Source organism: Vicia villosa, linkage group LG6, assembly GCF_029867415.1.
Source record: "Vicia villosa cultivar HV-30 ecotype Madison, WI linkage group LG6, Vvil1.0, whole genome shotgun sequence".
In the NCBI taxonomy this organism is placed as follows: domain Eukaryota; kingdom Viridiplantae; phylum Streptophyta; class Magnoliopsida; order Fabales; family Fabaceae; genus Vicia; species Vicia villosa.
In genome coordinates, this window is record NC_081185.1 from 156,369,190 (window position 1) to 156,431,584 (window position 62,395).

Below are 62,395 nucleotides of genomic sequence, written 5' to 3' on the forward strand. Positions count from 1 at the left end.
CCTCCCATAGCCTCCTCTTGGGCTTACAATGCAAGGACCCTGGATTGTCCCTCCCATAGCCTCCTCTTGGGCTTACAATGCAAGGACCCTCGGATAGCCTCCTCTTGGGCTTCGTACAAGGACCCACGGGCTTCTTATAAGCATCCCAAATATCCAAAACAAATACCCTAGGAGATTAGACATTTTTCATCTCTATGATAGGAGTATCTCTTCTATATCATCACAAACAATCAATCAGTCAAACTTTTTTGCCACAAGGCTGGCTAATCAATCAAACTTCTTTTTGCCACAAGGCTGGCTAATCAATCAAACCGTTTTGCCACCATACTGGCTGATTAATCAAAGTTTTTGTCACAAGGCTGACTTCATTGAAACTTTTGCCACAAGGCTGGCTGATTAATCAAAACTTTTTATCACAAGGCTGACTTCATTGAAAGTTTTTGCCACAAGGCTGGTTAAACAAAAAAACATCTTTATCATTCTAAGCGCCATAAGTGGCACAACCCAGGGCTTATAATGAAAAGATTTTCAAACAAAAAACAAACAGATGTATGTGATGATATAGATTAGATACATCGAACATTGAGATGACATTTGTCTCTTTTCCTTTGCTTCCACTAGCATAAGTGGGAACTATGATTGCTCTGACTTTCTCAACATCCCTTTGAGAATACGTAGGCACAAGGTCATATCCTTGGCGAGCAAAACAAAACAAAAAAAACCATTCAAACCTTAGCACCCGTAGACCCCGAGCTACAGATGCTCTGATTCCCTTTAAGGGATATGTATGCAGAGGATCGCGATGATCTTTGCGAGCATAATCAAACAAACACCTTAGGTCCCACCTCTTTCTCACAAGAACCCCACCATAACATAGAATGAAAAACAAAACAAAGAAACCTATAGAGTACTATAGATACGTTGGGTGCTAATACCTTCCCTCCGTATAACCAACCCTCTTACCCGGAATCTCTCCCCCACTTATGCATTGCTTTTAGTTTTGGGCTTTGCATCTGTTTTTTAGGTTATTGCAGCTTTTTTCCTTTTCCTACTTTGGAAACAATAAAAAGTTTGGTCGGAACAAAAGAAAAATCATTTTTTGAGCACTCGAGCCCAAAGAAGGCATCAGGTGTCTCATCCCGAAAAAAGATAATGAATTTTCCCCGCGACAGAAAAATGGCGACTTCACTGGGGACAAAACTTTTTATTGTTTCCAAAGAAAGGGTTAATTCTATTTATTTTGTTTTTTTATTCTTGTTACATGTGTGGTTCTTTGGTTCTGTTACTTGTGTGGTTCTGTTACAAGTGATACATTATGGACAAATCCTAACCCGGATTAAGTACACATAAGAATTAGGTAGAGGGTATAGTCATGTATGGCATACAAGGAGTCAGTCCTTAAAAAGTCAGCATGAGAATCCTTCCGCTCAGTGGAGGTTCCTTGTTGGTAGTATATGTTTAGCAAGTTTAATTGCGAAGACATTATTGCTTTCATTGAACTGTAGAAGCTGAGTTGGCTGTAGAACCCCAACCCATCCTGGCCTTATTAGGTTGTGGTGCAGAAACTATTCAGGTGAAGACTTGGATTAGTTGTCATGCGGAGAACCACACCCAGACGAGTTTTTCTTGAGAATATTTCTAGCTCACAAGTTTAATTGTGCAAGCCGGTAATATCCAAAAGAAAAATGTAGACTCTGACGTATCAGTAGAACATGTTTTCAGGTGATAAACCCTAGTACTATCCCATGTTTGGTTCTCTGACCTCATGCTCGTGACGCTGGACCTTTGAACCTGTGTATACCATATTTGTATTACCATGTCTGTATCACCATGTATGTAGTACCATGTTTGCGTTACCATGTTTGAACTACCATGTTTGAATATGTGGCATCCATGCATCCATGCATTCATACATTCATTAAAAACCCATCTTTTCCCATAAAAACATGATTTTTCCAAAAAAATTAGAGAAATTTTCCTTGCAAACATTATAGGATTAAGTGATGGAGTGGGTAAAAAGGCATACCAAGAAATACGGTTTCAAAGAGCCTAATGTGGAAAGACTGAAAGAATTAGCATCTTTTGTACAAAATCCTTCCGATTTTAGGAAAAGCCATGGAAAGCTTTTGCCTATCTTGAACACTCATGTTGATGAAGGACTTCTCAAAACTCTGGTTCAATTCTATGATCCCGTCTACCGGTGTTTCACCTTTCCAGACTATCAGTTGGTACCAACCTTGGAAGAATATGCCAATCTTTTGGGTATTCCCGTGTCTGACAAAATACCTTTCAATGGTTTAGAAGCCATTCCTTAGTCACCAGTCATTGCAGCAAGTATCCACTTGAAGAAATCTGAAGTAGAGAGTAATTGGACTACCAAAGGAAACCTTCCGGGTTTGACTTCGCAGTTTCTAATAAAGAAAGCCTTTGATTTCATTGAAACTGGTAGCATGATAGCTTTTGAAGCTGTACTAGCCTTGCTCATCTATGGGTTGGTTCTGTTTCCCAACATCAACGACTTTGTTGATATCAACGCCATAAAGATCTTTCTAATTGGAAATCCTGTTCCGACTTTGCTTGGTGACATGTATTTCTCTGTCCATCATAGGAACCGCCAAGGTGGTGGAATCATTGTATGTTGTGCACCTCTTTTGTACAAATGGATTGTTTCACACTTACCTGAGTCTCCTACTTTCACGGAAAACCGAGAAGGTTTGCGTTGGTCTCAAAGGCTTATGTCTCTTACTAATAATGATATTCATTGGTATACCTTGGCTCGCTGCGGTACATAAACCATTGATAGTTGTGGAGAGTTCGCCAACGTACCCCTCATTGGTACACAAGGAGGAATTAACTACAATCCAGTCCAAGCCCGACGACAGCTCAGGTATGCAAATTCAGTTAAACCTGTTGGTCTTGCAGTGGAAAGCTACTTCTACCAAGAAGGAGAGGATCCTCAGAGGTTGAAGACAAGAATGGTGAAGGCTTGGTACGACGTCCGAAGAAAAGAAAAAGGTGGGATAAGAAATTGCATTGCCACGAACGCCTACACCTGCTGGGTAAAGAAAAGAGCAAAGGAGTTTCAAATGCCTTATGATTATGAAAAACCCATGTTCCCTGCAGTATCTCAATTGCCCGACATTCCCACTATAGAAGAATACCAAGAGACTTTAGCCAAGATGAGGTTAGAAAAAGACGCTTGGGAAGAAAAGTTTCGAAGAACTGATGTGGAAAACAAAAAGTTGAAGAAACGAGTGAAAGATCACGAAGAAACTCTCTATTATCAAGATGGATGGCTCATGAGTAAAGATGATACGATCCGTCGGAAAGACGCCGCAATCAGGAGGTACATCAAAGAAAGCAAGAAAAATCTTGAAGCCTCGACAAGCAACGCTCCGATACCTGACAATTGGAAGAATGTTGTTGACAAGCTGAGGGCTGAAAAGGCCGAATTGAAAGCTTACTATGGAAAAGAAATCATGAAGCTCAAGCTGCATAATGCATTTGGTTCTTCGTCTGATGAAGATGCTTAGGATTTGTTTAGATTTTCATTTATCATTTGCTTCTGTAAGGAGCTACGCTCCAATGTTGTAACATTTTCCTATTATTTCAATAAAAGAATAGTTTGTGTTCAAATGTTTGCAAGGAAATAATCTTTAAAATGTTTGGAAAAATCATAAATTTATTTTTGCATACATCATTCTGCATATCGAGTCTGTTGTATAGAGTCTCATCTTTTGGATCTTTCTCCAATAGATCGTCAATCTGTCGCGTCTCAAAGTTTCTCGACCGCGCTCGCAATCAGATCACAGATACAATACTCGTTCAAACAGAAGAAGAGTAATGGAACACTCCGAATAAGAGAATATTGAGCTTCGTGGTACAGTGACCACCCTTCAGGAAAAATTGGAAAGTCTCACTACTCTGGTTGACTCTTTAATGGCCGCACAGAATCAGCAGCCACCACCCAACAGTCAAGCAACAGTAACATCTGAGGTCACTACTCCAGTTTCTACAGTTGCATTCGGTATTCCATCTTTCTCCATGCCAGAAGGTTGGGGCACGCCTTTCAGCTTTGGTACAGGTTTCCGCCATAATTTCTCTGGGGTTTAAACAGCTACAACTGAAGCACCTGCCACGCAAGGTTCGGCGTTTATTCCACATTCAGGGGTAACTTTTTCCCAAATCACTATGGCACTTTCTCAACCCACTATGAAAGTTCCGACCCCTACGGTTCACACTGTTCCTTATGATGGCAATGAGATTTATCATGATCAAGGTGATAGCACAAATCAGCGTAATCTTGTGGGAGATCTCCAAGAACAGTTCAACAAGATTCAATTGGAAGTCAAGGCTATTCGTGGAAAAGATTTGTTTGGAAAGAATGCCCAGGAGCTATGTTTGGTTCCAAGTGTACAAATACCAGCTAAATTCAAGGTCCCTGACTTTGAAAAGTACAAAGGAAGTTCTTGTCCACAAAGCCATCTTGTGATGTATGCCAGAAAGATGTCTACTTATGCAGATAATCATCAGTTGCTGATCCATTACTTTCAAGACAGTTTGACTGGTGCCGCACTGAAGTGGTATACACAGGATTGGATAGCACCAATATTCGAACTTTCAACGACCTAGGCGAGGCATTTGTCCGACAATACAAATACAACTCGGATATGGCTCCAGACAGAGATCAACTCCGGTCCATGGCTCAAAAAGACCATGAAGCTTTCAAAGAGTATGCCCAACGATGGAGAGAAACTGCTGCTCAGATTAATCCACCGTTAAAAGAGAAAGAGATGACAAAGATCTTCTTGAATACTCTTGGCCCGTTTTATTATGAACGCATGATTGCTAGTGCTCCAAGTGATTTCACCGAAATGGTAAACATGGGGATGCGTCTAGAAGAAGGAGTCCGAACCGGACGTCTAACTAAAGAAGGTGGATCTTCAAGCGGAACCAAAAAGTTCGGGGGTGGTTTCCAAAAGAAGAAAGAACAAAGTGTTGACATGGTATCCCAAGGAAAGCCAAAAGGAAACGTTAATCGTCAACAACAGATTGCTGCCATTGCGCCAGTCGGTAATACAGCACCGAATCCGGGATTTACCCCGCAGTTTCAACAACAACAGCCTCGACAACAGGCTCAACAGTTTAACAACAATCAGAATCGTGTGCAAAGAGCTCCACAGTTTGATCCGATTCCAATGACCTACACAGAATTGTATCCTGCCTTGGTTGAAAAAGGTCTCGTTCAAACTAGAGCACCACCACCAGTACCTGAGAAACTCCCATGGTGGTACAAAGCTGAGGTCTCATGCCCTTATCATCAAGGAGCGCCTGGCCATGATCTTGAGCATTGCATAGCTTTGAAATATGAAGTTCAGAGGTTGGTTAGATCTAATCTTCTCTCTTTCAGAAATTTGAATCCAAATGTGCAAGTAAATCCGCTGCCCAATCATGGAGGGCATGTTGTAAACATGGTGTATGGATGTCCTGGTCCATACCGAGTCTATAATATCAATTTCTCAAGAGCAGATTTGGTACAAATGCACGCCACTCTCTGTCGAGGGCAGAATTTTCGCCAGCATCAATATGGTTCCTGTAGTATATGTTGTGTAGATCCTCACGGATGTTCGATTGTGAGAAGAGATCTTCAAGTTCTGTTAGATAATGGTACTATTCAGATCTACAGAAATAGGAATGAAGATGAAGTTAACATGATAGGATGTTATCCGCATGAGCTTTTAGTCTCAGATATCAACTCGGAAATGCCTAAAGTTAACGTCATCGTTCCTCATTTCAACATGCCTGAGCGCATGGAAGTTACTTACAACAAGCCAAAGGTTCCTATTGCTCCTTTGATCATTTGTCTACCTGGACCTGTTCCTTATGACTCTGACAAGGCAGTTCCATACAACTACAATGTAACAATGATAAATGATGGACAAGAAGTTCCTTTACCTACTCTTTCATCTGTCGTAAACATCGCTGATGTAAGTCGAGTAACAAGAAGTGGACGTGTGTATACTCCATTACCTCCAAAACAGCCTGTTGCTCCTGCAACCATGCAAAATCCTGTCGATACACCAGTGGGGAATCCTGAGGAAACTCCTGTCAGTAATACAAACACTGATGTTGGCCAATCCAGTGGAACCAATGTCAATCCAGATTTCGATGAAATTTTGAAGCTTATCAAAAGAAGTGAATACAAGATTGTGGATCAGCTTATGCAGACTCTTTCAAAGATCTCAATACAAGATTGTGAATACAAGATTGTGGATCAGATTATTTGCTTTTATTTACTTTTCACGCATTTACTTTTCGTACCCAATCATGAAACTTAGAACGCGAGAACATTGAACGACAGTTTTTCTCTACCAATCTCTGTGGACTACGATACGATATAACATATATCACCGTGTAATAATAAACCTATTACTTTTTGCTTGCCGCTTTACCGCTCCAACACTTACTCAACATCATTTATGAACCATGTTTTAGAAAAATTAATGTCAATCACAAAATCTTGGAACTAACAATCTTCTATATCTTCGTAGGCTTCTAATGTATGTTGATTAAAGCATGTTGTAGAAGGATCATAACTTGAGTCTTCTTAACCTAAGTCTTGGAGTCTTCAAAACTTCTCCACCAGAACCTTGTCTTCAGAGTCTTCAGCACTTGGTCTTCAGAAGTAATGTCTTCAGCTCTTCAAAACTTGTTTAGTAGAACATTGTCTTCAGCATCATCGGAACTCGGAACAACAGAAGCAAAGCTTTAGAAGGCCTTAAAAGATTCCTTGCAGAGTCACGATCAAAAGTTCTTGTACTAACGTTCCTTAGAACCATTGCATAAAAATCATTCTAGAATCTTGACTTAACTTTGTAACACACCAAAGGTATTCTTTCAGAGTGTTGAGTTCATAACATGATAACGTCACACGCCTTCTTACTATAGTTATAACCTGTTTAGCAAAAGCTATACACTAGACATAAACCATTAGAGTACACAATTATTCTCTAAGATACCATGTAAAGTTATCATCAAAACTCAAGGTCAAGTGCATAATCAATCTTATTCTTACATCATACACCATTTTGTTTTCATTTTCATGCTAGAACTCCTCCAACACATATAAATACCATATTCCCTCAAAACCTTCACAATGTTAGAAAACACTCACTTCTAATATTGATTTGAAAACTCACAACCCACTTACTCTCTCATACTTTCAAAAGAGTTTTGAATGTTTCTTGAATACTTGCAAATAATTTATTTCAACTTCTATCTCTTTCTTTTTCCATTGTCACATGGATCCTAATCTCATCTATGGAGATCATTGATTGTTGAGGAGATTAAGTTATTGAATTTAACATTTTTTTTAAGATTAGTTTAAGATTTCAGAGGTTCGCAAGGTGTGTGGTCTTATGGGTGGTTTTGAAAATTCCAATGGAAAAAAGAAGGTTCTTATATTCAAGTTCATCTTGGTAGTGTAGTGTGGAAACCTATAGATAAGGTGGGAGTTCTTCCCAATCTTCTAACAGACCATCGCTCAAGATATAGGTAGGAATATTCAAGGCGATTTTGTGTAAATATTTCGCAATAATTTAGTTTGGATATTATGTACAAATCTAGGGATCCAGATATAAGATTTTTATATTTTCAGTGTTATTTAAATATTGTGATTGTACTAAAACTCGTGTAATTTGTCACAAATAATATTGGAAGACCAACATTTTCAATGGACAACCATCAGAGAGAGGATGAATGTCTTAATTGCTTAAAACAGGTTACACCATAAAATGATGTAAAGCTGCAAGTCAAAATCTTCGAGAGAGTTAGTCAAGGTTCTCGATTGTATGTGGTGTCTTGAAGAACAGCAGGCATCAAATATAGCAATAGCGAAAACGCTGATAAACGAACTAGATTTTTCTCAAGCACAAGAAAAAGAGTTAGGCAGATAATGGAGAGCTTAATGAAGCAAATAATAGAAGACATGCGTGTTAATGAAATCAAAGAGCTTGATATGATCAAAGTCGTAATTCAATCTGTCAAGAAAGAGATTGAAGACGAAAGGAGGTTAAGAAAGAGTTCAGAAAGCCGATATCAGAGCCTTGCCAGGGAGCTTTCGGAAGTGAAGTCTTTGTTCTGTTGTAGTTTGAGAGATCTCGAAAGAGAGAAAAGAACAAGTATCCTTTTGGAAAATTTGTGCGACGATTTTGTTGTAGGAGTAAAAGATTATGAACATGAAGTACGTTCTATAACGCACAATGCGAATAAAAACCACATCGAAAACAAAAGTAGCATTGATAGACTAATACTTCATATTTCAGAAGCTTGGCTTGACGAGCGCACGCAAATGAAACTACTTCATGACAGTCACAATGGTAATGATCTCCAACAGACACATTTAATTATCGATAAATTACACGTCGATATTGAAACATTTCTTCGAGCAAAGCAATCTATCGACTCAAGTAAATATAGTAACTCCTCCACTAAGAAGGTCAAGGAAATTTACCCTTGCCTACATTCATTGGATTCCTTTAAACTAAAGGAAACAATAACTTCACCTCATAATTTTTCTAAGAAAGCTTCCGTTGGTACCGACATTGTTGAAGAGAAAATGAATGCTGAAAAAGGACTTACCAAACTCAAAAACATGCCATGTGAGACAGAACAAGGTCTACCAGAAAGTGATAAATGCAGGACAAAGAGAATTTATTTAAGTCAGAGCCTAGTTGGAAACAGTTCCATTTCATCAGATGGTGATAAGGTGTATCCTGAGAGTATTTGCAGGGAAGATTCATGTGTTCATTCAGCAGTTAATGTTAAGGGAAGTCCTGTAAAACAGTGGAAAACAACATTGGCTAGGGAAGTAAAAGACAATATATTTATGGCAAAATTGATTGAAGCATGGTTAGAGGAACATAAGTCTCAGTTAAAGACTAGAAAATTCTCTTTTTGATCAAGTAAACTAGTTTTTTTTTATGAGGGCAATTGTAGAAATAACCTTTTTGTAGAAGAGAATTTTATTGTAATTTTACATGGTTAGATGGATGAAGATCAGAGTTATATTCATTATCTCTCAAGAGAAATTGATCAAAAATGAATTAGTAATTTTATACACACATATATATTGGTTTGGTTATATGAATGTTAACAAGGCAGCATCTAACATAGAATACATGGACTCTTTTTCTCGAAGGAGCAGGGTATTTCTCATGCGAATGCTCTTCCAACCGTCCAAGATCAATCGGACGGCCAACCGTATCTTACGCCTTGTCACGCGCACTCAGTTGCCAACCACTTGTATTATTTAAAGAGAAAGTCATCAAATGCTTCTTCATTCAAACTCTATTTTTTTGTTCACTTGTTTATTGACTTCAACGTAGAAGTGATAGCTTTGATAGCTTTGTAGGTTAATCATCTCTTCACCACCGCAATGAATTGTGAATCTACTATTTCCAATCAATTCTATTTACGGAACATTTTTGTTGGGCTATTCCCTCTTATTTGTAGTGACTCATTTGTTGTTACTCAACAAAGAGAATTATGTCTTTCATTCATTGTGTGAGAGAAACAACAAGAAAAATTAGAGAGTAAACATTATTTTCGCAACTCCATTTTTTTTTTAAATAAGCGATGGAATTATAAGGAGCAAAAGGGATGCTCCAACCCGAAACAAAACGGAAAGCTCCTACCTCTCAAAACACTCAAGAGGTAGAATATTCCAATAGTAGTAATTACAAAGATTCACCTTCTTATAAGAGTTACAAAGCCAATACCATGAATTTGAAACTATCTCCGACATACATTCGGAAAAACTAAAAGATTCTTGCTTAAAAATCACCGCATTACGCTTTAGCCATATAGACCAAACCGTAGCAAGCCAAACTATTGCCACTATCGCCCTCTTATTCAAGCAAAAGATTTTATCACAATTTAGGAAGAAAGCCACAAAATCCATTTTAACACAGAGCAGTTCTACGAAATTGGAATTTGCACAAAATCCAACGGTCGGATCGTCCTAAAATTTTTACACAGTATTCATGACTCATAGGAGCAAATTTTGAACGGTGGAGATTGAATTATGATCTTTGTAAGTTAGTCTGTCAGTCAATCTTTGAGGTCAGAATTTCTTGGTGTTTTTTGGATTATTTTGTCTCTCTTTTTGTTCTTGTTGTATTCAAAGATTGATTGCACATCTTGATGATGTTTATGTATCCCTCTAACTAGTGTTAGAGAGAATCTTACTTATATCTTTTGTTGATTAGAGTGGAGATTTTAACTGGCCTACGGATCCCATGGTGTTTTACTTATAGTTAACAGAGTTTTTCCAAACTAAAATTATGTTGTGTTGTTTGTTGTATTTTTTTTTTTTTTGTTAATTGTTTTTAAGTTGCTTGTGATAGTTAGGAGAGTTTGTGTTGTTGAATTATTGTGATTTCCTTCCAACAATTTGCTTCATTATTTCAAATATATTTTACATTCTACCTTATATTTATTTCAAATATATTTTACATTGTGAGATTTTGGATCGAACTCTAGTATGGCCGAAGGGTAGCTTCTTGGTTCGACAGGGTTAAGCATGAAGTCGAAGGTTGTTCACATGCTTGTGTCGAAGATGCTAGGTTGTTAGCATGTTAAATTAGGTTTTAGTGTTTAAACCCTAATTTGTTAAGTTAGCTTGTTTATTAAGTTGACTTGTGTAATGGGCCTTGTGGAAAAAGCCCATTAGTTAGTATGTTAGGTTTTATTATAAATAGCATACTAGTCTCTCATCATTGCTAAGCTGCAAATCCTAATTTAGGGTGAGAGAGGTTATTTGTTATTCTTGTAAACTTGTAATCTTGTTTTAAGAGAAAGTAAAAGAATAGCAGTTATAACCAATTCTTGTGTTCTTATTCTCTTCCCTAATTCCCTATTATACTTTGTTATTGGTATCGTTTTTCACAACAAATTGGTGCGGTGAGCGTGGAGAAGATGCCGTCAACAAAGTATGAGATTGAAAAGTTCACCGGAGTGAATGATTTCGGTCTGTGGCGCTTGAAGATGAAAGCCCTACTGGTTCAGCAGGGTTGTTTGGAAGCGTTGAAGGGAGAGGCAGCCATGAATGCTGCATTAACGGCAGCGGAGAAGACGGCTATGATTGAGAAGGCACACAGCGCAATTTTGTTGAGCCTTGGTGATAAGGTTCTCAGGCAGGTATCAAAGGAGACGACGGCATCAGGGTTATGGGTGAAACTTGAAAGTTTGTATATGACCAAATCGCTGGTAAATCGACTCTACCTGAAGCAAGCTTTGTATTCATTCAAGATGATTGAAGACAAAGTATTGGCTGAGCAGTTGGATATGTTCAACAAGCTGATTCTTGATCTTGAAAATATTGATGTGAAGATCGATGATGAAGATCAAGCGCTGTTACTATTGTGTTCTTTGCCTCGATCACATGCTCACTTCAAAGAAACTCTCTTGTATGGAAGGGAGTCCCTGACGTTTGAAGAAGTTCAATCAGCCTTGTACTCTAAGGACTTGAATGAACGAAAGGAGCATAAACCTTCGACTGTTGGCGAAGGTTTGGCCGTTAAAGGAAAACTCTTACGAAAGGATGGTAAGTTCGACAAGAAGAAAGGCAAAAGTCAGTCGAAGTCTTACAGTGGCGAAGCATCTGGCATTCGATGCTATCATTGTAAGAAGGAGGGTCACACAAGAAAGGTGTGCCCTGAACGCCTGAAAGATCATGGAGGTAAGGATAATGGCAATGCAGCCATTGTTCAAGATGATTTTGAATCATCTGATGTTCTTGTAGTTTCAAGCAGTGACTCGAGAAGAGAGTGGATTATGGATTCAGGGTGCACTTGGCACATGACTCCAAACAAAGACTTGTTCGAGGAATTATGTGATCAAGATGGTGGATCAGTATTGCTGGGAAACAACAAGGCTTGCAAGATTGCAGGTATTGGATCTGTTAGATTCAAGCTCCATGATGAGTCAATAAGGTTGTTGACTGAAGTCAGGTATGTTCCTGATTTGAAGAGAAATCTGCTTTCTCTTGGTGAATTCGACAAGAAAGGATATGTTTTCCAAGGAGAGAAAAGTATCCTAAGAGTCATGAAGGGTTCGAAGGAAGTCTTGAGAGGCGTGAAGAAACAAGGCTTGTATACCCTTGAGGCTGAAGTTGTAAGTGGTTCGACAAATGTTGCATCCACGAAACCTTTGTCGAAAACTGAAATCTGGCACATGAGATTGGGCCATGTCAGTGAAAGGGGTCTGGTCGAATTAGGGAAACAAAATCTGCTTGGTGGAGACAAAGTCGAAAAGCTGAAGTTTTGTGAACCCTGTGTACTTGGAAAATCTTGCAGAGTGAAGTTCAACAAAGGCAAATCAAGAACACATGGATCCCTTGATTACATCCATGCTGATCTTTGGGGGCCTGCAAGGTGTGCATCACATTCAGGAGCAAGGTATTTTCTATCCATAGTAGATGATTATTCCAGAAAACTATGGGTATTCATTCAGAAGACTAAGGATGAAACTTTTGAGAATTTCAAAAGTTGGAAGACTCTGGTTGAAAATCAGACTGGCAGAAAGGTCAAGAGGTTGAGAACCGACAATGGCCTTGAATTTTGCAATGAGGCATTCGACAGTTTTTGTGCTGCCTCTGGTATTGCAAGGCATAGAACTACTGCAGGTACTCCACAGCAAAATGGTTTGGCTGAAAGGTTTAATCGAACTATTTTGGAGAGAGTCAGATGCATGTTGACTAGTGCGGGGTTAACAAAGGTGTTCTGGGCTGAGGCTGTTTCGACAGCAACATATCTGATAAACAGATGTCCTTCGACAGCGTTAGATATGAAGACACCTGAAGAAGTTTGGTCGGGACATCCACCAGATCTCGACAAACTGAGAGTATTTGGCTGCGTAGCCTATGCTCACATTAGGCAAGACAAGGTCGAACCTAGAGCTCTGAAATGCATGTTCATGGGATACCCTGAAGGAGTCAAAGCTTATAGGCTATGGTGCCTAGAGCCAGGTCACAGGAGGTGTATCACCAGTCGAGATGTAGTTTTCAATGAAGCTGAAATGGCTTTTAAGAAAACTGATGATGATGATCGAAGTGCAGAAGAGCTGGAACAGGTAGAGATTCCTGTTGAGGTGGAGCATGTTGATGCTGAATTGCATATCCCAGATGAAGTCGAAGAAGAAGCAGAAGATGCTGAAGTTGAGGAAACTGACGATGACTACCTATTGTCGAGAGATAGATCGAGAAGAGTCATCAAGCCACCTCAGAGACTTGGATATGCAGATCTTATAGCTTATGCCTTAATCTCTGCAAGTGAGGTTCTAGACGAAGAACCTAGAGACTATAAGGAAGTTATGAGGAGTCGAAATAAGACTGAATGGCTGAAGGCCATGGATGATAAGATGAAATCTCTTCATGATAATCATACTTGGGAACTGATCAAGAAACCTGTTGGGGCAAGGTTAGTCAGCTGTAAATGGATTTTCAAAGTTAAGGAAGGAATTGAAGGAGTGACGTCGAAAAGATACAAGGCAAGGTTAGTTGCAAGGGGTTTCACTCAGAAAGAAGGTGTCGACTTCAATGATGTGTTTTCTCCTGTTGTGAAGCATAGGTCCATTCGAATGTTGCTTGCCATGGTGGCACAGTTCGATCTTGAACTGGAACAGATGGATGTGAAGACTGCGTTCTTGTATGGTGATTTAGATGAAACGATCCTGATGAGGCAACCTGAAGGGTATGTCGAAAAAGGGAAGGAAGATTATGTGTGCAAGTTAAAGAGATCTTTGTATGGGCTGAAACAATCTCCTCGACAGTGGAATAGGAGATTCGACAAGTTCATGGCACGCATAAGTTTCATTAGAAGTCAGTTCGACCACTGTGTTTACTTCAGATTTCGACCTGGTAATTCATTTGTTATTTTGTTGCTTTATGTGGATGATATTCTCATAGCAAGCAACAATGTCGAAGATGTGATGAGGGTGAAGGCTGAACTTAATAAGGAGTTCGATATGAAGGATCTGGGAGCTGCTTCCAGGATTCTTGGAATTGACATTCGAAGAGATAGAAAGAAGTCGAAGTTATGCCTATCTCAAGAGGCATATCTACGGAAGATTCTTGAAAAGTTTGGTATGTCGAATTCGAAGCCAGTTGTGACTCCAACAAACCCTCAATTCAAGCTGAGTATTGATCAGTGTCCCAGTACTGATGTGGAAAGAGCCTATATGAATAGCATCCCATATGCTAATATAGTTGGTTCTTTGATGTATGCTATGGTTTGTACTAGACCCGACATAGCATACGCAGTAAGTCTTGTAAGCAGGTACATGGCGAATCCTGGAAAGGCTCACTGGCAAGCATTGAAGTGGATTTTAAGGTACATAAATGGGTCTCTGAATAGAGTCCTAATTTATGGTGGAGCCTTGGGTGAAGATGGTAAAGCAGTAATCGAAGGATATGTCGACTCTGATTATGCAGGTTGTATGGATTCCAGGAAATCTATTTCTGGATATGTTTTCACTATGTTTGGCACAGCAATTAGTTGGAAAGCAACACTTCAGAAGGTTGTTGCTCTATCAACCACTGAAGCGGAGTACATTGCATTAACTGAAGCTGTGAAAGAAGCATTGTGGCTTGAAGGTTTTGCGAAGGAGCTGAAACTTCAAGGTCGAGGTATCACTGTTAAATGTGATAGTCAAAGTGCAATACACCTGTCGAAGAATTCAGCCTATCATGAGCGAACTAAGCACATTGATGTGAGGCTGCATTTCGTCAGAGGAGTAATCGAGCGTGGAGAAGTCCAAGTGCTGAAGGTTTCGACTGAAGACAATGCTGCTGATATGATCACCAAGACATTGTCGAGTTGCAAGTTTTTCCACTGTATGCAGTTGATAAAGCTGCATGAAGAAAGCTAGTCTGTTCCTTGACGTTGTAGAGTTAGGTCCAAGGTGGAGATTTGTGAGATTTTGGATCGAACTCTAGTATGGCCGAAGGGTAGCTTCTTGGTTCGACAGGGTTAAGCATGAAGTCGAAGGTTGTTCACATGCTTGTGTCGAAGATGCTAGGTTGTTAGCATGTTAAATTAGGTTTTAGTGTTTAAACCCTAATTTGTTAAGTTAGCTTGTTTATTAAGTTGACTTGTGTAATGGGCCTTGTGGAAAAAGCCCATTAGTTAGTATGTTAGGTTTTATTATAAATAGCATACTAGTCTCTCATCATTGCTAAGCTGCAAATCCTAATTTAGGGTGAGAGAGGTTATTTGTTATTCTTTAAACTTGTAATCTTGTTTTAAGAGAAAGTAAAAGAATAGCAGTTATAACCAATTCTTGTGTTCTTATTCTCTTCCCTAATTCCCTATTATACTTTGTTATTGGTATCGTTTTTCACAACATACATTGTACCTTATATTTAGTAGGTATATAGTTTTTTAATTAATAATTTTTAACAAAGTGATATTAGTTTTCTGTCAATTTTATTCAACTTTAAAATAGAGTTTCTTAGTTAATAATTTCTATTTTAAAATTTTATTTTCTAAATTATTTTATTTTCCAATTATCATTTTAAAATAGAGTTTCTTAGTTAATAATTTCTAAAATATAGTTATTAATTATAAGTTGTAATTATAATAGATTTTATATCAATTATTTTCAATTAATTTAGGATTGCTTTTATGAATCTTGTTTTTATTTTTAATATTATGTTTTCAAATATTACTTTTAGTATTATGTTCTAATGTACTTACTTGTTCACGAACCTCCATCACAAACATTTTTGTTTTTCTTTGTATTAGGATTAACTATTCTGCTCTAAAGATCCATTGAAAACTTTTATGCTATATTAAATAATTACATTCAATTCTAATCAAACTAACTTAATAAAAAAAATCTGAACAAAATTAATTTCATTTCAAATTCAACTTTAACCAAACAAAAACAAATACAAATGTTAAAAAACTGAATTCATTGATCCCAATTTATTATTGTATAAATTATAAAAATATAGTTCATCATAGATAAATAAGTTATATATTATTGATTGGAATTAGTCAGAAGTATAAAATATAAATTTAAGAGCGTGATAAAAAATTGTATGAAAAATATGAAATAATAAAAAATTATTTAATATGATAAATAAATAAATATAATATATAATATTACATATATATATATATATATATATATATATATATATATATATATATATATATATATATATATATATATATATATATATATATATATATATATATATATATATAAGCTTTTTTAATTAAAATTATTTTATTCATTAATCATCATAGTTTCTCATTTTGTAATTTATAATGCAACTTCTGTGAGTTTAACCACTAAAACTATTAATTTATTATTGTATTATAAGAAAATAATGAGAGTGATATTTGTAAATCAGCTCCAACTCGTATGAATTTTACCACTGAAATTTACTATTTTCACAAGTTTCTATCACCACAATACCTTTTTTATTTTAATCAATAAAATATTTATAAATATTTATAGTTATTAGTGATATTTATAAATATTTATAATTTTCGAACATATTGGATTTATTATATTGATGATTTGCTACCTTATTTATTTTTAAATATTTTTATTTATTAGTAATTTTATAATAACAATTACATATTTTTAAAAATGCAGGGTCCCATATTTATAGGGACTAAAAACATATTTAACCCTAAATATTAACCTTCAATTCTAAATCAAACTCACTTAATAAAAAAAATCTGAACAAAATTAATTTCATTTCAAACTCAACTTTAACCAAACAAAAACAAATACAAATGTTACAAAATTAAATTCGTTGATCCCAATATTCATACAAACACAAGTTTTGTAGGACATTTTGATTGCAGGACATTTTAGACGTTGAACTATGCTTCACTAGCTACCATGTACTATTGAAACATATTACAACTAAATATTACATAAGGTTAAAAAGAAATAAGAAAAGTGCTACAAAATACCAGAGCTGCCAAACTACAGGACTATTGAAATTCTGCTTGCTTCTTGATTGTTAGCTCTGCTCTAAAATATAGAAAGTCGTTAATAAATAGGAGGCTATCCTCCGCCATGAATGATGTCCATGGTGTAGCAAAAAAGTTCTTGTAACCGACTGCATTTCCTCCGCTAAATATAAAGTTGCCTTTATACTTTCTGATATATTCTAAGGTTGGCCTCGACCGAATAGCAAATTCATAGTCAACACTGAAGTTGGCAGAGCCAATCTCCTGCATGCCAAAGAACAAGCCAAAGCAATGGTAGAAGCGATACGGGTCCATATTGCATTGCGCTGATAAGAAAAACCTCTGACCGCCTAAATGGAAGGGTTGTGAACAAACGCGACCAGAGGGGAACAAGTTGGCACACTCCTCCCGTTTTAGGTCAAAGTAGACCACACACTGTTGATGTGGATGTTCGAATTCCACAACTTTAATAGGGCGGTACATGTATGAGCGCTCAATGAAGAGGTGGCTAGTGGAAGCAAATTCCGCAGCTAGTATCTTTTGCTGGTGTGGTGCCTCAGACTTGAAATACAAGGCATCAAATACTACCTTAGAAGTGACTTCATGGTCGAAGTCGTTGCAAGTTTGGACCGTCTTCAGCTTGGAGCAGGTCATGAACGGGAAGCGGATGAAGTGGATAAGATTTGCTCTGAGAATTTTTCTCCTCTCTTCCAGACTAGGGTACTGTGTTTGAGCCCATGTCAGCACGAAGTCGTACACTACATCCTCAGATGCGACTTGAAGCTCATCGCTAGATAACAATGCCATAATCCCAGCAAGTGGCAATTCCATCAGCTCCTCTTGATGCCTGGTCAATAATAAAAATTATTAGCGTTCAAAAAATAGCAACGATTCACTAAATGATTATAAATATATCAACCCTTTCCTAAAAAACATTTGACCTTTGCATTCTTTGATAGTGGATAGAATACAATATAATTTTTTTTCTAATGAGCTTTGCTCAGGGAATATGGCCATTTCTAAAAAAAGTAGGATTAAAATAAGTTTATATTAATCATATGACTAATTTAAACAAAGAGGAAAAAAATAAACATACGTTGTGATGTTCTTGTAACGAGCAACAAGATACTTTTTTGCTGCTATAACCAATGGCCGAGCAGTATTAGACATTCGCACACTCAAAGGAAGCTCTAGGTAGAGCAACGCAAACTCCATTGTCATGGGTACATTCAGCAATCTCCGACTGCAGTACTTGTTGCAGGACGGCACATCAAACTTGTCGGCCGCCATGAAGACGTCCAACAATTTAGGTGGTGAGGTCGCGTTTAGAGAACTGTTGTACATAAAGTTCAAAAGCTCCATGAATGGAGCTTCCTCTGTCTCATGCAAAATAAATCAGCATTAGAAATCAAACTATTGGGAAAACAAATCAGATTAAGCAAGGAAAATACTTAGATGGACACAGCTACACCACCTGGATTTACACACAACCAATCACATATTTTTATTAATTAAATAATAAAACTAAAATTATCTCTCTCCTCCATTATCACAACCACCCTCCATGTTGGCAATTAAAAACGAAATTAAATTTTAAATAAATTTAAATTCTCTCTCTTCTTATTGGTTGTTCCTAAATATATGGATTTAGGTCCGTGTCCATGCAAGAATTGCTCATTAAGCAAACAATCTAAATAGCATTTAATATATGTTAATACCAGATGCATGGATTCTCAGGGTGACGTGCATTTGTCGCGACTCCTTCATCCCGTTAGAGAAGAGCTGGAAAATTACACACATAACTAAGCAAACAAAACCAAAATTATTAAAATAAAACTAAAAGAAATGAAGACATTTACCTTATAGAAGAACATACTCTTCGCAGCCAGGATGGAAGAGTTAATATGTAGTGTTCTCACTTTAAGTACTGGAGAGCAGTCCATGAGAGAATCTGCAACATTTGTGGGATTGACAGTCTCATCATCTATATTAATAATAATCAAACTCAAATCAGTGAGCCGAACTAAAAACTTCAAATTTATTGAAAAGAAATGTTTAGGCTGCAAGCAAAAGAAAATTGTTTTTTAGCTTAAGATCATGTTGCCACATAAGCAATTAAATGAGTGTACTGACACAATTCACAATTATTTTCAAGATTGTGCAATTTCATAGAATATAAATAAGATTATCAAGTCACACAATCGGTGTCAAAAAATTCAAGGTTCTAATAAAGCATGGTCAAACCAACAACAAGATGTCGCTTTAATGACTTGAACCATGGTATTTCTTATAAAAATGATGAAACTGAAAAAATTATGCAAAAGATTTTTTATGTTATCCAAGTACCAGCCATGGATGCTTCAACCATTACATCCACCTCTAAATCCCGAGGCTTACATGCCGCAGAATCGTGTATATCAGGCTGGTCCAACAATAAGTCTTCTACTAAAAATAGGAGAGAGCATGTGTTAGTATGTGAAAAAAGTGTATAAAAATACCAATGCACATAATCATGTTTTATTATTTCTTTGGCTCTTTTCATAATGATGTAAACCAAATCATATTTAACTAGAATCACCAGAATTCACTATTAAAATATTTTAGACATAACACATAATAAAATATAAAGTATTGAAGCAATAATAGACAAAATTCTAAAATCAATGAACATGTCCCAAAAATGAAGCAAATAGACATAACTAAAGCAAATCTGGTGCTATAAAACTCCCACCAATGAAGGACTTTGGGAAGGATCAACGGACCCATTGTAATTTCATTGTAGACATCTCTGCATATGTGAAACATTTATAGGAGGCTGAATCCACAAATTAAACTCGGGAACATGTTATCACACTGCAACAACTCTGATCGTTGAGCCATGGTAAGATTAAATAACACATGACCGGTGCTGCATGGCTCAACATCAACCAAAGTGAACAAAAGATGTATGTCCTCTTAAATAGAAAAAATTAGGATGATTTATCAACCATTTATTGATTGCGGATCTTTACAATAAATGTACATAATTTTTTTCAAACAACCAATGAATATTAGGAAAATAATCAATCTACATGAGGACCCGGTTCCATATACAATTATTTCAGCAACAAGAAAAACAAAAAACACATAGAAGTTAAGAAATTGGAGAAAAATATTAGTGTATACCATTGTCTTTCTGGATGTCCTCCCTTCTCCTTTTGCCGAGGATAGTTTGATTAGCACTAGTGGAGGAACTCTTGACATTAGGGCAAACATCAATAAGTTCCTCTATGATTTCTAGTTGAATGATTCTATCTGAGAAACTAAAATCGTTGAAGGCAAAGCCAAGATCTGTATCCTCAGAATCTCCGTTTCTATAGACATTCAAGTCCATCACGATAAAAGAGACACAAAAGTTTCTTGCAAGGAAGAACAAGAAAAATGAGATATATGAGAAGACAATGGTAATGAAAATAACTCACATGCTCCTCTATTTATACTCAATAAATAATTGAAAAAGAAATTCTAAAAAATAATAAATAAATAAAAATATTATTTTATTTTTATTTTTGTGATTTAATTCATAAAATTTACTGTGTATGTATTCAAAATATTAAACTTGTTTATTGATATACATTTAATTAAAACATTGTTATAGATTATTTCTACAAATAAGGATATTTGTTATTTTTTCCATTTTTATTTTTACGCTACATACAATATTTTTAATCAAATTTTTACAACACAAATAAAGATATTTGTTACTTTTCCGATTTTTATTTGTTAGAATTCTTTGAATATGTACGCTATACACAAATTTACATAACTAGCCGTCTACATGTACAATGCACGAGAATGCAGGGGCGGAGCCAAGGCCCAGCTAGCCTGGGCAGGTGCCCAGGCTCAACCCCTATTTTCTTTGTACTCTCCCCAACTTAATAGTCGATTTTTAGACAAACTCAGGGGCAAAATTAGGACAAAATTAGTAAAAATAGGGTGTGAAAATTAAAACAGATAAATAATCAATGGTGTAAAGTTTTTGCCCAGACTACCTAAAATTCCTGGCTCCGCCACTGCGAGAATGTTCAATAAATCTGTTAAATTAAAAATAAAATACAATTAAATTGAGTCGAATGAGCGATATAAAATATTTTTTTTTTGTAAATTTGCAAATAAATATGAAATTAAAATTATAATAATATAGTATGTATATCAAATAATTTAAGGTTAAATATGTTAGAGGTCCCTAAAAATAACCCAAAAGTCAATTTTAGTCCTTATAAAATTTTCTTTCAAAGAATGGTCCTCCTAAAATTTTCCGTCCCCAATTTTAGTCTCTGTCGTCTATTTGCTCTAACGGAAGCTTGTGTCATGCCACGTCATCTATAGTCAAAATTTTAGTTGACTATAAAAAAGTCATTAGATTGTGGGGGTTATAAACCTCCCTAAATTTCTTCTATTTAATCATTTTAAGTGACATATGCAGGAGTGAGAAAAAAATGAACATGAAATGAGCATTTTCATTGGTTCTATTTCACTTTTTGCTTGAAACAACAATATAGTCGGCTACTGTAAAGTTTGAAATGATTAATGATGATTTATTATATACGAAAGTGAGGAATCTAGTGATTATTGGAAAAACTAGTATGCAAGTCAATTCTTAAAAGTTCATTGTGAATGAGGTATGATTTACATATCAAAGTTTGTTAATGAAATCCTGTGGATTTATTGGATGTTCATTTTGTAACTCAAAGTTGGTTGGTTACTTAAAATTGTGTTATTAGAACATTATTTGTTAATGAATGCATGCACCACACATTCATGTGTGAACATTATTGTGTTATTAGAACATTATTTGATAATGGATGCCTTACACAATACCAAAAATACATTATTATTATTATTATTATTATTATTATTATTATTATTATTATTATTTATGTTGATTTCATGCACATCATGTTGTTTATGATGCTAACAATTTCATTCATATATATATATATATATATATATATATATATATATATATATATATATATATATATATATATATATATATATATATATATATATATATATAATATTCTCTTCCTTTTGCCACCACTGGACATGGTGCACTAGTTTGACCAAGTTATAAGATTGACCAAATTATGCTAAAATAGTAATGTTGCAGCTTGACATTTGTTAGTAAAGAGTTGCTTGTTTTTGTTGTTTTAATTTATATGTTTTGAATTACTTATGGATACCTTAACATAGAATAAATGCATGTAACTTTTTGTGCCAGTGATGCTTCTAAAAGCTAATTTAAAAGAAGTTTTTTATGTTTATTTTGAAGTACAATTCATTAAATTGTTTTATAAATGATATCCTCTGTTTACTATTTTATGCAAAGATGCCAAATGCAAATTATTAAATATTTTGAAGAGGTTTAACAATGATTGAGTTTTAGCTTTTGAGTTTCAGTTTTGGGAATTTTCAAAAGAGCAAAAACACAAACACCTTATGTGCATTCTCTTTAACACTACAAATTTATGGTTGACATATTTGAGTAAATTCAAGGAGTTTGATCTCATTTGAGAGTCAGTGAAGGATAAACAACATGGGTTGAATGCGCGGAAGGTTAGAGAGTAAAGGAAGGAACATGGATTTGAGCAACATGGTGAAGGAGAATAAGAAAAGCAAGATGAAAAAAATTGCGGAGGTTTATAACCCCTGAAATCTAATGTATTTTTTTACAATCAAGCAAGGTGTTGACTTTAAGTGACGTGGCGTGCAATGTGGCGTGCTACGTCAGCTTCCGTTAGAGCAAATAGACGGCAAGGATTAAAATTGGGGACGGAAAATTTTAGGAGGACCATTCTTTGAAGGAAAATTTTATAAGGACTAAAATTGAATATTGGGTTATTTATAAGGACGAAAAACATATTTAACCCAATAATTTATCACTATTTACTGTTAATAATTCCACATCAGACAATATATGATGTGAACATCTGCTTATAAGTGGGGGTAATCCTCACCCTACCAATCGGTTTTGTAGGGATTAGTTAGGCCCAACCACATTTCTTAACACGGTATTAGAGCATCGTTTAAGATTTGGTGAGCCACCTATTATTTCTATGCTCCAGTTGTCTAGTCCTGGGCGTGAGGGGGTGTGTTAAGAGTCCCACATCGGATAATATATGACCTGAACATGTGCTTACAAGTGGGGGCAATTCTCACCCTACCAACCGGTTTTGTATGGATGAGTTTGGCCCATCTACATTTCTTAACATTTACGATTGCAAGAATCTATGAAAAAACAACAAAATAAAAATAACTTGTTGGAATTTCATTAGTTAGTATTTTTTGTTGTTGCTATTTGTCACTCTTATGAATTTTAATTTGAATTTGTGTATTATTGGTTTGAATATAATATTATCTCTCGCAACTAACATGTTTTTAATTGAATAAGTATAATCCTTATTCCATTCACTACTACGAATAACGATTTTCATTACGAAGTTTTTACGTCATCTAGAAAAAAATCGAGATTTTATTCTATGGTGTGCCATAGGGTTTAGGGTATATATATATATATATATATATATATATATATATATATATATATATATATATATATATATTTGCTTCGGTTTTTATAAAAACCGAGATGATATACCATTCACAACAAGATTCTAATCCCAACTAATGCACTTTATGTTTTTCTTTGTTAACCACTGTAAAATAAATTATTTAACCCTTTGATTTTTTTTTATAAATCGAGGAATAAAATACTCAAAATTTACTATAAAACACTCGCTGTCAAATGCATCATTTTTTTAGGATAGATTGCAAAACTGAAAAAAAAAATGTTCTTCTACTTTGAACAAAATATTTTTTCAGCTTTTGCAATCCATCTCAAACAATGGTGTTGATGTTGTTAAAGGTTTTGAACAACTACTCCCTCCGGTTCTTTTTAAGTGTCGTTTTAGAAGAATTTTTTTGTTTCCATTTAAGTGTGTTTTATAGTTTAATGTTATAATTTGTCAATTATACCCTTACTTTCTAAATAACTCCACTTCACATTTTCTAAAATATTAATTATTTTCACAATTAGTTACTAGAAAGAGAGAGAAGAAAGAGAAAATAAATGAGGGTATAATATGAAAAATAACTCTAACAATCCACTACCTTGGTTGAAGAACTTTATGCTAAAATGACACTTAAAAAGAAACGGAGGTAGTATGATTTATTCTTAAAGGTCTTTACTGATGGATTGCAAGGGCTGAAAAAACATTTTCCAATTTTTGGAACAAACACGTGATTAGAAGTTGGATGCATTTCAAGCATGCCAATTGTATACGCTAGTGAAAGCAGTGATTGATAGCATCAACAATCAATCTTGGTGAAGGCATGTCTAACATTCAAGACAAATCTCTACCACCTTGTATGGGACCTGTACATGCTGCATTTTTTATATCCTGGGTAAACCATTTTGATATTCTACGAAGATTTGTTGCATACAATGTATATTTGATATTCTGGAAAAACAATGTAACCATTTTTAAAATAAACAAAATCTAACCCATCGATTTTGTTTTAAAACCGAGGGGTTAGAGTAAAATAGCAATTTTTAATAACAAAAATGGTTACATTGTTTACCCAGAATGTTAAAAATACATTGTATACAACAAATATTGTATGAGACCTACTCATGCTGTAATTTTAATATTCTGGGTATGCAATCTGAAATTCTGTGATGATTTGTTTCACACAGTGTATTTTTTATATTCTGGGTAAACAATGTAACCATTTTTGAATTTTTTATTATTATTTTACTCTAACTTCTCGGTTGTTTAAAAAACCGAGATGATAGTCAAGTATTTTTTCACTATTTTTAATCAAAGGCCTTAAACAAATCTTTGTCTTCCATTTAAAGGTTATCAACGCTCAAGAATTCACCATTATCTGCGTGAAACCTAAGGGATGTCCATTATATAAGTTCTCTTACAAAATTGGAAATCTAAATAAAACATATGAAACCTAAGGAAACTTGGAAAAGTTCTCTTCAATGTATTGCAAGAGCAAAAACAAATACATGCAAAATCCATACATGAAAGAGTTTCCCAGTATTTGATGTTGTCCCAAATATCAAAGAATTGAAGAACCAACATACGATCTTTCTGGACAATTAATGTAATATTCTTTGTAAACACTATAACGAGTTTTATTAAAAAAATGTAATATTATGGTAAACACTGTGACGAGATTTATTAAAAAAACTAATGACCTCTTTGTTAAGTCATAATAACCCTTTACATCGCTTAAAAACTAATGACCTCGAAGAAAATTAATGACTTAACACGCAATTTCTGCACTTTTATTATTTATAAAAACTATGGCATTTTTTATCTCTGTTTATCATAAAAACCGATGGGTCATTAGTTTTTTTTTAATAAATCTCGTCATAGTGTTTACCATAATATTACATTTTTTTTAATAAAACTCGTTATAGTGTTACAAAAAATATTACATTAACTATCCATGAAGATCATATGTTGGATCTCAATTCTTTGATATTCTGGACAAGATCAAATACAAGAAAACTCTTTCATATACGGATCTTGCATGTATTTGTTTCTGCTTAAAAAAAGGTAAGATAGTTGAAATTTATAATCAAAATTATTTTTGATACAAATAAAAAATACTTAACTATCATCTCAGCTTTTAAAACAATCGAGGGGTTAGAGTAAAATAATAAATAAAAAAATGTAAAAATGATTATATGGTTTATCCATAATTTTAAAAATACAATGTATGGAACAAATCATCACAGAATATCAGATTTCTTATCCAGAATATTAAAGTTATAACATGAGTAGGTCCCATGCAATATTTGTTGCATACAATGTATTTTTAATATTATGGGTAAACAATATAACTATTTTCGTAACTAGGTATGATCTATATGATAGAATGTTTCAATCCAACAGTTTGTTTTAAAAAATATTTATTTGAAATGAAAATTTTAAGCGAGTGTAACCATTCGAGTGTAATTTGATCTCTCCTCTCTCTAAGGAGGAATCAAATTACACCCGAAAAAGTTACACCACAAGTTACACTCGCTCATAACTTCATTTCAAATAAATATATTTTTAAAATCATCAGTTGGATTGAAATATACTATCATATAGATCATACCTATAAATTTTGAGATTAATCTATGATAATTTGCTATACCATCAAGATATCCAAAGATTCACCTCAAAGTGAACTTTCATATAACGTTAATTTTGACGTAATTCAATGACATATTAAATTATTATAGATTAATCTCAAACTTTATTGATATGATCTATATGATAGTATTTTTCAATCCAACGGTTGATTTTAAAAAATATTTATTTAAAATAAAGTTATGAGCGGGTGTAACTCGTGATGTAACTCTTCGAGTGTAATTTAATCTCTTATATATATATATATATATATATATATATATATATATATATATATATATATATATATATATATATATATATATATATATATATATATATATATACACATATGACATATCCTTTAAGAATGATTCCTTTAAGAATGATGATCTTAAATGAATTTGGACCATTAATGAATGTGAATATATACATACACACACATTTGACATATCCTTTAAGAATGATGATGTTATATGGGAATGAATTTGGACCTTTGAATGTGAATAATAATTAGCATCCATGATAAATTTGATAGAGGAGAGAGAAAGTTTAATGAGAACAAATATGATACATGATTCATTTTAGTGCTATTTTAATTTCACCAATTTATTTTAAATTATAACGGTTCGGATTTATTTTCATATTTTCATCAATTTATATTAATTTTTTTAGTTACCTGCAGATTTTTCTACGGGATTTACTGTCATCTGCGAATTTACCTGCAAAATATCTGCATGTAAATCTGCAGGTAAGTTCGCAGATTAATCCGCAAGTAACTAAAAAAACTTTAAAAAAAATAGGAGGCGCAATGTGGAATGGTGCTTAAATGTAAAACATTCTCAAACATGATTATTGGGGTAATTTTCTTGAAATATGAGTTACTTTATGTTTTTTTTTTTAACTTGGTTATTAAAAAATCCTTATTTTAGAATATTTTTATTTAAAGAAAAAATATAAATACTTTACAATTTTTATTTATTTCTTAATATTACAGTTTGTATTGATTTGTTTGTATTTCCATCTTTATTATTGTGACGTGGAAAGATTCTGACCGGTGTGAAGAAAGAATTTGTGACAAAATTTCAAATTAAACTCATTAAAATAAAGTCATATTTATTTAATTAAAAATGTGCTAGTTGCGAGAAATAATATTAAATATTTAAAATAACACACTAGTTTAATTTGGATTTCATGGAAGCAACAAAGTGCAAAAGCATTTCAGATAATAAAATTCCCACCAATCATTTGCATTTCCATCTTTATGTTGTTTTTCTGGATATCCTTGCAGTCACAAATAGTAATAAATTATTTGATATACATACATATTATATTATTCTTATTTTATTTTCACGTTTATCTACAAATTTTAAAAAAATAATAATTTATATTTCTCATTTAATTCAATTTAGTTGTATTTTTTTCCTTCAATTTAATAGATGTCATTGAACATTCTCATTCATTGCATGAGTATATGACCAGTTATGTAAATTTGCGTATAGTGTATCCATTCAAAGAATTCTAACAAATAAAAATGGGAAAATAACTAATATCCTTATTTGTATTATAAAAAATAGTTTAAAAATATTTTAAATGTTAATAACATTAAATGGGAAAATTTTATTTAATTCTTAATTTATGATAATTCAAATATTAAATGGTAATTTAAAATTAGAAAAAAAATTAAAAGTAAATATATAGTGTAAAATTCTATAAATTAAGCCATAAAATAAAATAAAAAATTATACAGTTTTTTTAATAAAAAAATTTCAACAATTTTATTCAGAGTATAATTAGAGGAGCATTTTAGTTTCACCATATTTTTTGTCATTTCGAATATTCTTGGTTGCAAGAAATTTGTGTGTATCTTTATTAATCACTATATCAACATCAATTTAGTTGTCTCTTTAATCGGGACGGACTCGGAAACATTTTTAAATGGAGATTCTGATGAAGCAGGTCCTAGTTTTGCCTTTAATGCTTCTAATTTCTCTAATAGAATTATTGTACTCGAAATCATGAATAATCTTATTGATTTTTTTTAATGTCGAGAGTTCCTCCACATACGTCAATCGAACAAGCCTCTACACAAGGAGAATGAACGACATTCAGAAAGACAACGGTAATGCACTACTCCCTCCGTCTCGCAATATGTGTCTTCTTTTATATTTTTATTTGTTTCAAATTATTTGTCCATTTAAAATATTAATGTATTATTTATTATTTATTTCCACTAATTTACCCTTATTTATTGTATTTTAAATCATGTAACTACTCCACTATCTATTACTCCCTCCGTTTTTTATTATAAGTCGTTTTGGAAAAATATTTTGTATTTAAATATAAGTCGTTTTCCAATTCCAATGAATAATTAATGTTGTTTTTCCTATTATATCCTTAAATATTTATTATTCTCTCTCCTTTCAATTATATAAAGTTATCTTCCACAATTTTAGAATTATCTCAATTGTCTAGTCATCAACAATATCTTAGTTTTTTCAGTACTCTTTTTATTATGAGTTATGTTTAAATATATTTTAATATTAGATCCTTGTGATTCTAGATAAATATGATTTGTTTTGCATCAAGAGCAATGATAAAACATGATTTGGTGCATAGGTTATATATTTTTCTACATTTTTTCATCTTACTACATTTTTTTCATCTTAGTAACATATGTTCTCTCATGTTATTGGTAGTAGATATGTTACAAGACAAACCTGATGTAGATAACAGTGTGGTGCGTAAGCTTCAGGAGGATGCAGAGGCGGATGCAATGGTTGAAGTCTCAACGAATGGTAATTGGATAAACTCTTATAATTTCTCAGTTTTATGAGTTTTTGTTTTAACTCGTGGAGGCAACATCTTGTAGTTGATTTAATAATGATTATTAGAATATTTGATTTTTTTACACTAATTGTGAAGTTTGATAATTTTATTGATAATCCATGAAATTGCATAATCTAGCAATAATGTGAGTCATGTTCGTACACTGATTGAATTGCTTGTGTGGCAACACAATATTAAGCTAAAAAACACTTTGCAAGATAAATATTTTTTTTTAATAATTGTTAAGTTTTCAGTTCTGTTCATTGGTTTGAGTTATAGTTTATTATTAATATAGTTGACGAGGTTGCAAATATTCACATAGACTATTCTACAATCATTAATGTGAAGACACTGCATGTCAGCTCCTCCATCTTGGTCGCGAAGAGCATGTTCTTCTACAAGGTAGATTTCTCTTCTTTATTTGTTAGATTTGAATATTTTTGGTAAATATTGTTAGCTTAGTTATGTGTATTATTTTGTAACTCTTTTCTAATGGAATGAGGGAGTCCAAGCAGACACACATCACCATAAGAATCACTACATCTGGTACAAACATGTTTAAAACGTTTTTAGTTTATTTTCTTAATTAAATTTGTTTTCTCCAATAGTTTACTTACTAATGCTGGTTTAATTTTCATGTTTCAGAGGAAGCTCCATTCATGGAACTTTTGAAATTTATGTATAACAGTTCTCTGAACGTGACCTCACCGTCTAACTTGTTGGATGTCTTGATGGTGGCGGACAAGTTCACTGTGTCGTCTTGCAAGAGATATTGCATTCGGGTATTATTTAACATATCCATGACACCAGAGTCTGCATTTCTCTACCTAGAGCTTCCTTATAGTGTCCTGAGGGATGATGTTGTTCGCCCATTGGTTGTAGTAGCAAAATAATAGCTCGTTGCTCGTTACAAGGACGTCATAAAGTATGTTTCTTTATTCTGCTTAATTTAAATGATTTATATGATATATGCTACAAATGATATTTAAAACACGGTTGTATATTTATAATTTTCAACTGAATCATTGCTAATTTTTTTAATGCTAATAAGTTTTATTATTGGTCAGACATTATGAGGAGCTAATGGGATTTCCACTTACTGGGGTTGTGGCGTTATTATCCAACGATGAGCTGCAGATCGCATCTGAGGATGCAGTGTATGAATTCGTGCTGAAATGGGCTCGAACCCAGTACCCTAGTCTGGAAGAGAGGAGAGAAATTCTAAGAGCAAAGCTTATCCCCTTCATCCGCTTCCCATACATGACCTACTGCAAACTGAAGATGGTTCAAAGTTGCAAGGACTTTGAACATGAAGTCATTTCTAAGCTAGTGTTTGATGCATTATATTTCAAGGCTGTGACACCACACATGAAACATGTACTAGCGGCATAATTGGCTTTCATTAGTCGCTTCTTCATTGAGCGGTCATACAAGTACCGCCCCATTAAAGTTGTGGAATTCAAACTTCCACATCAACAGTGTGTGGTATACTTAGACCTGAGGCGGGATGAGTGCGTCAACTTGTTCCCCTTTGGGCAAGTCTGTTGACAGGCCTTCCATTTAGGCGGTCTGGGGTTTTTCTTGTCAGCACATTGTAGTATGGACCAGCAGAGCTTCTACCATTGCTTCAGCTGTTGCTTTGGCATGAAGGAGAAGGACTCTATGAACTTCAGTGTTAACTATGAATTTGTTGTTCGGTAGATGCCAACCTTAGAATACATTAACAAGTATAAAGGCAACTTTATATTTACCGGGAAAAGAGCAGCAGTTGGTTACAGGAATTTTTTTCTACACCATGGATATCGTTCATGAAAGAGGACAACCTATTATTTGTTAATGACGTTCTCCATCTTAAAGTAGAGCTAACAATTAGAAACTAGTTGAATTTTAATAGTCTTGTAGTTTTTTTGCTCTGTTATTTTGTAGCACTTGTTTTTATTTCCCTTTAACCCTCTATATTGATTTAGTTGTAACTTTTGGGAAATTATACTTATTGACTAGTGATGCATTATAATTCACAGTCGAAAATATACTGCAATCTAGCCATGGCTTGTCAAAACATGTCACTATACAATGAATATTGGGATGAATGAATTCAATTTTATAAATTTGTTTGGTTTGTTCTAGTAAGTGAGTTTGATTCAAAATTTAGTGTGATTCTTTAGTATATTTGAAATGTTACTTTTGATAACTTGTGGTTAGAGGGTCAAGATCAATAGGAGAAACAGATGTCTTTAATTATAAATTTTATTATTCCCTTGTGTTTTACATTTAATAATTTTTGTTAAGATTTTAAAGACGTTTGTCTTCTATTTTTCAAATAATTGTGGTCGAGATGATTAAAATGATGAGACAACAAATGTATTTAATTATAAGTTTTATTATTGATTTGTGTTTGTATTTACTAATTTTTGTTAGGGTTTTTAAGATTTTTCTTTTCTTTTTTTTCAATTAATTAAGGTTGGGATTATGGGTGTTCGCGGACCGGTGTGGTTTGGTTTTGAGAATTCGATACTCAAATTGATTAAAATTAAATAGATTGGGTTTGCCAATTTTTATGATAAAGCCCAAACCGAACCGAACCGAAAAACAACGGGTTGGTTTGGGTTGGATTAATCAGATAGATAAAAAAAGATGCAAGAATATTTTTAAAAAAATAACTTATTTACAGAAATTAAATTTTCATAATATTATAAAAAATATAGTATTAATAGTGTTCAATTGTAAATATTAGACTAACAATTTTTCCCTAATAGATTAAAAAATATCTAACAAGAAAAATATCAAACAAAAAGACTTTTGAATCTATAACTAGTCACTTGAGTTAGTATGATAATGAATGTGTTTCATAACTCTATGCTCAGTTACCACATTACACTAACAATTTTCTAATAACAAATTAAAATTAATAGCATAACTTGTCCACATACGATATTTTACTTTTTTCCTTATCGAAGTTGAATGTTTGGTAGTAATTTTCATGATAATTAATTATGGTTGGTTTGAGTTGGGCTTGCGGGTAGAAAATAGAAAATCCGATGTCCGAACCAATTGTCATTGGATTTCATTGGTTTGGTTCGGATTCTGGTTTAGTTCGGATTTACTGGAACCAATGAACACTCCTAGTTGAATGATGAAATTATAAGATAACTTTTGTCTTTTATCTTCTAATTAGTTGCTAATAATGGGTAATCTATTTTCTAATAACTTACTAATAATAAGTATTATTAGTTAAATAATAATAATAATAATAATAATAATAGAAATTTTATGGTTGAATCCCTCGGAAGATATTCAAAATTGTTAGCATGGATGATCTATCTTCGAGTTAGTTGCTAACAATCATTTATCTCCTCTTTTCTTACTTTCTGATAATAAATTTTATTAACTTTAATATGTACTTGCAATCCACAATAGAAAGTTTATAGTTCGATCTCTTATAAAATTTAAATTTTTAAAAATAAATTTAGTTTTAAATTTTTTTTTGAGTTATACCAAAAAACAAATGTTATTTTACTATTTTTTTAAGGTTGAGTACATGTGGAAACCCTTTCCGTCGCTCACCAATTTTCTTCTCCCAAAATGCAATTTTTCAGTTCAATATGTAGTTAAGTTGCTTGGTGGTGCGGTGAGGTCCTTCCTTCGCACCACTCTTTTATCCTTGAAGTTGTTCAATCATCAACGTTGATAACTTTGATGTAGTTTCAGGGTGGTTCTCTCAAAACAGCGTCAACCCGTTGTTGTAATTAATAATAATTAATCACCATGAGTGTGTTCCAAAATGACATAATAAAATGTTTATGAAGGTTGTTGTTGAATTTAGAAATAGACAATAATTTACGAATTATTGCAGTAGCCAGTTTGTATTTTGAATTTGAAAATACGCAACGCTTTGTGAAGTGTTGCAGAATGCAATCAGAATAAGCAACACTTCTTATGTGTTGCAATAAGAGAAAAGTTGTGTTAGGCTACACTAAGCTACCAAAGATCTAAATTGCATAAGAAGATTGAACATAAGAAATAACTTTTCAGATTTTCATTCTCTTCCCAACAAGGTAGCTCTTACAATATATAGCTAGGGTTTAAAAGACTAATGGGCCAAAAGATCACTAGACCCAAAACTACAAACATAACATAAAGCCTAGTAGTAATAATAATAAAACTATTAATAGTAAAAGTCTTTAAGTAAAGTGGATACTCTTTTCTCTCTAATGGGCCTTTTCTTAACAATACTCATTGGGTCCACAAGAACCTTGTCCACAAGGTTCATAGGAGAGGAGATAATTGGGCTGCTAAAACAGTTGGGCCCGGTTTGGATTTCAGCACAAGGGGAAAAAATAGGCTGGGGCGCTTCAACACACGTGGCTGCAGGAGAGAGGGCCGCTGGATTTTTAGGGTTTTTCGGTGGTTGCACCAAAGCAGAATGTGGGAGGGAAAAAACAGGATTTTGAATGGAGAGTGGAGATGTTGTCTTGGATAACGTGGACGGCTGAGATTGCACCGAGTGGGGATAAGGAAGGCTAGTGGGGTTTTGGTGGAATACAGCTGTATTCTTGTTGGACTCCGCATGCGTCTTGGGCAGTGCAAAAGGATGGGGGGAAACGTGAAAGCATGGTAAAGTATCTGGCAGAAAATCATTATGGGCCCCATTAGCACGTGAATCAGACCGTTGGGTCTTGAAAGGAGTATCACTTAATGGTACTTGCAAACTACTTACTCCCTCATTACTTTCTCTTTGAGAGTTAAGATTTCCAAAAGCCACATTTGTGTTTCTCTCTTCTGAAACTCTTTTTCTCTCAAAATTTTTTTCACCTTCTTTTTGCGTTTCAAAAACTCTCCCTTGTTTCTGAACTCCTTTGCCTACACTCTGAAGTTCTTGCGAACTCGTATTCGTGACCTCGCCTGTTGAGGTTCCTGGATCTTCAAAACAGAGCCTGGTATCCTTTGGAAGGGGCCGAAACTGATCATTATCATTGTTGTTGAAATAGGGTTTCAAAAGCGAGACATGTACAACCGGATGAATCCTCGATGACGACGGAAGGTCTAACATGTAAGCCACCTGACCAACTTTTTTTATCACTTTATAAGGACCAAAATATCTTTGAGCTAGTTTTTGTGAGGTTCGTTTACTAACTGTGTTTTGTCTGTAGGGCTGTAACTTCAACAAGACCAGATCACCAATTGCAAAGGTAAAATCCACTCTTTTACGGTTTGCTTGTTTTTCCATTTGAATACGACTTCGTTTCAAGTTATCTTTGAGTTGTACTAAAATCTCACTGCGTTCCTGCAAGGAGGTGGCTAATGATTCGTCGTGGATGGTGTCGGTCACATAAGCTTGAATGTTTGGGGGATCCCTGCCGTAAAGTGCTTTGAACGGAGTCATGTGGATCGCCGTGTGGAAAGAAGTATTATACCAAAACTCTACGAGGTGTAGGAAGGGATACCATTTACGTGGCTGGGCACTAGCAAAACATCTCAGGTAAGTTTCCACTGATCTGTTTACTACTTCAGTTTGACCATCGGTCTCTGGGTGATACGCAGTACTGTATTTCAGGGTAGTACCTTGGACTTTGAAAAACTCTTTCCAAAAAGTACTGAGAAAAAGAGGATCGCGGTCGGAGATGATAGATTTCGGGACTCCATGAAGTCGGGCTATCTCTACCGAGAAACGGCGTGCCAGATCTTTAGCACTGAAACGAGTCGGCAGAGCGATGAAGTGAACAAACTTAGTCAAACGATCGCAAACAACCCAGATGACTGTGTGACCAAACGAGTTTGGTAAGTTTGTAATAAAATCCATTGTTAGATCTTCATATACCTGTTTAGGAGTAGGAAGTGGTTGAAGTAACCCCTTTTTTTTCTGAGTGGAGTATTTGTTCTGCTGACATACTGTGCACTGCTTAACCATGTTTTTAACTGCCATGTATATGCCCGGCCAAGAGAATGAAGCTGCGATTCGAGCAAGTGTGGCTTTGACACCCGAATGACCTCCTGAAGGGGAACTGTGAAATTCCTGCAATACTTTGATGCGGAGATCTTGTATTTCAGGTATAAACAATCTTTCTTTGTAATACAACAATCCATTTGTAAATTTGTATAAACTGGGGCTTGTATTTTCCATTGTTGTCTGAGTTACTAATGTTCTGCCTGCTGCATCATGCACATAGAACTGGCGGAGTGTGGCCAAGAGATCTGGAACCGGAGATGAGTAAGCCAACAACAAGCATTCAGCGGTGGAGAATTGTCTACTCAAAGCATCTGCAACGAGATTAGATCTGCCAGGTTTGTACGAAATTTCAAAATTAAATCCTTGTAACTTAGCTGCCCAAATCTGTTGTTCTGGTGTTTGGATCCTTTGTAGAAGTAGATTTCTGAGACTCTTTTGGTCAGTGTAGATGTGAAATTTTTGCCCTATGAGATATTGACGCCATTTTTTTACTGATTCTGTTACAGCGAACATCTCTCGAACATACACCGAAGCGGCTTGCATCCTAGGACAAAGTTTCTTGCTGAAGAAGGCGATAGGGTGACCATCTTGGGAGAGCACCACCCCAATACCCACAGCTGAAGCATCCGTCTCAATTATAAACTGTTTTGTAAAGTCTGGCAGAGACAGGACCGGCATGTCGGTCATCCGTTTCTTTAATTCTGTAAAGGCTACGGCCGCCTCTGTACTCCATTCAAACTTAGTGGAACGCAATAAATCGGTGAGAGGAGCGGCGAGAGTGGCGTAGTTTTTAACAAAACGTCGGTAGAATCCGGTGAGGCCCAAAAAACCACGGAGATGCGTGAGAGAACGTGGTGTCGGCCAATCCAACATGGCTTGCACTTTTTCTGGATCAGGAGCAACACCACCTACTGAAATAACATGGCCTAGGTAATGAACTTGTTTAACTGCAAAAACACACTTAGCTAGCTTCACTACAAAAGCGTTAGATTCCAATAGTTCAAAAACAACCTGCAAGTGAGATAGGTGATCACAGAAATTGTTACTGTAAATTAGTATATCATCAAAAAAAACTAAAACGAATTTACGTAAGTAGGGCCTTAGTAAATCGTTCATAGCTGATTGAAATGTGGAAGGGGCGTTAGTTAGCCCAAAAGGCATTACGAGGAATTCATAATGCCCATCGAAAGTCCGAAAAGCAGTCTTATGTGTGTCTTCCGATGCAACGCGGATCTGATGGTAGCCTGAGCGTAAATCTAACTTGGTAAAATATGTAGCATTGCCTAGCTCATCCAAAAGTTCATCAATAGTTGGGATTGGGAAACGATCTTTTATGGTTACTGCATTGAGGGCGCGATAATCGACACAAAATCTCCATGTGCCATCTTTTTTTTTACTAATAAAACGGGTGAGGAAAAGGGGCTGTGACTAGGTTTAATGATTCCCTCCTTCAACATATCCTGAATAATTGAAGTCATGGCAGTTTTTTGGGAGTGTGGGTAACGGTATGGTTTAACATTGATGGGGGTTGTATTAGGGATAAGGGGAATATGGTGATCATGAGGTCTTGTTGGGGGAAGTCCTTCGTGAGGTTGAAAAATGCTTTGGTATTTTGTGAGAAGGCTTTGAATTTCTGGATTCAGGTTTGGTGAGGGTGTTAACATGGGGTCGGGCTGGGAAAAAGTGTTTGGAGTGTCATGGTTTTGGAAAATCATGAGGTGGTAAGAAGCAACAGAATTTGTATGAATAAGTTGTTTAAGTTGGTGAAAAGTAGTATGGGATGGGTGGGCTGTGGGATCTCCTTTCAAAGTGATATTATTTTCATGATGGGTAAAAGAGATGGACGGAATGGAAAAATCCGCTTGCAAAGGACCCAATGTTCTTAGCCAAGCCATTCCAAGCACAACATCTGCTCCTTCAATTGGCAATAGATAGAAAGGAATATGGAAAAGTTCTTTTTGCAACGTGATAGGAACGTTATTGCAAATGCCTTCACACTTTAAGTGGGAACCATTTCCCACCATGACTGAAAATTGAGTAATGGGTGTAGATGTGAGATTGAGATGTTGGGCAATTCTGGGTTGCAAAATGTTATGGGTACTACCAGTGTCAACCAACACCATTACTGATAAACCACCAATGTTGCCTTTGAATTTTAGTGTTTGTGGTGAGAATTGTCCCGTTAAAGCTTGAGGAGAGAGCTGGAAATAGGTATCATTCAAGTCTTGCTCAATTTCCGATTCAACACTATCTTCCATAGGAGTGGGCTCACAAGTAGGATCTTCATCCGCCATAAGAATTAGAAATCTGCTGGTGGAACATTTATGCCCAATAAAAAACTTTTCATCACAATTAAAACATAGGCCTTGGGCTCTACGCTCTTGTAGTTGGGTTTGGGAGAGTTTTTTTATTGGCAATTTTGATGGGGCGGGGCTGGTTTGGGCTTTGAATGGGCTTGGGGTTTGGGGAATTGAAAGGTTAGGGGTTTTGGTCATGGGGTTAGTTGAAGGGGCTGAAGGCTTATGAAAAGTGTTTACAAAGGGTTTATGGAATTTGGGTTTTGAATCTTTCAACTTAGATTCGATTAATTTAGCTAAACCAATAGCTTGTGAAATGTTGCTGGGTTTGTGAATTGCCATTTCATTTTGAATCTCATTCGTTAAGCCGGAAATAAAACAATTCAGTATGGCATCGGGTGGCAAGCCAACCACTTGGTTTCCTAGCTTTTCAAATTTGGTTTGATAATCCACCACCGATCCCTCTTGTTTCAATTTAAATAATTCAGCTTGGTGGTTGTCAAAAGTTGAAGGACCGAAACGTAATTCTAAGGCTTTAAGAAAGGAAAACCAATCGGTTAACAAATGACTTTGATGCATCCATTTAAACCAACTAAGAGCATCACCCTTCATGTAAAAGGATATTAAAGATAAACGATTCTCCGGTGGCATATTATAAAAGTTAAAAAATTGTTCCGCTTGAAATAACCAATCAAGAGGGTTGGAACCATCAAACATAGGGAGTTCGAGTTTTGGGGTGCGTGCTGTAGGTAATGGTGGTATATTGGAGAGATTGGGATAAGAGTGTTGGAGAGGAATTTGGGAAAAAGGGGGCTGCTGGGAAAAGGGAATATTGAAAGGTTGAGAAGATGATAAGATAGTAGGGATAGGAGGGTAGGGTATGAAGGATGATGGGATGTGAGTATTGAAGTGTCTTGTGGGTGTAGGTTGGGGGTGTGTGTTGGAGAAGGTAGCAGAATTTCTCAAAGGTGTGTTTGTAGGTGACAGATTGTGAAAATTAATAGTAGGAACCCTAGAACTAGAAAATGGGATCTGTGGTATACCTGAAGGGATAGCTGTTTCGTGAACAGTAACAGTGCTTGGGGGAGGTACTGTTCCGTGAACAGTAGCGTGAACAGTAGCGGACATAGCAGCGCTGTCGGATCTGTGAACAGTGGCAGATCTGCTTGTGCTGCCTGACCCATGAACAGTAGTAGAACTCGGTGTAAGAGCTTGTTGTGGCTCTTTTTGAGTAGCGATTTGTTTGATGGCTGTCATGAGGGAGTCAAATTTAGAGTCCTCTTCCGATTTGTCTTTGTCTAATCGGGATTGTAGGTTGGATAACTCCATAGAGAGTTGATGAAATCTTATTGTTCTTGTGTCTCTTGCATTGCATTGTTGAGGTTTAAGGAAGTGATTTGAAGGGCTTCTTCTAAAATTTCTTTAGAAGAGGGGTTGGGTGGTTTAGAGGGAGCCATGGGAGGAATGAGTGGCAAGAAATGAAAGCACCAATGTTAGGCTACACTAAGCTACCAAAGATCTAAATTGCATAAGAAGATTGAACATAAGAAATAACTTTTCAGATTTTCATTCTCTTCCCAACAAGGTAGCTCTTACAATATATAGCTAGAGTTTAAAAGACTAATGGGCCAAAAGATCACTAGACCCAAAACTACAAACATAACATAAAGCCTAGTAGTAATAATAATAAAACTATTAATAGTAAAAGTCTTTAAGTAAAGTGGATACTCTTTTCTCTCTAATGGGCCTTTTCTTAACAAGTTGCAACACTTAGCAAAATATTGCAGAAAGAGTGTATTTCATCAAGGGTCACAACCTTATGAAACAACACTGCTTAGCCTATAACTCACAGTCGAAAATATCCTACAATCTATCTATGGCTTGTCAAAACTTGATCCTATATAATGTATATTGGTATAAATGAATTCAATTTTGTAAATTTGTTTGGTTGAATTTGAGTTTGAAATGAAGTTATTTTTGTTCTATTAAAATTTAATTAAGAATTTAGTGTGATTCTTTAATATATTGTAAAAGTTACTTTTAATGACCTGTGGCTAGAGGTTCATGATCAACAGGCGAAACAAAATGTCTTTAATTATAAGTTTTATTATTGACTTGTGTTTTGCATTTACTAATTTTTGTTAGGGTTTTTAAGATTGTTTTCTTCTATTTTTCTATTAATTGAGTTTGAGATTATGAAAATGAAAAGACAACAAATATCTTTAATTATAAGTTTTGTTATTGACTTGTGTTTGCATTTACTAATTTTTGTTAGGGTTTTTAAGATTTTCCTTTTTTTCCCACTTAATTAAGGCTGGAACAATGAAAATGATAAGACAACTTTTATCTTTTATCTTCTAATTAGTTACTAATAATGGGTGATCTATTTTTAATAACTCAAGTTTTATTAGTTAAAAAATAAAATATAAAGTTTATGATTGGATCTCTTAGAAGATATTCAAAATTATTAGCACAGGTTGATCTATCTTCTAGTCAGTTGCTAATAATCATTAATATCCTCTTTAATTACTTTATGATAATAAGTGTTATTGACCGGCGAGAGTAATTGCGGGAGAACTCCGGTTTCTAATTGGTAGAAGGATTTAATTAAGAATGCTAACAATTGAACTGGTTTTGTTTGGGATTTTGCAGGTTATTTTAAGGTTGTAATTGGAAAAGGAAGTCTGGTTCCATTATGTTATGCGAATTGGCTGAATAACTTGTCTCTAATATCTCAATTTCAGGAGTTGTACCAGCTGAGCTCAAAAAAGGATGTGATTATTGATGATATGGGGCACTAGAGTTCCAATGATTTGAATTGGGGAGATTTTTGCATGCCAAGGGTTACTATTTATGTCTTAAGCCTAAAGAAGAAGGAACTGATGGATTGTTTGGGTTCAATTTATCCAAATAGAGGTGGGGTGGATACTTTCGTGTAGAAACCAAAACGGAACGAGGGATATACTACAAAGACATAATATGATATTTTATGTTCCATGATGGCTGGTGTAACACCTGAGGTCGAAGAAGGCGAGGGGTGGTTGCACCGCATGTAACACTCGAGGCCGAATATGGTAAGGAGTGGTCGCCACATCGGAATGAGAGGGATCCTGAGGCCGTGCAGATATGGGACTACATAGTTGAAGGAAAGCTTATAAGGATTGATGGATACTACCTATACCAATAAGATGCATCTTCTTTTTGGTAGTCTGTTCCATAAGAACTCCACAATTAAGTGTGCTTGACTGAGAGCAATTTAGGGATGGGTGACCTTCTGGGAATTTTCCCGGAAAGCGTGTGAGTGAGGACAAATCATGCTGTCCATTTTGGTTTGTAGGGTTAGTCGATAATCTTGAAAGCACTCTGAGGCGTTACAAATAGTATCAGAGGCAGACCTCTCCCAGTACAATGTGGTTTGAGGATGAAACACGCGGAAGCTGGTGGGCATGTAACACTTGAGGCCGAAGAAGGCGAAGGGTGGTTGCACCGCATGTAACACTCGAGGACGAATATGGCAAGGAGTGGTCGCCACATCAGAATGAGAGGGATCCTGAGGCCGTGTAGATATGAGACTGCATGGTTGAAGGCAAGCTTATAAGGATTGATGGGTACTACCTATACCAATAAGATGCATTTTTTTCCGGTAGTTTGTTCCATAAGAACTCCACAGTTAAGCGTGCTTGACTGAGAGGAATTTAGGGATGGGTGACCTTCTGGGAAGTTTCTCGGAAAGCGTGCGAGTGAGGACAAATAATGCTGAAAAGACCCGTGTTGGTTTGTAAGGCCAGTCGATAATCCTGAAAGCACTCTAGGGCGTTACAAATGGTATTGGAGCCAGACCTCTCCCAGTACAATGTGGTTCGAGGATGAACCATGTGGAAGCTGGTGGGCAAGTAACACCCGAGGCCGAAGAAGGCGAGGGGTGGTTGCTGTAACACCCCGAATTTAATTAATTACTTAATTAAATTATTAAGGATTTATTTATCAGAATTTAGTTGAAATTAGATTCGTCAGTATTATTTTAATAGGCTAATTGGATTGATATGCCGATCGGAATTATTAAGTTAAAGTTGGATTATTTAGTCGGTTAATCGGAGGATTAATAAGTTGATTTTGTTGAAGAAATACTATTAGTAATATTATTATTTAATTTGGTTTAACTTGGATTGTCGTGTTAAGAATAGTAAATTGGAGGTGCGATGTATTAGGCCCAATAAGAGCTATTTTTGATTAATTGGAATATAAGAAAAGCAAGGGAATAAGCAAGTTAGGGTTTTGTTGGCAGAGGAAATTGGAGCCATTGGATTAGATCGTGAAACAAAGCTGCAGATACAGAGAACGAGGTCTTGGCGGAAGGAGGGATTGATCGTTGATCGTTGGGAAAAGGCTTGCACTCGACCGAAATTTAAAGGCGATCTCCATATACAAGGTAAGGGTGTGGTTCGAATATTATAACAGGGATTATGATAATTGATATGTGGGATTGGGGTTATTGATTTTCCTACCGTGTTTGTGTTGAAATCGTAATGTTTGATTCTGAATGAAATTCCTGATCGTCGTTGTCGAAATTGTATTGAACAAATTTTGTATGTTACTTCTAATAGTATTGTTGCCTTCTAGGAATTCAATGTATGTTGCATAAGATAAGATGAGAATTTGGTACTGAATCGAAACAAAAATCTGGAAATTATAAGTAGACCGAGGAGAAATTATAAGGGATTTACGGTGGTAATATGAAAAGCATATGCAGGTAGGAGAAGAAGAAGAATAGGAGACGACCGTCTCTAAAAAGTAAGAAGAAGAAGAAGCTTTGAGACGTCCGTCTCAATTTGTTGTAGGAGAAGGGAGTGGGCCCCACTAAGCCAAGGAGGCGGGCGCCTCAGGCCTTGGGGGTGGGCGTCTCACCCCACTATCCTCTCCCTTTTTGTTTGTTGTGTGTGGCACGTGGACTTGACTTAGCATATTTTATATTTGCATTTTTTTGGATCATGTTGTACTTAGGATCATGTAGTATATAGAAAAAGGTGGAGATGGGCATCTCAAGGATAATATAATTAAGTGATTTCTTGGTAATCCAATTGTTTCATATTATATATATTTCAATTACTGTAGCAGGCCTATATGTTTTGATGGATAAAACAAATTGTCATGTACTGTAGCGTCAAATAAGAAACTAGTTGTAATAGTTTTAATATCTCAAGTTACTAATACATAAATAGTTTATTAGTATAAATAATAATAATAATAATAATAATAATAATAATAATAATAATAATAATAATAATAATAATAATAATAATAATAATAATAATAATAATAATAATAATAATAATAACTGATTGTATAATAATTTAAGAAATTAAATAATTGAGTTAATTAGATGACTTTAATTTATTATTTGGTTAGTCTAATTATTTACAATAAGGTTATATTCTATTTAAATAATTGGTAGTCCTACGTAATTAAGGGTAGTGGATACATAGTAGAGTTGTTAGTAGGATAAATTGGTGGAGTTTCAATAGTAGTGTTGGCAGATTGATATTAGCAGTATGATAAGCAAATAGCAGTGAGTACGTAAGTGGATCTTTTTGTAGGGGCAATAGCTAGGTGGCAGAGATGATTTATAGTTGCAGAGTTAATAACAAATTACAAGTGTTAGATTTAACTATTTTAGAAGAGTATTATGTGCAGTATACGAATGGCAGTATTAGTTGTCTTAACAGAAATAATTGATCAGAGAATTAACAGTAGGAGTAATTAATTAGTAGAGTTGCTAAATAGAAACAGTGGGAAATAGTAACAATGAAGTAGATAAAAATAGTACCGAAGTTAAGGTCGCATGGCATACATTGCATGATTAAGTTGGCCTTGATGACACCATATTGAAAGTTGAAGGCTTATGCCTTGGCCTTAATGGCACCACGTCGAAGGCTTATGCCTTGTTAATGCCTCGATAATTGGCATATGTTATATTTGGGAGTTATGCTCCAAATGGTACCACATGCATTCGCATAGTTGAGTCGCATAATGTGTTGTATGTTATTTTGTTGTTGTTATCAAGTTTGCTGTCGTTATAAAGTTGTTGTTGTGGTGAAGTTTCCGTAATAATGTTGTTGTTTGATGATTACTTGTCGTCCTTGTAATAGTAGTAAAATTGTATAATTCTAATCTAATATATTAGTTATCATACTCCTGTTTATATTATTGGATATCTTACCCCTTCTGTTGATGTTTCTCCTACCATGACAAATGGACATGTACTCAAGATTAGTTGTGGATGTTCGAAGCATTCTTAAGAAGTCTTTAAGTTGCATATGATAAGTCGAGAGGGTCTTTCTCTGATATGTAGCACTCGAAATGGGTTATGAATTGTTCTATGTTGTTATTACTAATTTAGTTGTTAAATAATTATAAAGTTGACGTTGTGAAGTTATAGTTGTTCTAAAAAGTTGTTAGTTGAATATTAATAATTATAGGTTGTTTTTCAATGTAATAAAGTATGATTTTATGATTCCGCCGCGTGGTATTAAAATTTGACTTAATTTGAAGAAAAGTACGTGTTGTATTTTAAGTTGAAATGTGACATCCCTTGTGTTGTTTGTGAAATTTTTATACTCTGATTTTAATATAATTGTTGGGTAGATTTGGGGTGTTACAGTTGCACTACATGTAACACTCAAGGCCGAATATGGCAAGGAGTGGTCGCCACATCAAATTGAGAGGGATCCTGAGGCCTCCCAGTACAATATGATTCGAGGATGAACCATGTGGAAGCTGGTGGACATGTAACACCCGAGGCCGAAGAAGGCGAGGGGTGGTGGTATAGTCATGTTGACTTATGTGGAGTTAATCCTTAGATCCCCAACTCAGTGGAGGCCTCATTGTGAAAGCATTATTACATTCAACTTGAGAGTCTGCGAAGTTGAGAACGTTAGAATCCTTTAACCGATCTTGACCATTTTAGGACGTAGTGTAGTGACTATCCGGGTGTAGATCCGATTTAGTTGATACGTGATACTACTCTTAGACGAGTTTCTCTTGAAAATATTATTGGCTGACAAGTAGTTGTTTAAGCCGGTAATATCCAAAAGATGGATCTATGACTCTGGGAACTTTGTAAAACCTGTTGTACATGTGTTTAACCCTTAGTACATACCTTTGTCGTTAGTTCTTATCATTGACTTCATGCTCGTGGTTTCCCATGTGTCTTTTGTAGTCTTGTGAATATTGTCATAATGCATTACATCTTACATTGCATTTTCATTGCATCCTTTGCATACTTCACGCATACATCAAGGCTGTTCAAAAAACTTATTCCCATATGTCTTTATCTTCAAAGTGGTATGTCTACCGTCAAGCTGATTTCTCAGCACATTGAACTGAAAGCATGTATTTGAAGACTATGGAAGAACTTCAACAAGACTAAGAGCTGTTAAGAGTAGAGGTGATCCAGTTGAATATCTAGATGAATTGTATCATGGGAATCTTGTAAGTCTAGTTAGAAAGAGAAAGCAACCTTCCACTGATTGTTACAAAGCAAGTGGATACTCCTCTGACCTCTCCCATTGTTACTCAAATCCAGGGGCAACCATTTGTTTTGCCATTTAATTCATATCATGGAGTAGAGAATTAATGCACTGTCAGTTTGCTTTCCTCAATCAGTGCTTCCCATGACCCTGTATCAACATCCAATAACTCCTCCTCTTCAAGGTAACTGGAAACATAAATAGAAACAGAACCAGAGTCACAATAGGACTAAATTTGATCATATTCCTATGACTTACACTGAGTTGTATCCCACGTTGGTTTAGAAAGGTTTGATTACAACCAAAACTTTAACTCTTCCATATCCTCTTCCAATTGGTTTCAGGTCTAATCTCCATTGTGAATTCCTTTAGGGTTGTGTTGGCCGCGATTTGGAAAACTACTATGCACTGAAGGCTAGAATGCAATAATTAATGAGGAAAAAGGTCTTATCTTTCAAGGATGTTATCCCAATGTCACAGCTAATCCTTTGCTAAAATAGAGCAGGTGAAAACTGAGTCAAGCATGAAAAGTTATCCTCCTAAAGCTAGTGTATCAGACAGGACAACTCATCCTCAGCGCTAATTAGTCACTAGGCCATATTTCCTTAATGTTTGCAATTTCCTTGTATGTATTGTATGCTTCATTGAACTTTGTTTGTTTCTTGAATGTTAATTTTAATGAGATGACCATTACATATTTAAATCAATTCATTCACATCCACTATGTACATGTGCTTTCTTTTCAAAACTTTTTCTTCCATTCGCTTTTCTTTATCAAATTTGGTTTATGCAAAGATTGGAGGGAGGATGGTGAAAATGAAATACCCAAATTTTTGAATGGTATGCTTTCAAATAAAACATTGCTAACGATGCAAGGTATTGTTTAAATTCTTAAACACTAGAGAAATAAGGAATTTAATCCCTTGTCAAACTCTTTGAGCCTAAAAGTTGGTGTTTCTTTGTGTACGAAAAAACCCCCAATCTTAACCTGGGGCAAGGTAGTTGTCAATTAATTTGGTTGTGCATTCAATTTCAAGAGAATCATTCATGACACCTGTCAAAAAAGGTTTCAATCACAAACTTTCCTTCACCCACATCAAAGAAGTGTCGGAGATGTCAATAAAAAATGACTGTGGTTGTTCTCATCAATCATTAGTCAAGGCAATCATTATCTTTCCAAAACATATATATCAAAGAAAGGAATCAAAGAAAAATCCCGCTAAGTCAAAACATAAAAAATGACTTAGGTAAAAATTAGGGCATCCCGCTGACTGTAACTTCAAAAGAAATAGTTCAGGAAAAAGTTAGAGATATCAAAAGAAAAGATCAATAAAAAAAGAGAAGTCAATAAATTCCTTACAAAAAACAAAATGTTGTGACTATCAAAAGGAAGAAATGACTACCATCTCAAAATTACCTAGGTTTCAAAGCCATTATCATCATATCACAGGTGTAATTCCAGAAATCTCTTGGAACTTGAATGCATAACTTGAATTAACTGAGCATATGACGAGAGATCATCACGAAGAAGGGGTGGGTTAAAATTAAATTTATAGCCTTATATCATTTGTTTTTGAAACTATGAACCAGACCACGTTACAACCCTCAAAAGACCTAATTGAAGTAATGTTTATTTTTGAATCATACTACAACAAGGTTGCGTAAACTAGCTCCTAAAATTTTCTTACAAATAATTTGTTTTGGGTATCGTACCATTGCTTATTTTTTCACTTTGAATGTCAAAACCTTTGTATTTTGACCAGTGTTTCACTTGCCGTACTTCAATAACATCATCCCTATAAAATTTTTGACTTCAAAAATTACGTGAGCATTGCATTCAAATTACCTTTTTGAATTAACATTTTATTTGCAAGTAATCACTCATCTACGAGGAATTTCAAACAGTTGAGAAACTTGGCAGGTGGACCGAATTAACTTTGTTAATAGTGAACCAGGATAAAAATGATTGTGTCATTTATTTTTGTTCTGGTATTCTTTGTTTTTGACTTGGGAAGGTTTTGTTTTAAATCCTGAAACCCAATTCAAACCCCCTTTTTCTTGTGTTTCTCGCACCTTCATTTTGTCTGGCGTTTTGGTAAGAATATCCTCCCTAGTAAGGCTAACCTGGTGAAGAAAGGTATGAAAATCGATCCCTTTTGTCCTTTATGTCATGATCACCCTGAAACTATCCACCATGTGTTTTTGGATTGCCCTTATGCCAAGTTAGTTTGGTTATCTTACCCTTTGGGGTTTGTATTTCTCCTAACTCTGATCCTTTCAAGAGGCTGGAAATAGGGCTTAAGTTGAAGGATATTGTTGATGTTCATCTTATTTGTACCACATTATGGAGAATTTGGAAAACATGAGTTAATGTGTGTTATCTAACAAAGTTGTTGATCCTCAAAGGTGGAAAACGATGCCATGAAGCATGTGATGGAATTTAACCGAGCCAACCCTCAATTGCTAGTTAAGAAAAAGCCCATTTGCCATGGGATGGAGTTTGAGTATCCCCGTGATTATTTCCTTATCCAGGTTGATGCTAGATGCTTCTTGGATGATGTTATGGCTTTGAGTTGTGTTATCAGAGACAAAGACATGCAAGTAAGTTTGACTACATGTAGAAAATTGCAATAGTATACTTATGCTAGTCTTGCAGAAGCGATGGCTATTGCTTGGGGGATCCAATTGGCGCTTGATTTAAAGCTCAAAAAGATCATTGTCCAATCGGATGCTCTTGAAATTGTGGATTGTGATAATCATATTGTTAGTTTGGCTGTCTTAGAACCTTTAGTTATGGATTGTAATGCGTTAGTAAAGTAGTATGATAATGTGTCTATTATGTTTCTTAAGAGAGAATCAAACTCTAATGCCCACCATATGGTTGGGATTGGCAGAGTAATTGGTTGTATGTCTTGTCTAGGGTTTATCCCAAATTTGGATTCCTTATGTGTAGCTTCGCTTGTCGTCAATTATTAATGAATAACTTTTGTTTAAAAAACACCACAATCATCAAAGTAACTTTTACAATATATTTAATAGTTACAATAAATTCTGAATCAAACTCAGTTAATATAACAAAAACATCGAAAGAAAATTAATTTCATTTAAAATTCAAATTCAACCAAACAAATTTATAAAATTGAATTCATTCGTCCCAATATACATCATACAAAGATAAGTTTTGTCAAACCAAAAATTTAAATATATATACATTACTCATGACAAATTGCCAGACCAAATGAAAATTCACAATTTTTTTAGCAATTCACCACATTCACTATAGGTTCCTCCCATCACAATATTTGACATCACAACATAGGTGCATAATGCAAGTAAGATAGTAACTTTGTGGAATTTGGTGGATTCAAAGAAATTAAGGTTTTGGTAGTAGAATTAGTTGTCTTTTTGGAGAAAAATATCGTGTAGTAAGTGTTAGAGTCATAAAAAATTGTTAGTTGTTTTTTAAACACACATAAAAAACTTGTTTTGACATGTAAAAAAGAAAAACATGTGTAAAAATTACATAAGAAGTGGATGGTGAAAAATGTTAGTTGTGAGAATGTGTTAGTTTATAAGAAAAGTGTATTATTAAGTGAACATGTACATCTACGAAAATATGTGAAAGATGATGACTATTTATAAGATGAGAAACTAGGTTAAGAGGGTTAAAAAGTGCATAAAACTAAAATGATAATATTCAATTAAAATAATCAAAAGTCTGAAAATAAATTGATTTGTTTCGAAATTTATGGAATATTTAATCAAATATACCCATTTTATCCTAAAATATTATCCCAAAATGAAAAATGAATAAAATCTCTTTAAATACTTTTATTTATGATTTTTTAAATAAAAATGGAAAAAAGGGGAAATGTCATATTTAAAAAATACATAATTTGAAAATACGAAAAATAAAAATACAATTTTTAAATTTTTTTTTTTGTGATTTTGAAAACAATGCAAAATGGCAAATCAAAGCAACCAATATAAACAACTTCAACAGTAAGGTTTGAACTGAGAACCCCTTGAACTTTTAAGTCTTTACATCAAATCTTTACCAAATGGGTTATCTTACTCATTTGAATTAAATTGGAAGAAAAAATAATATAATGATAAAAGACTAGGACAAAATTGGGGTATGACAACTAGCTTTCATCTAAGATGGAGAGCTCTACTCTAAGATGGAGAACCTTGTTAATAAAGAAGAGGTTATCCTCCGCCATGAACGATGTCCATGGTGTAACAAAAAAGTTTTCGTAACCGATTGCACTTCCTCCAGTAAATACAAATTCGCCTCTAGTGATGCTGGTAGAGTCTTTCTCCTGCATGCACAAGAACAAGCTGAAGCAATGGTATAAGCTCTGTTGGTCCATATTGCAATGCGCCAACAAGAAAAACTCCTGACCGCCTAAATGGAAGTCTTGTGAATAAATGCGGCTAGAGGGGAACAAGTTGGCACACTCCTCTCGTTTTAAGTCTAAGTAGGCCACACACTGTTGACATGGATGTTCGAATTCCACAACTTTAACGGGGCGGTACTTGTATGACCGCTCAATGAAACTGCGACTAGTGGAAGCCGATTTCGCAGCCAGTATTCTTTGCATGTGTGGTGCCTCAGCCTTGAAATACAAGGCATCCTGTTGAAATAAGAGAGAATGAAAGACATTTAAATAAATAGGATGTTTTGAAAAGTACTACGGAGACTTAATTATATATAGAGAGATTATCGTTACTTACATGATATAGTCGATGTGAGACTATTCTACATACAAATATATATATATATATATATATATATATATATATATATATATATATATATATATATATATATATATATATATATATATATATATATATATATATATCCATTTTATTTAAAATATCTATTTAACTCCCCAAAACTTGTATTCTCATATTTTTATTATTTTTAATTAACTAAAAATATTAATAATTCTAAATAAAATCAATAATCTTAAAAGTTCTAGTTAAATTAAATTAATCACTCTAAATTCAATTAAAAATTAAATTAATAAAAAAATTAATTAATTATAATTTATCATAATTCGTCACTTCTACCCTAACTTTTAATACTATAAAACTCTATCCAAAATTCACCAACTTGAATAATTAGCTTAAAAACATTCCAAAATTCTATTAAAATAAAATATTAAAAATCGGGATGTTGCACAAAGAATCATGCTCTTGAAGTCAAATGTTTGAGAAAAAGGCCCTATCACAAGAGAGCAATGATAAATAATTGTGAAGTAGTTACAGTGAGAGAATTAGAGAGAATATGGTGATTATAGTTGCATTAACAACCCCCATTGAGATATTTATACACAATACACAACTGTTTAGATAACCAATTAACATAAAAAACAAAATTTAACAGTGTGTAATCGATTACTACGGACACATAACCGATTACAAGAGCATTCTGACTTGGATGATAATCAGTTACACCAAAGTGGTAATCGGTTACAAGACATTTCTATTTGATTCTAGATATATGGTAACCAGTTACGTATCCGGTTACATGACCGATTACGCTCCAAATGAATTACTTTTTTCAACAACCCTAAGATGCTTTTTAAGACATTTATTTTTTTAGTAGAAAGATTAAATATATGAGCGTTATCTTTTAATTTGACATGATGTAGTATGACCTATTTGGAAAGTCTACAATAATGTCATCTTTAAAAGAGTCACAAAATCAAGGAAAGAAACATAGGAGAAGATTTTTTTTGGCTTGAAAATGGTTTTTCTGTAGATTAAGGATCTTGCACATTTATTGAATGACTTCAAAACCTTCATCTTTAAATTTTTGATTTGGCACTAAGGTATACTTTGATATTTTTTGTTCATGTTGTTCCTCTTTTGTTAGAATCTGATCCTTTAATGGTGGAGTTGGTGGTTTAAGATATAGCATGTCGTCAGTGAAATGTTTTTCTTTTAGTAGCTTGAATGGTGTGTTTGGTTGGCTAGTTTTTTTTGTTCTTTTGTGTTTCACTTTGCCGTTTTATTGTCTTATGGTACTTCTTGTGCTTTGTGATTTAGTTATTGTACTTTAGTGATATTTCACCTCTTTTATATACTATTATTTACTTTAGTGACATTTCACCTCTTTTATATACTATTATTTACTATTAAAAGACTATCTATTAAAAAGTACATGTGCTTTTTAAGTTTGTAAACTTTATTATTAGTAATTAAATCGAAAACATAATGAAAAAGTAATTCAAAAACATATTATTCGTTATCAGCAACTAATTACAAGATAGACCATCCTGTTAACATATTATTTCTCAGTCATTTATGGCATAATGATGGGTCATTTATACAAGTAATCAATGAAACGGTCAAGAGGTAAAAGAGAGTAAATAAAACAGAATGGGCCAAGAAACCTAATGGGCCAAAGGTGAATGTAATATAAAATAGGTTATGGTATTTTAACACCCCTCAAACGAGAGTGGATATTATGCAATCCAAGTTTGGCAAGGAAAATAGAGAAGGGGCTAAGGTGGAGTGACTTTGTGAAGATGTCGGCAACTTGTTGGGCAGATGAAATGGGCATTAGATGGATGGTGTGGTCTTGTACTTTGGCACGAACGATGTGGCAATCCATTTCTATTTGTTTGGTGCATTAGTGGAAGACGGGATTGTTGGCGTTATGAATGACAGACTTGTTATCACAAATGTTAATCGGTTCTGTGTGATGAATACTCAAGTCTTTGAGGAGTGATAGAAGCCATTGTGCCTCAAATATTGCGTTGGCTAGTGCACAAGTTTGTGGAGGAGTCAGTGAAGCCATCCAGAATCAGTGGAGGAGTATGTTTTGTGGAGGAGTCAGTCTTGAAAAATAGGCCTTGTCCAAGAGCAGATCTGAGATAGCGAAGGATTCGTATTGCTGCTTGATGGTGAGTGATGGATGGCTTTGACAGGAACTGGAATAACCTGCAGACAGAGAAGCTGAAATCAGGTCTAGTGTGTGTTAAATAGAGTAACTTACCAATCAAGCTTCTGAAAGTTGTAGGATCAGGCAACAAGTCATCATTAGTGGAGGTGAATTTGTTTGTTGGATCCATATAAGTGTTAGCAGGCTTGACTGCCAAGCGTCCTGCAGAGTTAAGAAGATCAAGGCTATATTTTCTTTGGCATAGAAAAATGCCTCTTTGTGATATGGCAATTTCAAACCTAGAAAATATTTTATGTTGCCCAAATCTTTGATACTAAATGTTATATCCAGCACTTGCTTAATGCAATGTATTTCCTGAATTTCAGAGCCTGCAAGTAAAAGATCATCCACATATACAAGGATTACATTATAAGAATTATGCATAGATTTAGTAAATATGGAATAGTCAGCCTTGGATTGGATGTAACCTAAGTTGGAGAGGGTGGTAGTTAATTTAGAGTTCCATTGGCGGCTAGCTTGCTTAAGGCTATAGTTAGATGTGTTTAACTTGCAAACAAGGTTGGTATGAGGAGTTTTGAGGCCAGGTGGTATTTTCATGTAGACTTCTTTAGTTAAGTCCCCATGAAGGAAAACAGTATTAATATCAAGTTGGTGGATATGCCAGTGTTTAGAAGCAGCTATGGACATAATAAGTCTAATTGTTATCATTTTGACATAATAAGTAATCGATGCCTTTTGTTTGTGTGAATCCCTTAGCTACTAAACGTGCTTTGTATCGTTCTATGATGCCACTGGCAAGGAATTTAATTTTAAAGATCCATTTGCAGCCTATGGGTTTTTTGTAGGAAGGTAAAGGAATTAATTCCTGTGTGTTAGTGGCAATAAGGGAAGATAACTCATTATTGATGGCTTGAAGCCAATTGGGGTCAGGGATGGCCTTAGTATAACTAGTAGGCTCATTGATAGTTGATAATTTAATAGTGAATAATTTGTGTGGATCATATAAGTCTGTATAAGAGATGAAATATTGAGTAGGGTATAGAGAAGTACATGTGTGAGCAGTGGAGTCAGGAGAATTACTTGTAAGAAGGGAACAGTGGTAATCTTGTAGGTAGTTTGGGGTTTTGAAATTCTGTTAGTTTTCCTAACTGTTTTAGTTGGAGGAGGTTGAGGGGAGAAGGTTTGTTGAGGTGTGGAAGTATTATGTTGAGGAGTTGTATTGTTATGAGGGGTACTAGTAAGTGAAGGATCCTTTATGTTGGAAGTGGAAGAAGGTGCATAGTAATCATAGTAAATAGTTTCATGGGAATGGGGTATGGTAGGTTCACTGGTTATTTTAGCAGGAATATTAATATGAGCATAAGGGAAGATATGCTAAAAACAAGTAGTCTCTCTAGAAACAAATATTTGCTTAGAGGTTAAGTCAAATAGAATATCTTCTTCAAAGAGGCAGTGATAAGTGCCATAAGATTGTTGTTGTGTCTTGGAAAAGTTGGCTAGAAGTTTATCTTCTTCAGTAGGTGTAATGATCTTTCGTTACTGCTGTATTAAAATTGAAAAACTCTATTAATAGGAGGTAAAGGATTGATAAGAATTATTTTGGATCTAACAGGAGCATATTGATCGTTTAATCCCATCAAGAATCGAATGACGTAATTAGTTTCACAGTATGATTTGATAGTGGGAGAAGAATGCAAGAATGCAGGTAGGGATAGGTCAAAAAAAATTCAAACTCCAGCTATAGATTTTTGAGGTTGGTGAGGAACTGAGTGATGGTTAGGTCGCCTTGTATGAGGTTGAAAAGTTGTTCTTGAATATATGAGATGCGAAAGATGTCGCCTTGGTGGTATCAATCACGAAGCTCCGTCTAAATTTCAGATGTCGTATCCATCCATAAAATGCTTTGAGAAATATCCGGTTACCCCGAACTTGTTACCCAAGCCATGACCATGGTATTGCATCGACCCCACGCAAGAGTAAGAGGACTCGATTCATTAGGGTGAAGGAGAGTTCCATCAAGAAAGCCAATATTATTCTTGGAACGAAGAGAGACGACGACCGAGCGACTACAAGAATGGTAGTTGAGATTGGTAAGCGGTGGAGAAATGATGGGGATGCCAGGGTTGTCGCTAGGATGCATAAAGTACGGATCCATCATGCTCGTTTGGTAGTTGTTGGAAGAGTGACGATGATTGTTTTCTTGTTGGACTGAGGTGTGAGTGGTGGTGATTCTTCGTCGGATGCCATGTGAAGGGGTAAAGAAGGAAACAAATATTTGCAGAGGAACGAAGGTTAAAAGGATAGAGAATAAAGGGAAGAGAAAAAAATGAGTGAAGGGAAACGAGGGAAATCTGTGCAAGAAGGATAAGGTTGAAGGGAATGGAGGAACACGTGGATGTTAGAGAGAGGAAGTGTTAACATATGAACCATTAAGTATATGTAATAAAAGATGAAACGATAAGAAAATAATTGAATGGAAATTATATTATTTCTTATTGTCATTTATGGCATAATGATGGACCATTTATAGAAGCAATCAATGTAACAATCGAGAGGTAAAAGATAATAAATAATAGGGTGACAATTTTGCTCATATCGTATGGGTACCCGCAAAAAATGTCCATAACGGATAAGGTAAAAACTCGTAAAATGGGGACAGATACGGGCATGGGTAATTACCCATTAAAATAAGCGAATATGGATGTGGGCATGAGTATCTTACTACCCACCCCGTCCCATAACTCCACTAAATATTTATATAATGTCATTTGTATTATTATATAAAACTGCACATTTATCAATTTTTAAAAAATATGTCGCTATTTGTAACACGGTGGGAGAACTGACTTTATTATTTTCGCAAACAAATGTTACGATGAGCAAGAGTCGCCACCGACTTTTATTTTGTCCAATTATTAGGATAGGTATAAAAGTACAGGAAAGACCTAAAGAAGACTTTGAGTTCGGGGGGTAATTTATGAAAAGGGAAGGTGTTAGCACCCTTTTCATCCGTAGTTATTTACAGGCTCTTAGTTTGCTTAGCTCGTTTATTTTGCTTGAAAGTCAAAGTGTGTGTGTGTGTGTGTGTGTGTGTGTGTGTTTGAAAAGGGGCGTCGAGACTTCACAATGATCCTTGTATCGGTCCTCAAGGATGTATGCGAAGCGTTTGAAATTTGTTTTGAAAAAAAGATAAGTGGTGAGAGAAACATTTTGAGCAAGCAAACCAAGGCTATTTACCCTACACATAGTCTCTCCAATACTTTTATGCCTTTCAGAGGGATAAGGCTAACCATACCATTTGTAGGTAGGTTTTCCTATCTATTGGAGGTGTTCGGGACATCGAAGGGCCATCGTAGGTCGTTTGAAGGCAACATGATAGAGATACCTTTAGCAAATTCGAAAGGACAATCATCGTTTCGTAGGCAACCATTCGAGGGACACGACCTTTATTCGTAAGGCAACCAAGAGGGGCGTACCCTATGGGTGAGTGTGTGCGACAATCACGTGTGTTGTTTCAGAATATTTATCTTTTAGTTAGTGATCTAAATCGTATTTAATTTCTTTCCACGCCCTAAGTTACTAACACACGCAAGCATATAATATCACAGGAAAATAAAAGGCAGAAAGATAAAAGGGTCCTAGCTATTACAGGGCTTCGGGGAGGGGGAGTACATGAAACCAAATGGGGAATGCGGAAAGTAAAAGCGGAAAAGTAAATCATAATTACTATTATAACCCGGGAGCAATTACATAATAAAAAACACGAGAATAAAATAGCAAATGTACAAAGTCAAGTAACTTGTGAGTGTCCACAAAAAATATTCAATGTCCTCAATGACGGTACCTCGCAATCAAAATAAAACATTAGTAATACGACATAAAATAATAGATGAAAAATAATGACGAAAATAAGGACAAATACTGATCAAGAAAGTTACAAAAGACATCTCACTAAATTCTAAAGAGGAGTTAAAATTAAAATGATACAATATATATTTTTGTATTTTTAGTAATAAAGAGAATAAAAACCTATATTCTAAGACATTAAAATATTTTTTGGTGATTGCATTATTTTATTTTACTAATTAAAAAAATAAATTTTTAATAAAAATCAATTGAACTAAAGTTAGTAATGATTTGAGAAAAAATAGAAGTTATATGTGTGTTTTTATGTTATTTTATGAAATTGAAATGAATACTAAAAAAAAATAGAATAAATAAAACTAGGCTTAAAAATAGTAAAACATGGGGGTGAGAAAGCAGGAACTAGGCGTTGGGCCCATTGGGGTTGGCCCAAAGCAAATGAAACTCACTAAAGGGGGTGTGAAGATTGGCAATAGGGTGTTAGTAAGGAGATAAACTAGTTGGACTCAGAAGCTAAGGCCCAAGAAAAACCATTGTTCTACCCAGGGGGTGTAAAGCGCGTAGAGGGAGTAGCAAATATAGATTCGGATTGGGCTTAGCTGGATCTTAAAAGGCCCACATCAACACTAAAGCAAAATAAACCCTAATTCTAAAAGCTTGAAACCGCCCCCCACACTTGAATTTTCGGCCAGCTCTTCTCCCTCCTTGTTTCACGTTAAAGCTAAACAACAACAAAAACTCACCATTCTCTGCAACACACACAAAGTATCCTAAAACAATGACACAGATCCAGGTCCAGCATTACGTCCAACTTGCGACAATCCTGTGATGCATTGTGTTGATGTGTAGCTGTCTTGCCGGATCCAGGTCCAGCATTACGTCCAACTTTCCAATTTTTTTTATCTGTACGATGAACTCTGCTGTCCTGCAAAACAAAGAGGAGAAGAAAGTGTTTAGATTTTGTTGTCAAAAAGTTCCTACATGTTTTTATATATGGGCATGGTGGTGTTTGTTGATGTTTGTGGTCTGAAGGGGATGATCGGCGTCGGTGATGTTGCTGTTCTGATCAGTGAATAATCATCGTAATGTCGTGATAGTGATGACGATTTGTTGAAGCTGATGATGCAGAATTGATGGAAGCTTTGATCAAAGGGTAGGGGCGGCTTGCGGCATCAACAGTAGTTTCGCAATTTAATTGTTTTTTGCATCTGTGTTGTTCCCTATAGGTGAGAAATCTCTGCAAAACAAGAAAAAACAAGAAGCTATTGTTGAAACATTAAGTGTGATAATGTTTGGAGAACCAGATATGGTTGTTTAATGGAATTTGTTACATTGCATCTTATGATGATTTGAAACATGATAATATTAAAAATCGTTAAGGTATGGCGGTGAAGGTTATTATGACGTGTTTTGTTGGATTATAAAAATAGTTTTGTTAGTTTGAAAAGTTGGTTTTGCTGTAAATAAACAACATGTTAGTGATCAGGATTTTGATAAAATAAAAGTGGCAATGAAACTTGTAAAAAAATAAGGTGATATTTGTGTACCAAAACTTGAGAATTCTGCAGTGTAAGAGTTTGTACACGTGAACAAATGGGATTTGGTCTCTTTTGTGTGTGGGTTAGAAATAGGACTAAATACAAAAGGTTTTTAAAAGATGAAAATTCGTGTGGAGATTACTTGCTAACTTTATAAAAAAATGTTGGCAGAAAAAAAAACATCAGACATATGATCGCATAGTTTTATAAAAAACAAACAAGAATATTAAATATAATAACAGGAGGCCTCATAATTAATTGTGGATGATCGGGAAACAATTGTGCTATATTATTTATTTGAAATAAAAAGTCAAATGAAAATATGAATGAAGCATAGGCAAGTATTTTTCTATTTATTAAAATATAACAATTTAAGAGTAACAGTTATATTTTAAAATTGACTTTTAATTCGAATATTTATAAAAATAGGATATCAATGTAAATAACCCTAAATTTTTATAAAACCCAATTTTTGAAATAGCTTCGAATTTTTGAAAAATGTGGACAAATTTTTGGGTGTAACACTATTAAACTCCACATTTTAATCAAGGAGTTTATTTATTTTTAACTCAAAAATAACATCTATAGTTTTTTTAATATTGTTAAAAAATTAAAATTATAAGATATTTTGTAATTAATTTATTTATTTTTACTACAAACACGGATAAACGGGTAAGAGTATGGGTATTGAGATATCCATAGAGTATGAATACAGAAATTGAACATTGGTTGGTATGAGAATTTTTTCGTACCACGGATATGGAGAGAGGTACTATAGTACCTTATCCAAACCCTGTCTATTATTATCCCTAGAAAATAAAACATAATGGGCCAAGAATAAAAATTAAATGTTTTTTTTTTACAAAATTGACACATAAAAGATGATGTATATAATGTCATTTGATATTTTTTTGCCACATCATTTATAATATATATTAAACCTTACATTATTTCTAATACAAATTAAAATAAAAATTATACCAAAAATAATTTAACAAATATTTAAAAACAAATAAAAATATAAATTATTCATGAACGCTTATGAAAATTGATGTACAGTGTACACATTCAAAGAATTCTACCAATTAAAATAAGAAAATTAACCAATATTCTTATTTGGATTATATTCTAACAAATAAAAATGGAAAATTAACCAATATCCTTATTTGGATTATATTCTAACAAATAAAAACGGAAAATTAACCAATATCCTCATTTGGATTAAATTCTAACAAATAAAAATGGGAAAATTAACCAATATCCTTATTTGAATTATATTCTAACAAATGAAAATGGGAACATTAACCAATATCCTTATTTAGATTATAAAAAATATATTTAAAGTATCGTCAAAATAAAAAATAGAAGTTTAAAAATATAAAAAAATCTTATATAGCTTTAAATGTGGAAAATTGCTTTAAATTATTAATTATGATAATTTAAACGATAAATGGTAATTTAAAATTAGGAAAAAAAATTAAAAGCAAATGTATAGTGTACATACAAAGTAAATTCAAGTAAATTCTTTGAATTAAGACATGCAATAATAAATAAAATCATATTTTTATTTATTTAATTTTTTATTTCTTTGTCAATAATTTTATTGAGAGTATAAATGGAGGAGCATTTTAGTTTCACCATATTCTTTATTATTTTGAGTATTCTTCGTTGCAAGAAACTTGTCTCTTTAATTGTGATGGATTCAAAAACAGTTATAAATGGAGATTATGAGGAAGTAGATCTTGACTTTGCCTTCAATAATTCTAATTTTTCTAATAGAACCATTATACTCAAAATCATGAACGATTTTATTAAAGTTCCTTTTAATGTTGAGAATTCCTTTACAAATATCGGTCGAACTAGCCTCTGCAAAAAGAGAAAAGACGGCATTCAGAAAGACAATGACAATGGCAATACACTAATATTTTTTATTCATTCACCTTTAGAGTTGCTTCTTTGTTTATTCCAAAATAATTGAAATTTAAATATAATGAACCACGTTAAGGTTCTCACAAACAGAAAAAAGAAAAAGAAAGAATATTTCTATATGAAATGTAATGCAATCATGCTTAGATTTGTTTTTATAAAGGTACTGAATTGTCCAGCATTACTAAGGTGCACGTTTTTCAACAACACTACCAAAATTAATGGTGTATTATATAGATAGTGGTCATAAAAATGGTATGTTAATTAGTTCTCAATTTTGAGGAATCTCAATACTCTTTTTTATTATGAGTTATGCCTAAATATGTTTCAATACTGGATCCTTGTGATTCTAGATGAATATAATTTGTTTTGCATCATTATTATAATAGGAGCTAGAGCAATGATAAAACATGATTTGGTGCATAATAGGTTATATATTTTTCTGCACCTTTTTTTTAATCTTACTGACATATGCTATCTCGTGTTTTTGGCAGCAAATTTGTTATCAAACAAATCTCATGTAGATGACTGTGCGGTGAGTAAGCTTCAAGAGGATGTTGAAGCGGATGCGATGATTGAATACTTGAATTCTCCCCGGCTGGTACTTGGATAATCTCTTATAATTTCTGACTTTTATGATTTTTTTTATTTTAACTCATGGAGGCAACATCATGTAGTTGATTTAACAATGTTTATCAAAATATTAAAAAATTTAACACCGATTGTGATGTTAATAATTTTATAGATAATCCTTGAAATTGTAAAATCTAGCAATACGTGTGAAACATGCTCGTACACTGATTGAATTTGTTTGTGTGGCAACACAATCTTAAGCTAAAAAACACTTTTCTTTTGCTTGCAAGTTAAACATTTTTTTAATAATTGTTAAGTTTTTAGTTTTGCTTACTGATTTGAGTTGGTTTATTATTAATATATGTGATGAGGCTGCAAATCTTCACAAACTATTCTACAATCATTAAAGTGAAGACATGGTTTTAAATTGCGGTTGCGGCTGCGGATGCGGTTGCGGTTGCGGATGTTGCGATTGCGGTCATTGCGCTTGTTGCGATGCGCATTGCGGCCGTTGCGGCGTGAATTTTTTAAAGGAAGTGTTTGAAATATTATATTGAAAAACACTTAATGTTATGTTTTTTCATTATATAAAAAGTAAATTGAGTTTTAGAAATCTAATATATTGATTTTTGATAAAAATACTTAAAAATACATGATAAAAATTGTCCGATGGGGTTCCGAATACATCCGGAGGCAAGATTTTAAAATCACACCGCAATTGCGGTCCGATGCGGTTGCGGAGGCAACCGCATCCGCAATATTGCGGGTGCAATTGCGGTTGCGGACCGCAATTTAAAACCATGAGTGAAGACACTGCATGTCAGCTCCTCCATCCTAGCCGCGAAGAGCACATTCTTCTACAAGGTAAATGTCTCTTCTTTATTTATTAGATTTGAATATTTTTTATAAATATTGTTTATTTAGTTATGTCTATTATTTTGCAGCTCTATTCTAATGGGATGAGGGAGTCCAAGTAGACACACATCACCATAAGAATCACTACATCTAGTACAAACATATTTAAAAAGTTTTTAGATTATTTTTCTTAATTAAATTTTTTTCTCCAATAGTTTGCTTACTAATGCTGGTTTAATTTTCATGTTTCAGAGGAAGCTTCACTGTTGGAACTTTTGAAATTTATGTACAACTGTTCTCTGAATGTGACCTCGCCGCCTAACTTGCTGGATTTCTTAATAGTGACGGACAAGTTTGGTGTGTCGTCTTGCATGAGCTACTGCATTCGGATATTGTTGATCATACCCATGACCAGAGTCTGCGTTGCTCTACCTAGAGCTTACTTGTAGTGTCCCGATGGATGATGTTGTCCGACCATTGGTTGTAGGAGCAAAGCAGTATCTCGTTGCTTGTCACAAGGACATCACAAAGTATGTTTCTTTATTCTGCGTAGTTTAAATAATTTATATGATGTATGTTGCAAATGATATTTAAAACATGGTTGATATATTTATAATTGTCTATTGAATCATTGCTTATTTTTTTTAATCCTAATAAGTTTTATTATTTGTCAGGCATCAGGAGAAGCTAATGGGAATGCCACTTGCTGGGGTCGTGGCGTTATTATCCAGTGATGAAATGCAGGTCGTGTTTGAGGATTCAGTGTATGAATTTGTGTTGAAGTGGGCTCGAACCCAGTACCCTAGTCTGGAAGAGAGGAGAGAAATTCTAAGAGAAAAGCTTATCCCTTTCATCCGCTTCCCATACATGACCTGCCGTAAGTTGAAGATGGTCCAGAGTTGCAAGGACTTCGAACATGAAGTCATTTCTAAGCTAGTATTTGATACTTTGTATTTCAAGGCTGAGGCACCACACAGAAAACAAATACTAGCAGCTGAGTTGGCTTCCACTAGTCGCTTCTTTATTGAGAGGTCATACAAGTACCACTCTATTAAAGTTATGGAATTCGAACTCGCACATCAACAATGCGTGGTCTACTTAGACCTGTGGTGGGAGGAGTGCGCCAACTTGTTTCCCTATGGCCAAGTCTGTTCACGGGTCTTCCATTTAGGCGATCAGGGGTTTTTCTTGTCAGCACATTGTAGTATGGACCAACAGAGCTTCTACCATTGCTTCGGCTTTTGCTTTGGCATGCAGAAGAAGGACTCTACAAACTTCAGTGTTGGCTATGAATTTGCTGTTCGGTCAAGGTCTACCTTAGAATACATAAGCAAGTATAAAGGTAACTTTATATTTACCAGGGGAAGAGCAGCAGTCGGTTATAGGAATTTTTTTTACACCATGGACATCGTTCATGGCAGAGGACAACCTCTTCTTTATTAACGATGTTCTCCATCTTAGAGTAGAGCTAATGGTTAGAAACTAGTTGGATTTTAATAGTCTTGTAGTTTTATTGCTCTGTTATTTTGTAGAATTTATTCTTATTTCCCTTCAACCCTCTGTTATTTTAATTGTCTTGAAGAGAGTGAAACAATGTCGATGCATTGTGTTGAGTTCGGGCATTGAGTTGACTTGAAGGTGTTTGTTGAAATGACATATTTTTTCTTCAATTTAACCGATGTGATTGAATATTCTAGTCCATCACACATGTAGACAATTAGTTAAGTAAATGTATATATTTATATAGTGTATACATTCAACGGATTCTAACAAATAAAATAAATAACAAATATCGTTATTTGTATTATAAAATATAGTTTAAAATAAAAATGGTAATTTAATAGCATTAAATGTGAAATCTTTATTAAAGTCTTGATTTAAAATAATTTTAATATAAAATAGTAACTTAAAATTAGAAAAAAATTAAAAACAAATGTGTAATGTACACATT

At 34.4% G+C, this 62,395-nt stretch overlaps 2 protein-coding genes, 1 long non-coding RNA gene and 2 pseudogenes across 3 annotated transcripts; 4 read left to right on the top strand and 1 right to left on the bottom strand.

Moving 5' to 3' along the window:
- Window positions 1-7,954: 7,954 nt before the first annotated feature.
- LOC131615081 (uncharacterized) lies at window positions 7,955-8,959 on the top strand. The gene has a single exon (XM_058886590.1). The coding sequence runs from the start codon at window positions 7,955-7,957 to the stop codon at window positions 8,957-8,959; it is 1,005 nt and encodes a 334-aa protein (XP_058742573.1).
- An 8,056-nt stretch (window positions 8,960-17,015) lies between these two features.
- LOC131615082 (BTB/POZ domain-containing protein POB1-like) lies at window positions 17,016-20,367 on the bottom strand. The gene is made up of 6 exons (XM_058886591.1): window positions 20,160-20,367; window positions 19,341-19,439; window positions 18,854-18,978; window positions 18,713-18,776; window positions 18,091-18,370; window positions 17,016-17,841 (listed from the first exon to the last, which is right to left on the bottom strand). Exons 1-6 carry the CDS (start codon window positions 20,365-20,367, stop codon window positions 17,016-17,018), a joined length of 1,602 nt encoding a protein of 533 aa, XP_058742574.1.
- Window positions 20,368-28,874: 8,507 nt separating this feature from the next.
- LOC131615083 (BTB/POZ domain-containing protein POB1-like) lies at window positions 28,875-30,879 on the top strand (annotated as a pseudogene).
- Window positions 30,880-33,902: 3,023 nt separating this feature from the next.
- Window positions 33,903-34,405, top strand: LOC131612904 (uncharacterized). Its single transcript, XR_009287495.1, has 3 exons — window positions 33,903-34,049; window positions 34,150-34,188; window positions 34,291-34,405. It is a non-coding gene; the product is annotated as an uncharacterized LOC131612904 (long non-coding RNA).
- A 24,300-nt stretch (window positions 34,406-58,705) lies between these two features.
- LOC131615084 (BTB/POZ domain-containing protein POB1-like) lies at window positions 58,706-61,930 on the top strand (annotated as a pseudogene).
- The last annotated feature ends 465 nt before the right edge of the window (window positions 61,931-62,395 follow it).

Excerpts from the sequence above, each read along its gene's own strand:
- LOC131615082 (XM_058886591.1), bottom strand. The coding sequence starts at position 20,367 with ATGGACTTGAATGTCTATAGAAACGGAGATTCTGAGGATACAGATCTT. Across the intron at positions 18,777-18,853 it reads AGAGTATGTTCTTCTATAAG|CTCTTCTCTAACGGGATGAA; the intron begins GTAAATGTCTTC and ends GTAATTTTCCAG. Across the intron at positions 18,371-18,712 it reads CCTGAGAATCCATGCATCTG|AGGAAGCTCCATTCATGGAG; the intron begins GTATTAACATAT and ends TGCATGAGACAG.
- LOC131615081 (XM_058886590.1), top strand. The coding sequence starts at position 7,955 with ATGGAGAGCTTAATGAAGCAAATAATAGAAGACATGCGTGTTAATGAA.